General features: G+C 44.3%; 1 protein-coding gene across 6 annotated transcripts; it reads left to right on the top strand.

Moving 5' to 3' along the window:
• The first annotated feature begins 14,625 nt into the window (after positions 1–14,625).
• Positions 14,626–56,182, top strand: LOC118655625 (SEC23 interacting protein). Of its 6 annotated transcripts, none has more exons than XM_036307659.1 (19): positions 14,627–14,960; positions 18,828–19,360; positions 20,125–20,347; positions 21,718–21,911; positions 24,941–25,030; positions 29,874–29,994; positions 31,132–31,184; positions 32,243–32,346; positions 33,819–34,027; positions 34,401–34,519; positions 34,839–34,991; positions 36,081–36,176; positions 40,755–40,952; positions 43,617–43,772; positions 44,604–44,706; positions 45,959–46,144; positions 46,823–46,985; positions 47,481–47,582; positions 53,588–56,182. In XM_036307659.1, exons 1-18 carry the CDS (start codon positions 14,633–14,635, stop codon positions 47,560–47,562), a joined length of 3,111 nt encoding a protein of 1,036 aa, XP_036163552.1. In that variant the 5' UTR covers positions 14,627–14,632; the 3' UTR covers positions 47,563–47,582; positions 53,588–56,182. The 6 variants fall into 6 exon arrangements, 5 of the variants coding, with proteins under 5 accessions (XP_036163553.1, XP_036163552.1, XP_036163551.1 ...); XM_036307658.1 differs by having other exon boundaries at positions 31,132–31,221; positions 32,205–32,346; positions 46,826–46,985; XM_036307657.1 differs by having other exon boundaries at positions 14,629–14,960; positions 31,132–31,221; positions 32,205–32,346.
• The last annotated feature ends 15,907 nt before the right edge of the window (positions 56,183–72,089 follow it).

Raw genomic sequence — 72,089 nt, 5'->3', positions numbered from 1 at the left:
GGCTGGCCATGACCATTAAAGACTAGAGCCGCACAATTTTTCACGGATGCGGACCAGAGTCGAAGCTTTTCGGCCCTATGCAGTGCACACACCCGGTGGGGGGCGGGCAAATGAGTGATTGGCCGCTCTGGCAGCGGGGCCATGGAAACCCACAGGCGATGATGGACCCAGGAGACCCAATGTCAAATCTCGGGATGAGCAAGGGGGGGAGGGGGGAGGGGGTGTGGAGGATGTGGAGGATGTGCAGGGTGCCGCTCACATAGAACCACGTGGGGGCGTTTTCAAAGGACGTGCCGCCAGAGGTGAGCTTGCCAGGCCTGGGGGACGGGGCACCTGGCACCGCACTCCTGAGCATCCCTGGAAGGGGGGGGGGGGGGGGGGGGCGATGTCACTGCCAAATCCCAGAAACCATCATAGCCCGTCGTCTGGGTGGGGGGGGGGGGGGTGTTGTATCTTAAGGAGGCTGCCACCAAGCTCGCGATTGGCATTGCACAGCAACGTGAGCTAACTCGCTACCCGGCTTTACCTGCGCTGTCCAGTCGGTTTCAAACCGCCCATCAACAGCGAAACCCGACGGGGGGGGGGGGGGGGGGGGGGGCGGTGTAAAGGGGCCTGGGCACCGCGAAGCCGCCGAAAGAATTCCAGCAGTCACAGGACTGTGGCATAACACACTCCCAGCTGTCATGTGCACGACCGGTCTTTTCTTTGAAGTGGGGGCGGGGGGGTGTTGCAGGACTTGAGCCTTACTCAAAAGAAACGGTCCTTCACACTCCGGCAACCTTCCCTACAGCTGACTGGGTGGGGCAACCCATACACCTGCGTACTCAGCCAGACACCCAGTTAAATCACAGCAGGGACAAAGGGGGGGGGAGGGCTGCGCTAAGAATTGCCTCATGCACAAACTTTCTACAACAAATTGCCTCATGCACAAACTTTCTACAACATGTGCTGTTACAGTGGGGCCAGGGCAGCAAGCGGACGGGCTACGGACTGGTTGCACAAGAAAATTGAGAAATTCCGTGGAAACCAAACCAAGAAACAAATTGGACCTTGGATTACAGTGGGTCAGGTCAGACTGTGTACAGGAAACGTGTGTTGCCACCTGTTCAAAGGCTCTCACATACATGAAAGCTACATGTTTTGAAGTGGACTCATCAAACAATAAAAACCATGATGCCCAAGAGCATACTCCACCATGCATGTTCCCTTGAATAGCGGCTGGGGTTAACAAGGGGGTGGAGTGACTTAGCAGTGAATTCTCAGAGATGCTCAGCAACTGCTGACAACAAGTGGACATTCTGCTGGCCCACCCTTGAAACTGAAAGGGGTGGAGGGATGGATACTTGCTTTTTCAAAACCAAGGACAGTCCAGGGAAGACTACACATGGACCGAACTAGGTGGGATGGCGGGGGGGGGGGGGGGGGCAGCTGGTAGAATACTAAACACACAACTTCATTGGGGGGCTTCCCAGGGTTATGTGGAATTAGAAGAAATAGCAAGGGGGTTGCAACACAACAGCAACATTTGAAAGGATATTGCCCACCTTCAGACAGTGGTCACCCCCGTAGGCTTCACAAATCAAACACACAGTCAACTTCATGCCACTGACGCACAGGATAGAATAAGGTGCATAAAGCATGACTGACAGAATGAGGGAGACAGGACATGGAGTACCTACCTCGGGGCACACTGGCTGTGGGGGAAACTGTGCTGCTTGCTAACTTCAGCACAGAAGAGGAACCAGCCCAACATTAGGAATCAGGAACCACACTTACCATACTCAGTATACATCGGATGTCCAATGTCCGCCATCCACTCAGACCAAATATCCCTGTTCCATGGATTCGTGAAGACACAATAGCCCCATAGCAACATAGCTGCTCCCCTACAAATATACCTAACAGCTGCCTTCCAGGTGGAAGTGGGAAATGTACAGTAGACAACCACACACCTGCTCTCTGCACCTGATATCACTTCAACAAACTCATCATTCTGGACCAAGCCACCTTCTTACCTCTTGATGGCATAAACACAGCCACCCAAAGACACTCTGCTTCACCGTACAGGGAAACTCCAAGGAACAGCGACCTCCCATGGATGGCCAAACAGGGACTTCCATGTTCGATAAATGACCTAACCTGAAAAAAAGAAGCAGCAAACATTTTGCCTTCACCACACACAGTCAAAAGGAACCCATAGCACACAACACACACTGTTCGGGGGCAAGGGGGAAGGGAGCCTCACATGCCTGCACAACACCCAACACAGGGCTGTCATACTCACAACCACCCCCACAAGTCCATGACAGATCACTCAAACACCTGGCCACAGGACTGCTGAGCAAAGAGTGGGGCCAGAGGGACAACCCTGAAAATGGCACAGGACTGATGATCACACAAGCCACTTACCAACACGTCCCCTCCATAACTGTTCCTCTTCACCACACCCACCATTTCCTGAGGACCCCAGACATACTCACACAAACACATCGACCTTATGGCTCCCACCTGCGACCATTACAAACACACACATACAAGATTCAAAACAACTCTTTGCAATTAGCAATGCCGATTCAACTACCTCTCACACCCATCTTTTTTCTCTGCTCCCTCCCCTCCCTCCCCTCCCTCCCCCCCCCCCCCACACTCTCTACAAATCACTGGAAGAAATGTCCGCAGTGCTTCCATGACCATTTCAAAAAATAATTACGAGGGAGGACAATCCATGGAGTTCTGGGACATAGAGACAAGCACACCCCAACCCTCAAAAGCAGTGGGGGAAATCACTCCCAAGGGGTACCCCCAAGGGCTCAAATCCTGATGCTCACACATCCTCCATTCCATGCTCCTCAAATAATAAAATATCATGAGACTAGCTCCCTACTTAAAACACAACACACATCAGCTCAAAACAGCTCAAAGGATGACCAACCTCTCAGCACAGGCACAAACACCTCAAAACTCAAAACTACACCAACCTCAAAACCCATCCCCTCGGCCACTCTCCTCTCCAGGGGATCTTCCCTTCTCTCGCATGCTCTCCCTCACTTCAACACCACGGAAGTTCTCACTAACCTTCCCAACAATCATGTGCAACTTCCAAAAAGCATGCGGACACTCCTTGCTCTGGTCCATCACCACACAACAGCTTCTGCCAACTCCTACACAAACAAAACACAAACAGCTTCATGCCCATCACCTGACCAACTCCACGGCCTCTTGCATCCTTTTCTTTGCCTGGGATGACACAAATACACACAAAGACAGACATGACAAAACCTGAAACCACAAAAACACTCCCAACTCCCACCTACAACCCCACCACCTAGGCATCACTCAGCTGCTCGCTCCTTTTCAGGGAGGATCGTCAGCCTTCCACATGCCAGGACACACATCCATGCACAGGCTGGGGGACACTCCAACCCATCCCACCGACCTTCCTCCCACATCAAAACCTATGGCACCAAGGACACTGCAACAACTGCACCCACCTGGCCGCTTCCATCAAAGGCAACAGCAAGCAGGGCCATTGGCCTTCCCTCCACCATCTAACACTAAGGATGTTGGAAGCGGAGGGAGGGAGGGAGGGAGGGAGGGACAGAAAAACAGAAAAAAATAGAAAACCTAAGGCTGATAGACCTTTTAGGACATGATCATCACACACTCTTAAATTCTATTGCATTAAGGACACTTGGACACGCACAACGGAGGACAAATGGGAACACTCACACCTACCACACAATATCATGTGGGGCTCAGGAACACAATGGCACAACAACACTCCACCAACTGATGACCTACATGCTCCAAGACACACCAACAACATACACCCGTCCAAAAACACCTCTCCCTCAGGAGACAACACAACACTCCGAAAACACCACCGCGTGCACAAGGAAGCACCCAAAAGAAATACATGCACCCACTCCCACAGCAAACGGACAACAAAATCACAAAACTTACCTCCGCGAACAAATGCTGCGTAGGTTGCCCAGAAAGGAACACACAAGGACAGAGTGGTGAGGGATGACAAATGGCTTCCATCAGCCGCACACCAGCAGCTTCAGGCTCAGTGGCTACAAGAAACAGTGAGGGAACTCAGCGACTTTCAAAGGACTTTGGGCGGGATTTGCATGGGCGGGAATTTTTAGGGGCGGAGACTTCTTCGGGCATACCCGGAGGGGAGACAATCCAAAGTTCTCACCGAAATTCAACACCGGACTTCAGCAAAGGCAATGTCCACAGTGAAATAACCTGAAAAGCCAATCCCGGGGAGAACGGGAGCAACTCGATGGCTCCAGCAAGCCTAACAAAAACTATCCATGAACCTTGGGGCACTCTGGGACTCACCTGCCACCCAGGTTCACCAGGTGGGACACACACCTCTTCACTTCTAACCAGGTCTCATCCGCAAAAACAGTCGCATCTCAGCTGTCCCACGACACTTGCCCTGCTCCCACAGGAATGGGCGCTGCTGAGGTCACCCCATCCCCGCGTATACGGGAGGCTGCCCTTCACAGGCCCTGGGACACACAACCCACCTATCCTTGCACCACACGAAACAACCTTTGCCTTCCTGACAATAATCAATACCCAACACTCTTACCTTGCTTTTCTCCTCCTGCAGGTCCCTGCAATCATGGATCATGGGCACGAACAACACTCAGCCACACTCCAAGCCTACACACACCTTGGGGCAGCGGACAGGCTCCATCCGAATCAAAAGCGACGGCTGGATACTCTGCACACACACCGCCAGGAAAACAAGGGCTGAGAGGACAGCAGGCTCCCTGAGCACACACAAACCCTCTCCCTGCCTCCCCATCTCAGGCTGCCTATTAGCATGCAAACATCAACACCTTCCAGGCACAAAGCACAATGGCCTACCCTTTCAACATCCCCGACCAAATTTTCATACCTGCAGGCCTTGACAAACCTCCACCCAAAAGACCTCAACAATGGCTCATCGACTGCGCCATACTGCTATTTCCCAAGGGAACCCCAGCGCTTGCATAGCAACAAGAAAGACCTTGCACACACACTTCTCTGCCAAATCTCTAAACGACCCTCTTCCTGAATTTCCCCTTTCGGTTTGGGCCTTGGAAACGACTGCCTTATGCTGAAATGGAGACTACAATAGCTGCACAACAAAGCCAAAGGCAACACATACTAGGGGACTCATTTCCTTCCACCAGAATAGGAACCACTGACCATGAAAAATGCACTCAAGAAACTGACATCTTCACACACCAGCTGTCTGTCTCCCTTACCTCATCATCAAACATGCAAAAACTTGCCACTGCCTGCCATAGGGTTGCTCGCCTCATGTATGCACTGAAGACTTCTCAGCTCAGGAACTACCTCCACTTGGCCTCAGGAAGACAATGGTCAACTCCTTTGGGACAGCACTGCCTCTCACCTCCACCCCCACATGGGCTCTGCCCTCAGAACAAAAAGAAACACCTCTTGGCCATTGCTTTGGACTTCAGGGATGCATGACAATGAAAGCTTCATCAACCAACAAACACAAAGCACACACTCTAACAATCTTAACACAAAACCTATCTCATACGACAATTCTGCTAGGAATACATACAACGAATAAGGAAAACACACAACCACAACAAAACCAGGAAAATATCTCAAGCACATGCACAAGGAACAATAACGGAAACGGGGGTTCTAGGCAAACTGACTGTGAGGGTCGCGGCGCAGGAAACTGAGCCAAAGAGTCGGCAGATGGAAGGAGCAGAACTGATTCTGTGCTCCCGAGCAAGGTCCACAGATCCTGGGGTTGGGCCAATGGAGTCACGCTGAGAGGGAGTAGGGGCATTTTCTTAGGCAGCTATTCAGTGACGGTGGGGGGAGCATGAGCTGTGGCAGTTCCTGCCGCAGGGGTCTTCACGGTTTCCAGAAAGGGGTCTATGTCGCCATCTGTCTGGTAGCTGACCTCTTAGGAATTCCAGGAATGGCCCAGTCTCTGCCTCACCATCTGCCTTGCAGACGCATGCATCAGCTCCTGGACCCCCTTTAGACCCAACATGAACCTCTTGCAAATCTCAACAACAGGAATGAGACTCGACAAGAGTACGGTCATGCCCCAAACACAAACCTTCTGCACCACAAAGCTTAACTTTGTCCTAACAAACCTACTGCACCCCTTCCTTCCTTCCTTCCTTCCCAGTACGGCCATGAACATCCCTTTCAAATACACACAGGCACTGCCTCGTTCCAAATACTGGAAACTAGTCTCAATGACTTTACAGCCCAATGCTGGCCTTGCTCTCTCCAAACAAAGCAACAGCTTCTCTACAGGCAACACCCAAAACACACATTGACATGTGTGGACGAAAAGGGGCCACATGCTGACCTGACAAGCTCAGGAGAAGCCTGAAAGGCAGTTTTGCAGACTCGGAGACCAAAAGGAACCACAAAGGATGGTCTGAAATTAAACCTTAACTAAAAGCAGTTATGGTGGGCAGTTACATCCTAAGCCAATATCTTCACTGATAAAGGTCAACCTTTACCGTAACTGAGCCTATCTGTCTTTTTGCATCTATGATAACATGTCCTTGGTGTTAGGTCAGAGAGAGCCCAGGATCGGATACATGCAGACATGACAAGATAATGGACTTCCCCTGGAATTTCTCACAGATCAAGGTGCCAGACACAGATACAGGCTTCTTCTCCCTTAATCCACATACCCCTGCCCATCCCCTGCAGCAGAGAATCCCTCAGCTCATGTCCCCGCCCCTCACCCAACCGCAGTATAAAAAAAGCGCCCCCCTCCCTGTTGGCGTGAATCCACATGCCCTGTCCTTGGGGTACGTGGGTCTCCCGGGGACGCAGAATAAACCTTTTCCTTTCCTTTCTTTTCTGATTCACTGGACTCTATTTCTTGCGCCGCCTCCTGAGCCACCTAACCTAACACTTGGGATGTCTGGGTCACTTGTGACTTCCCTTTTTATGGAGCCCCTGGGGCACAGCCAGGTGTGCTGGGCCCAGGACAGATACCACAAATTCCTTCATCATCATGTGAATTGTTCTTGCACCCCCCTAAGTATGTGTCCATCATTTTACTTTTTGTCCTATCACAGAGGTTTCCCCGCTTCGCTTAATCCCACCTCCTTAAATCTGTCACCAAGGAATGTCATGTATAAATACGGATGTAACCCTGCCATTCTCTGGAGCACTATCTCAATTTGTTGAGGTTCTGCTTCCCGGCATATGTCGACAGTTTGGCTCAAATAAACTCACAAAAATTCTTTGCAGGTTTCAATGTTTTTTTTTTACGTTAACACATGCAACCTACTTTCCACAGGGTTCAGGAGGGACTGTGTGTGACTGGGAGGCCGGCCACAAAAGCCTGGGACTTAGGTAACACACAAAAAACACAGACCTAGGAATATAGACATGGGACAATCTCATGGCAAAGTATCTTCAGGATGTGGATGGGGGAATCCCCTGACCCAGCAGCGCTGTTCCTTCAATAAAGGTCTCCACTGAGGCCTCCACGGATAACATTTAGCTTTTCCACCAGGATGACACAACAAAAATACCAGGAAACACGATATGGGGGGGGGGGGGGGGGGCGGGGCGGGGAGGGAGGGAGGGAGGGAGAGAGAGAGAGCGCGTGAGCTCTCCAAAATGGTGGTTTCCAAAGATGTTTTCTGCATGCATTGAAAGCAACAAGAGACATCAATGGATGACTTCAAATCCATGGCTGATAGTGTGGACGAAAGGGGCCACACGCTGACCTGACAAGCTCAGGGAAGGCCTGCGTGGCAGCCTAGCAGACTCAGAGACCTAAAATAACCACAAAGGATGGTCTGAAATTAAACTTTAACTAAAAGCAGTTATGGTGGGCAGTTATGTCCTAAGCCAGTATCTTCACTGACAAGATCAAGTTTGATCCTTACTGAGCCCATTTGCCTTTTTGCCTCTAAGATAACATTCCCTTGAAGTGTCTGGGTAACTTGTAACTTCCCTTTTTCTGGAACCCCTGGGGCATAACCAAATGTTCTTGAGCGCCAGGGCAGATACTACAAATTCCTTCATTATCATGTTGATTGATCCTACACCCACCTAAGTATGTGTCCATCATTTTACTTTTTGTCCTATCACAGAGGTTTCCCCGCTTCGCTTAATCCCACCTCCTTAAATCTGTCACCAAGGAATGTCATGTATAAATACGGATGTAACCCTGCCATTCTCCGGAGCACTATCTCAATTTGTTGAGGTTCTGCTTCCCGGCATATGTCGACAGTTTGGCTCAAATAAACTCACAAAAATTCTTTACAGGTTTGAATGGTTTGCCGGAACCGGTTTGGCTCAGTGGATAGAGCGTCGGCTTGCGGACTGAAGGGTCCCAGGTTCGATTCCGGTCAAGGGCATGTACCTGGGTTGCGGGCACATCCCCAGTGGAAGGTGTGCAGGAGGCAGCTGATCGATGTTCCTCTCTCATCGATGTTTCTAACTCTCTATCTCTCTCCCTTCCTCTCTGTAAAAAAATCAATAAAATATATTAAAAAAAAAAATTCTTTACAGGTTTGAATGGTTTTTTTTTTTTTTTACGTTAACAATAGATAGGGGAGTAGGGACAAAGCAAAGCAGACGAAACCTCTGGTGTTGGACAAAAAATAAAAACTATGGAGCTGGGTGCAGGGCACTTCATAGTCAACCATTCACAGAACCTCAAGAACAATACAGGCACTTCTGCTCTGAGCCAGGGTGATGGAGCTGCACCCTCGGGAGAACGGACAAACGGAACTCCAAAGGCACAAGGACATTTCACAACTAGCTCATCTCATACACAAATAACAAAAGCCTGCGTCTACATGCAAATGCATCTTTCTCAGGGAAGAGATTGCCCGAGGACATGACGAACCACTAGAAACTCACTTTTGGGTCAAGCTTTGGCTTTTCAGGCCTTCCTCATGGGGGACTTGCAGTCTCTTCCCTTGGTGAGGCCACCACGCAGCACCTCCCTGAATGACTCACGCAAACCTGCAAACGGGACATTCAACACATCCAGGACTCACGATACCGCAAACATCCCATCTGCTTTCTCCTGCTACACTGCTACACACTGTTCAAGGCAATTGCATGGCATCAGCGAGTCCAACTCAACACTCAATCCTAGGATTCAAACCACATGGGGGCGGGGCATGGAGAATTCCAGCTTTTGGAATGGCAGCGACCAATTCATTGGGCAAAGCTTACATCCACCACCCACCCCATCTGAGGTACTGGCCGAGGGAACTCACCCCCCACGCCATCCATCCTTCCAGGAAAACACCTTCACATGCTTCACCTGGGAATCCCACCATTTTCTCAACAACTCACACACCGAGCCTCTTCCACCACCACACATCACTCGATTGCATGGCCCATCTACAAACCAACCCCCCACAAAACCGGCTCCTCACAACATTGGGGACTGCTGGCCTCAGTTCCAACACTGAAGCCTGGGGGGAGCAAAAAAATGCACAACACTATGGACAGGGGGACCGCGTGCCTCAGGGAACATGACAAATGGCAAGACACCTTTTCCTTAGCACCACCTGACCTGGCACGCGGTCACAGTCAAGCAGCAATTGCAGGGGGGATGCAGACAGGATTAGGCATTTGGGAGAATTCGGGTCCATTGAAAAAAGACAGGGGCACACACCGGGAGAAGGGACATGGCCACAACACAACCAAGCCAGGGGCGCTCACATATCCATAACACAAGGGAACACCAACACTCGCATTTGCATAACAAAAAAGATATGCAAATAACCCACAAAGGTCAACATTTACAAAATAAAGACAAGGAAGCCCTGGATTCAGGAGGAAAGGAAGAAAGCCCAGAGGGAAGCAGGGGGGACAACCTCACGAGGCCCATGGGAAGGTCAACCTTGGAGCCCAGGACGTACTAGGCGCAGTGATGGCGAACCTAAGACACCTCTGACACGCGAACTCACTTTTTTGGTTGATGTTCCTTTGTTAAATGGCATTTGAATATATAAAATAAATATCAAAAATATAAATCTTTGTTTTACTATGGTTGCAAAGATCAAAAAATTTCTATGTGTGACACGGCACCAGAGTTAAGTTAGGCTTTTTCAAAATGCTGGCACGCTGAGCTCAAAAGGTTCTCCATCACTGGACTAGGGGAACCAACTCCAAGGGGAATATGGACCCAGGCACCAAGATCTGCACCCTTGACAGGACATAGGGAAAGGAACCCGGTGGGACCCCTTTCACCCTCCCTACGTGGCAGTCTGCACTTCTTCTTCAACACATCTCCACACTGGCTACACTTTCTGGCCGGAAATTCATTCTGCCATTCTGGCGGGAAAAAAACACGGCTTCCAGTACAAAAAGGACGTAGCCACAGGATCCCCCCTTTCATACACCCGCTACAAAGGGGCACCTCTGCCTCGGTGCCCACTCAGGAGCCTCACATTGTGCACGGATGACAAGCAAATCTGTCCAACACACACGCGCACACACACACACACACACACACACACACACACGCACGCACACACGCGCACACAAACATTCCTCCTCAGCTAGGTCTTGGCTCCACCTGCTGGACAAGCAGGGACAAGCATTTCCAATTGCAATCCTCTCACCAACAGGGACAGACACACATGGGCTCCCAAACAGCTTCCTGGGAGGAACTTTACAATACTAGGATGCTCTCTTCCCTCCAGCCTTCCATTACAAGGAACAGCTTTTCATTAGGAATACCTGTGCTTTCAGAAAAAATCTTCTTTCTGTAGCCTCATATTCCCACAAGGAGTGGAAGAAAAAATATAGCATAGAAACCTTTCACTTTCAACAAAGAGGCTTCACTTTCCTCAGCTGATTTCACACACAGTGATTTTGGCATTTGAACTTCAAGGGATTCACAACATTCAGAAGCGAGGACGCACTGCTGGATGCTGATCACATTCACATTGACGATACGGAACATAGCACAACAGTCCTACTTCATCGCATGGCCCCTTCAACAGGAATGCCTATGCATGCCACGTGCTCAAAACAGGGCAGAAGTACATGTTTATTTCCGATTACGGTGGATGGAAATGGTTTCAAATTGACATCTTTCACAGGGAATATGAGCACTAGCCCATGCTGCTCGCTCCATCAGCTTCACAGATACACCTGCTACAACCAACACTCTCTGCTCTCTTTCAAAAGGCCACAAAATCAGCAGCTTGGACACGCTCAGAAAGTCACCTCAGAGGGAACCTCAGTGCACCTGTCTCCAGGATGCCCCTTCAAAGGGCTGCAAGGGGTGCACAACCCACAGCAAAAACAGTGACTTCAGGGAATTCGTTCTCATCAAGGATTCTCTCTCAGCACGGATAGTTCTCTCTCTCTCTCTCTCTCTCTCTCTCTCTCTCTCTCTCTCCCTCCCTCCCTCCCTCCCTCATGCCCTCCCACCCTCCTGCCCTCTCTCTCTCTCTCTTCCTTTCTAAAATAATAAAAAATAAATAACTTCCTACCAAAATAAAAACATGGTTTCTGCAACAAGCCATTCAGCAGAATATTTTTCTTGGGGTACTAACACGTTCCCATTACAAAAACTGACTGCGTCTATCTAGCCCCACCCAAAACAATGACAGCCTCCCCGGGACTGACTGCACCCAAAGTGGCGGTCTCACGGTATGGACAGACTTAACATGGACAGCCTTGCCTCACCGCTACTAAATGACTAACTGTGGAAACAATGGCAGCCTCCACATCAATAGCTGCCTACTTCTTCAGTCATGGCCATCCCCAAGGAAATGGCTGCCTCAATCACAGCGGCCTCCAGGTCACTGAGGGCCTCAACCATGGTCGCCTCTCCATGACCATCGCGGGAATAACATGTTCTCGCCAGACCCCAAACACTCCAAGGAAAGACTGAAGGCTCCACAATCGCAGCCTCCTGGGAAATGATGACTCACTGCCTCAACAAGGCCCACCTACAGGGGACCAGCTCACATCCTCAACGCACCGGATCACCAGGCCAGGGCAGCGCTCTCTGAGGCCTCCCTCTGCAGGCCTGGGCCACAAACTGGTCACACATCTACACCCGTCACTTCACTCCATTCAGCCACGGAATCATGGCCGCCCTGGACAGCCTTTGGGATTTTCCGGGATTTCTTTTTTGGGGTTTTTCCGGAGACATTTTAGGGGACCTGACATTTCAGCACCAAGGACAAAACCACACTGTGTTTTCCTGCAACGGCCACGAGAGCGCGGCAGAGGATCGCTTGGCCGCAGGGATGGCCTCACAGGCAGCGTCCTTTCACCTTGGCTCCTCCGAGATGCTCTCTTCTCAGTGCAAACACAAGAAAAACTCTGGGAAATTGTGGAGCACAAAACGCCACATTTCTAAATCGGCGCCTCCTCATGCGCAATAACACAAGGAAGCACAGAGGGGAATCCTAAGCTTTAGGTCCTTCCCTGGAATGGAACGGACCTGCTGTGGGGCAACCGGTAAGAGACGACCACCAGAGCCAAAGGGTAGAATTTAGGAGCCTTTTTAGCTGGACAGCGACCGCAGTTACAGCACCCTGCCGTAGCAAGGACCTAACTGCAGACCCGACCAGATGTACAAGTAAGCTTTTATTCACAAAAACCACAAAACAGTTGGCTAAACACACACAAAGTTCGTCGCTCCATTTCTCAACACAGGTCACAGACTCATACCTTTGAAAGGCCACAGGTTACACACTCATACCTTAGAAAGGTTAGGCTCTTCACCCCTGACTAAACCGTGACCTGCTTGTAAAAAATGTTAACAGGAAGCTGTGGTCTTTGGACCACTGAGTTGACAGAAACACATCTAGAGCCCTCGGGTCTTGGGACCACTGAGTTCACAGGGAAACATTATCTGCAACCCTCAGGTCTAAGGATAATTGTGCTGTCCTGGTTCTCAGGGACAGAGGAATTTGCTTTCTAACACCAGTAACATCACAATCAATGGGACATTCACATTATAATCAAGAAGGCATTCAATCGAATGGGATTATTTATGCAATTCAGAAAATCAAAATGACTTTTCTATTGTTAAGCCAAACTGCAGGGTTAGAGTTAAACTATAGTTTCTACCTGGGATGATTGCTACCATACTTCACCTTGATGTACTAGAATCCGCTCCAGATGAGAACAATGGTGCTACAACGGTTACTAGCAACCTAGAAAGGTTGGCACAACTATAGCTGTGACAAAATGGGTTTTCCTGCTGTGAGGCTAGGGCAGAGAATGTGAGGGCAGGCCTGTCTTCTGTTCTCTTATTTACAGCTATGACCTCAGGGAAAATCTGCCCTCTCCCCCTCCACACTGCCAACACCCCTCCTACCCAGGTCCCCGGCCTGTGCTTCCTGGAAGAGGTAGTAGAGGCATCCTGAAGTCAATGGCTGAGAAGGAAGGTGCATTTAAGCAGCAAAGCAGCACCTTGGCCTGTGGTCTACACCTCCACACAGGTGGAATCAAGTGAGAACGTGCACAGCCAGGGCAGAGGATGCTGCGAGCGTGGAAGGCACCATCCTCCCAGGCAGCTCTGGAGAACACACTTTCAAAAGACTCAAACTTAATCCCATGGTCCCCAGTGGTTTCCCTATCAAAAGCAAAATTATCTCGGCAGAGCGTTAATGAAGAAAGGCAGGGATATTAATGAGCATCTGTGAGCGCTCTCTTTCTCTCCCTCAAGCCTAAGGAAATAAGATATTCGAGTGTTAAGAGAGAGGTAGAGAGAGAGAGTAGGAACACCAAGAAAGAACTGCAACTGCTGGTTATATAGTGCCCTGGCTTCCTTCCCTGGCTTCCGTCCTTGCTCCCCGGCGCTCTGCCCAAGCTCCCCGGGCTGGGCTTGGTTAAATACTCGCTGGGTGATTGAGTACTCCTGGTGTGGGAGTAAGTAATTAAGCTGAGGAGGCTCTGAGAGCTGCCAGATGCATGCCTGGGGGTGTTCTAGGGGTGTTCCCAGGCCCTGCTGGGCCAGAGCCACTGCTCCTGCCCAGGGATTAAGCTGGCAGCCTGGGCTCCTTGCAGGCCCCCCATGGCCAGGCCGCCCCCCTGCCTCCAGGCTTCTGTAGCTGCCATGACAGGGGCACAGCGCCCACCCTGCCTCGCCTGAGCTCAATCCCGGATGGCCGTGATGCCGTTGCCCCATTTTGCTTCCATTAAAAATGTCTGTGTATTTCCAACCCTCAGCAACCGGCTTCCGCCAGTGGAGGCAGCCTGCGCCCTGGGCGAGGTCACCCCGAGGAGACCAGGGGCCTGTGGCTGCCACAAAGGTGGCTGTGAGCACAGGGGTTGAGGTTGGGGCCACACCAAGGCTCCAGGGTCTTCACGGCCTGGCAGGCTGCCCACAGGACCCCGCTCAGAGGAGAGGGACGCCTGCCTGGGCGGGGAGGGGCCCGGGTGCTGAGACCGCGCCCCTAGGGTCGCCCTGGCTCAGCCTGACTGGCTCACGCTGGCACCGGCCAAGCCCCCTGGGCCACCTTCCTGGGGCTGCCCGCGCCCAGCCCCGCCCCCGCCCCCGCCCCGCCCCCGCCCCGCCCCCGCCTCCAGGCCCACTTCCGTATACGTGGCGGAGTCACGTGTTAGGAATACGGGCGTGAAGCCAGCGCCACCATGTTGATTTATGGCAGCGCTACGTCCGGGCAAGAATGCGGCCACGGACCAGCCGCCCGAAGTTCTGGCCCTTGTGCGCAAGTGCGGAAGTGTACTGGCCCCGAGTGTGACCGGTTTCCGGCCGGTGGTGCTGCGCCGGCTTCCTGAGACGTGTAACGGCTGGTGGGCCGCAGCCATGGCTGAGAGGAAACCTAATGGTGGGGGTGGTGCCGCCTCCACCTCCTCGTCCGGCACTAATTTACTCTTCTCATCCTCGGCCACAGAGTTCACCTTCAACGTGCCCTTCATCCCGGTCACGCAGGCCGCCGCTGCCTCCGCCTCCTTGCTCCTGCCTGGAGGTAGTACGGAGAGGGTTCCGGGGGACGCGTCTGTGAGGGGAACGGGGCGGGGGCCTGCGGTGACGAGGGTCGGACTGGAGGTTTTCCTTCGGTCGCCACCCGCCTGGTGGGTGGCTGCCAAGGCCGTTGGTGGGCAGTGTGAGCGGCTTGGGTGCTTTGGGACTCGGAGGCGGGGTCGGTCCCAAGGCTTCCTTTGCGCCCCTTGAAGGACCCGTTCGGAGGCCGGACACTCCTGCCTGGCGGCCCACACGTTTGGTTGAGCACTTACTGGTGTGGCAGGTCCTGGCGGGAAATGCAGGTGACTTAGCGCCCCCCCTTTCAGGATGCCGAGGATGTCCCCCAGGATACGTGGGCGCCTCCCAGGATGCACCGTCTTGAAAGAGGAGGGTTGCAGCCTGTGCCTCTCTGTGCGGATACTGCCTGTCTGGGCATCACCGCCTCCTGCGCGCCTTCCGGTTCCCCTCGGTCCCCACTCCTGTGTGCGCCTTAGCTCCTTGTCCGCATGTTTACTCCTGGGGAGAGATGGCTTTTTAACAACTATGTGGCATAACCCAGAGGGTGGTGTTTAGAAGCATAAACTGTTCCAGCTCCGGTCCTGCAGGAACTCACTGTGACCTCAGGCCTGGTACTGTACCTCTCTACACTTCAGTGTCCACTATGTCCAGCCTCATAGGGCTGTAATGAGAAATGAATTGAGTTTTAAAAAAATATTTGTGCTGATTTCCGAGAGGAAGGGAGAGGGGGAGAGATACAGACATCAATGATGGGAGAGAAACATTGATCGGCTGCCTCCTGCACATCCCCCACTGAAGATCCAGCCACAAACTGGGCATCTTCCCTTGACCAGAATCGAACCAGGGACCCTTCAGACAACAGTCAATGCTCTATCCACTGAGCCAAACTGGCTAGGGCAATGAATGGGTTTTTGTAAGGCACTGAGTACAGTGCCTGGCACACAGTGCTATATAAATGTTTGTGAAATAAACACGCATGTCTGTCTGGAATGTGGGCTTTTTGAAGGTGAGACTTATTTACCTTTTTGTTTTTAGATCTTTAGTGACTATCACATAGATTCTTACTCAAGGGTACATATTTTCCCACTGAATATTCTTGCTTAAAGGACGAAAGTCTCATGGAGAAGTGAAGGGCAAACTGGAGGCACTTGCACGTGCAGATTCCCTTTCACTTGTGTTATGTTTCTTCTTGGTGCTTATCACCACCCGACAGGTACACATATTTGTTTATCTTATCCCACTGCAATGTAAGTTTCATGAGAGCAGGAATTTATACCTAGAACAAGGATTTGAAGGATGAGGAAGGGCATGGTATGCGGTAGACCAGTTTTTTAATCGATATTTGTTGAATGAATGAAAGGATGGGCGTCAGGAATATGTACCTCTTGTTTTGAAAACTGGTGGGAAGGTTAGGCATTGCCGTTTTCGTAAAGGACTAGCCTGGCTGTAGGAAGTTGAAGGAATACATAAGGTCATACATGCAGCTAATTCTGTAACAATTATTTTTCCATCTATAAAAAGGATTTGGTCACAGCCGCCATAGCTCAATGGATTGAGTGTCCTCCCATGCACCAGTATGGAAGGGTACGCAGAAATTAGGGCATTGGGAGAGATAGGCGTATGTAAAAGTCTCAAGTGTGGGAAAACCTGCAGATTTGTCAGGATTTGGTGGTAGCTGCTCACATTCTCTTTCCTCCCACTCTTCGTCTCTCTTCCTGTCCCTTCTTCCCCTCTCCCAGGAGATCGGTGTGACTATAGTGTGTGTAGGCGGTGAAATTAGAGGTGTGTTTTGGAAAGACTGGAGTGTTGTGAGCTTGCACTAGAATAAAGCCTGCTGTAGCAAGAGCCACCAGCCTGGAGGCCATTGTGAATCGGGCAGGCGTGGATGGCACTGTAGCCATAATCAGCCACATGGGGCATAAAGAGCAGGGAATGGATAGGAGAGATTTCAGACCATAAAAGTGTTGGGACTTAGGGACCCACTGGTGACCAGACTGTCTGCTCTTTGAACACAGATGCTCCTTCTCATTCAGTTTTAGCCCCCAGACCTAGCTTCAGTGCCTGGCACATAACTACTTTGTACATATGTCTTGAATGAGGATCTGAATAATTGAATGGAGAGTATGAGAGAAGGAGAGGCGTCCGTGAGATGTGGTTTCTGGTTTGAGAGGATGGGTAGATGTGGTGTTAGTGAGATGTGGTGCAGGCGCACATGGGAGGACAGTGAGGATGATGGACTCCGTTTTAGGTGTCCTACTGTGCCTGCCACAGTATCGAGGAAGCGGTTGGAAAATAGGTTCAGGAACAGTGAGCACAATCTCATTCGATATGGACTTGGGAGTGTCACAGGATACAGGTAGGTGCTCACTAAAGTTGTGTGTCCACATGTCATTAGAAAGTGCCCCTGAGGTGAGGCTGGATCATGATGAGATCAGTATTTCCTTTGTAATTGATGCTAATCTGGAAAAAAGCTTCTTGAATCAGTTGATCCCTAAGTCATCTTAAAGGATGAAACTCACCACAGACTTTTCTCCTCCCTGTTTTCAGTGGTTGAGAGGTGGACAAAGAAATACAGATGAATCCACATGAGGTTTACATAACTGAAAAGAGAGTGGGAACTGGAAATACATAAGAAAAGCAGAATAATAAAAGCAGACAGGGGCCCTTGGGCAGGCCGAGGTATTTTATTTTTAGTCACAAAGGAACAACCTAGAAGAGTATTTGGAATAGTGGATTATCTTAGTTAAATTGATGAAATACAGTAGAAGCAACCTAAAGACTTCATCCAGAATCTCAGCAAGCCGTGCCCTGCTCTAGCAGGTCAGTGTGGAGCCCAGAGCTTGAAAGAAGGCTCCCTTTGTCAGGTCTCAAGGCAGGGGCCTCAGTGTGCCTGTGTGCCGGGCGTGGGTCCACCTCTGATTTGCTCCATGCCTTCAGAGGTAGGAGATAGAGAGAATGAAACAGGAGAAGGAAAAGCTTAGGAAGAGGACAATGGAAGTGACAACAAGCTAAAGGCTCGTGAGAGTTTAGTAAGGCTGGTCTTTTGAGGCTATGTAGAGAAAAAATGCTCTTATTTTACAAGTTGGAAAAGAGAGAAGATAGATAGTTTGATGCTGATAATACCCGCAGTGAAGATCAAGTTGGGCAAAGGGAATCGAGGAGAACTTACCTGGCTAGAAAATGACTTTTCTAGTGATTTGGTGCTCGGTCATGATGGGTTATCTGGTTGGAGACTCTGATTTTAGGGATGGCAGTTCGTTGTTGGCCTACTTTGCCTGTACCTGTGAATACGAATTCCACATGTTCATTTGTACAGTGAGTGCTTTATGGGTAAGAGCCCTGACACACCCTGCTTGTCAACAGAGTGAGTATCTGTACTTTAGGTTCTTGTCATGACTTTGGAAATAAAATTATGTGTATTAGATTTTTTACCAGGAAAAAAGGGAGCATGCACAAGAAGATGTAAAATAGTAGATACAGATTTTGTTTATAATTTTTAAAATGTCTAAATACAAATATGTATAATTTCTATATATTTACAAAATAAATAATGTCTAACTCTATTATTTAAAAAGTATGGAAAGGTATGCACCGAAGTATTGTTGAAGGTGATTATCTCTGGGTGGTGGGCTAATGAATAAATTATAATTTTTCTTCCTTTGGTTGTTTCCTATTCATATTTTTCAGTTTTTCATTACAAAGAGAAGTTTTCAAATAAAAAATAAACGTTTTTCCTTTTTTCTTCCTGTAAATGCAGACATGTAATTTGGAACAACACAATGAGAGGTACAAGAACTAGGTCTATAGAATGATAGCATACCTTCTAAACCATTTGCTCTTTTGTCCCTTTCAGAGGATTCCACAGATGTTGGGGAGGAGGACAGCTTTCTTGGTCAGACTTCTGCTCACACATCTACCCCGCAGACATTTAGTTACTTCTCTCAGGTATCAAGCAGTAGTGATCCATTTGGGAATATTGGACAGTCACCATTAACAACTGCAGCAACATCACCTGGACAATCGACATTCTCCAAGACCCCAGCTGCTCTCCCTTTTACAACCGGATCCCAAGATGTGTTGAATACATTTCCACCATCCTTTTCAAAGGATCAGTATGTTGCTCCAGCTTCTTCACAGACGGGCACAAATGCTTATTTGCCTGTGCAGCCAAGTAGTCTCCCTCCTTCAAATGTTGGGAGCCCACCCCAAGGAGTATCCCAACAAGGATACAATCCCTATCGCCATACTCCCGTAAGCAGCAGAGCGAATCCTTACATTACACCACCACAGCTGCAGCAGTGCCAAACACCAGGCCATCCCACCCATCTGCCATCCTCTGGACCCCATGTCCACATGTACCAGATGCCTCCAGGATCTCTGCCACCGGTATGGAGACATGTTTTTGTATCCTAATTATGCACTTTAGTTTTTAATCTCTCTCACTTAGCCTATGCTTTTAGAAACACAATGCTTTTTATAATATATATGATGACAAAATATTTTCAGAGGATATTCTTTGTAAGATGTATGCTTTGAAGCAAATGTTCTTTTACAGGTAGCTCATTGAAGGTTCACATTTTAGTTCTCATCTGTACTGAAGTAGTAACTGATTTTAAGAAGTTAATCTGTGCTGGAATTTTTAGATTTCAGTGTAAGGTACCAATGATAAATGTGATCTAAGGACCAGTGAGAGTTGAAACAATTATTATCTTAAAACACTGCCAACATCTCATTTTTAATTATACTATTCAATCAAGATACTAAATTATAGGGACTAAAATTGATTACTCCTGTAATTTCTTTTATTTACATTTATGGAATTTGGATCTAGACAGTTAACCTCAGTCTCAGGAGGGTAATGGAGTAACATTTACATTGGGTTATGAAATTCCCTTATGTTTTTTCCCCATCTGATACCCAACTGTGACTTCGAAAGGGAAATCAACTAAAACAAAAAAAAATGGAAACCATTAAAAGATAGCAGTATCATTATGAGTGTAACCTAACTTTACTCTTGGGGACAGAGAATGGCTTTCATTTTACTTAATTAAAATCATACTGATGCCCAGACTCTTGATAATGGGTCCGAAGCATCTACGAAACTGTCCTTGGAGCTGGCATGACAGTCCTAACTTTGTCGTCCCCTCCAGGTTCCTCCTTCAGTGCAGTCAGGGCTGTCCCCTCCAGCACAGCAGCAGGCACTCGCTAGACCTGTGGGCTCCTCTGTGCCAGTGCCGCCTCCTTTTATGCTTCAAAACCAGTACGAGCCTGTTCAGCCCCACTGGTTTTACTGCAAGGAGGTAGAGCACAGACAGCTCTGGATGCCTTTCAGTGTGTTGGACTCTTTGCATCTTGAAGAAGTCTATAATTCAGGTAAGCACCATCTATGCATCACTTAGATCTGATTTTAGCGAGAGAGAACATGAAGGTATTTATCCATGGCTTACTTTTTGTGAATGTCACATTCCTTAACGTAGACCCCACAAGACTCAGTACCTTAAGATCGTGATTTTAATATAAGTTCTGAGTTATTTGAGAAAGGTAGCTGAAGAAGTGTTTTAGTAATTTTCTTACTTGTTTAAAGGATTTTTCTGATTTTATTTTATTTTATTTTTTAATATATTTTATTGATTTTTTACAGAGAGGAAGGGAGAGGGATAGAGAGTTAGAAACATCGATGAGAGAGAAACATCAACCAGCTGCCTCCTGCACACCCCCTACCGGGGATGTGCCTGCAACCAAGGTACATGCCCTTGGCCGGAATCGAACCTGGGACCATTCAGTCCGCAGGCCGACGCTCTATCCACTGAGCCAAACCGGTTAGGGCGATTTTTCTGATTTTAAATCAGAGAAACAGAATAGCTCATATAATCCAGGTGTCAATTTTTTTTTCTCCTTTTTTTGGGGGGGGTCAATTTTCTTATTTCCCTGATTCATTTGTATGTATAGAGCATTTTCTATGTAAGCCTTATTTCTTAAGATGCTGTGGAAAAAGTATTCCATGGTCAGGTGAGTGTGGAAGTACTGTGACTACATCTCCCATTTGAGACAGACAGTGCACAGGAGTGTGTTCAGGCTGTGAGAAGTCCTGCGGGGAAAAAAGGTGTCTTTGTTTATCTTGATGATATCTCACCATGGGACTTAAAAATTGTCTAATAATATTCTTCAGAAATATGATTCATAAATTTTGCTGCTTTGGTTTAAAAAAATTACCAGTTATTTGAATTATTTTATGTTCATGTTTTAAAATTTTGCCTTAGTTATTTCTTCACTTAAGATCATAATTTTGATCAGCACAGATTAGTCTTTAGCTCTTTTTATTTTTAATGTTTTAAAAATCTATTCTTTTTTTAATTTAAATTACTTACTTATTTATTTATTTATTTATTTATTTTTTTAACTCCTCACCTGAGGACCTGCTTAGAGAGAGGAAAGTGGGGAGAGAGAGAGAGAGAAACAGCAAAATGTGAGAGAGAAACATACTGGTTGTCTTCTGTTTTCAGCCCCACTATGGATCAAACCCACAACCCAGGTATGTGCCAATTGGTAATCGAACTGGCAACCCCCCCATCCATGGGACAATGCCCAACCAGCTGAGCCACTCCTGCCAGGTTTAAGGTATTTTTAAATAAAAATGAGCTTAGTTCTTTGTCTTTATGAATCAACTGGTCGCTGTATTCATTACTTATTACTTTATATATGCCTCGTAACTGTTGGATTAAACTGTGAACTTTGTGCTCCAGTCCAGCCAGACCCTGAGAGTGTGGTTCTAGGCACGGATGGAGGGCGCTATGATGTTTACCTCTATGACCGAGTGAGGAAAGCTGTATACTGGGAAGAGGAGCCCACCGAAGTGAGACGCTGTACTTGGTTTTACAAAGGAGACACAGATAGCAGATTTGTTCCCTATACAGAGGAATTCAGTGAAAAACTAGAGGTAGGTGGGCTTTATCCCTTTATGCTTTTCTTAACAAAATGTAGACCCTGCATACGTTGGAGCCTCATAAAATACCACCCACAGGGAGCAGACTTTGTTTACAAGAGTCTTTCTTTCTTTTTTTAATTAAATTTTTTAATGTATTGATTGATTTCAGAGAGAGAAACATTGATTTGTTGTTCCACTTATTAATGCATTCATTGGTTGATTTTTCCATTGAATTTTAGAGAGAGTGGAAGGGAGGGAGACAGAGAGATAGAGAAACATCAGTGTGAAAGAGACACACATTGATTTGTTGCCTCCCACATATGCCCAGACTTTGGCCAGGTACCTATCTGGTAAATGAGGTACATGCCCTTCACAAGAATCAAACACATGACCCTTCCGTCCGTGGGCCAGCACCCTCTCCACTGAGCCAAACTGGCCATTAGTTGATTCTTGTATGTGTCCTGACCAGGGATTATACCTGCAACCTTGGTGTCTGAGGACACTGTAACCAACTGAGCAACCCAGCCGGGGCCAACAGTGCCTGTCTTGATTCTGTGTACAAGGAAGATCTTTGGTGTCAGAAAGTTTTGGGTGGGAGTGTGCAATCTCATGTAATTGTGAACTTAAAATGTCTCCTGGGAAGCCCTATCTGATTTGGCACAGTGGATAGAGCGTTGGCCTGTGGATTGAAGGGTCCTGGGTTTGATTCTGGAGAAGGGCACATACCTAGTTTTCAGGCTCCTCCCCAGCCTGGGCCCTAGTCAGGGTACATGTGGGAGGCAACCAGTCACATCGATGTTTTTCTCTGTCTTTCCCTCTCTCTTCCGCACTCTCTAAAATCAATGGAAAAATATCCTCGGGTGAGGATTAAAAAAATATATATATATCTATACTAATAAAAGGGTAATATGCTAATTAGACCGGGTCGACTAGACATCTTCTGGATGTCCGACTTCCTTCCGGACAAAGCCATGGCGGCGGGGGCCAAGGCAGAGGTGGGTAGGGGTGATCAGGCCAGCAAGGGAGCAGTTAGGGGGTGACCAGGCCGGAAGGGGGCAGTTAGGTGGCGACCAGGCCAGTAGGGGGGCAGTTAGGGGGTGACCAGGCTGGCAGGGGACCAGTTAGAGGTGACCAGGTCAGCAAGGAGGCAATTAGGAGGTGACCAGGCTGGCAGGGGAGCAGTTAGGGGGCGACCAGGCTGGCAGGGGGACAGTTAGGGGGCAACCAGGCCAGCCGGGGACCAGTTAAGGGGCAATTAGGCCAGCAAGCAGAGGTGGTTAGGGGTGATCAGGCAGGCAGGCGAGTGGTTAGAAGCCACCAGATTGCGAGAGGGATGTCCAACTGCTGGTTTAGGCCCCATCACTGGGCCTCTAGTCTATACTAATAAAAGGGTAATATGCTAATTAGACTGGGAGAGTTTCTGGACAAAGCCATGGTGACCGGGCCGAGGCAAAGGTGGTTAGGGGTGACCAGGCCAGGATGGGAGGGCAGTTGGAGGTGATCAGGCCAGCAGGGGGGGGGGGGGGGGGGGGCAGGGAGGCAGTGGGGGTGAGCAGGCTGGCAGGGGGTGCCTGTTGGGGGCGAGCAGGCTGGCAAGGTGGGTTGCAGTTGGGGGCGACCAGGCTGGCAAGCAGAATGGTTAGGGGCAATCAGGCAGGCAGGCAGGTGAGCGGTTAGGAGCCAGCGGCCCTGGATTGCGAGAGGGATGTCCGACTGGGCCTAAACCAGCAGTTGAACTTCCCCCGAGGGGTCCCAGATTGGAAAGGGTACAGGCTGGGCTGAGGGACAACCCCTCAGTATACGAATTTCATGCACTGGGCCACTAGTGTATATATATAAAAGGCTAATATGCTAAGTGTCCCTCCTACCATCTGACTGGTTGCTATGATGCGCACTGACCACCAGGGGGCAGATGCTCAATGCAGGCGCTGCCAAGCTGCAGTGACTTGGCAGCAGCAGTTTTAGGGTGATGCACCCTGAAACCAGAGAGGAAGGAGCCTGATTTCTCACAGGGCCTTGCAATTACACCTTGGGCTATGGGTTATGTTGTTGCTGGGGCACTGTCGCCCAGAACCTGGTTTACTGCACACTTGCATTTGCGTTCCACACTTCTATGACAGCAATTTTGCAGAGTGCCCTCTCGCACTCTGGGAACTCTCGGGGGATGTTGGAGAGCCAGTTTTTGCCCGATCCCCGCAGGTCAGGTCGAGGGACCCCACATGCCGGAGGGATCCCACTCACTCGGCAGATGCTGGGAGGAACCGAGGGAGGTTGGCTCCAGGGCGTGTCTGGCCCATCTCACCCAATCCCACCCCGCTGTTCACCTTCTAATTAATTTCTTTCAGTGTGCACCAATCCATGCACCAGGCCAATAGTAGTAAAAGAAACCAATTTTATTTAAAAAATGTCAGCTAGGGGTTGAATTGTGTCCTAGGCTCTAGCAGCTCAGAATGTGACTTGTTGCACATGTTATTAAGATGAGATCATAGTGGAGTAGGGTGGGCCTCTGTTCCCATGTGACTGGTATCCTTACAAGGGGACAGACAGAAGGCGAATACTGTGTGAGAATAGGGGATCGGAGTTATACACCTGTAAGCCGAGGAACAGTACAGATTGTTGACAAACCACCAGGAGCTAGGGAGCAATGAAGGAGTTCCCTGTAGGTTTCAGAGGAAACATGGCCCTTTTATACCATTTGCTCTTCTGACACCTTGACTTCAGACTTCTGGCCTCCAGAACCGAGGGAATACATTTCTGTTGTTTTAAGCCCTCAGTTTGTGGTACTTTTTTTGGCAGCTCTAAGACACTAATACTCTAAATCTTGGTGTTTGCCTCTGTCTGATGCAGATAATGTTATTTAGGAATGAATGAAAGTAATTAAGTGAGGTAATACATGTAAAGTGATAAGTATGGTAACCAGTTAGTACTTGAGAGCTGCTATTACTGTTTTTTATTACCATCATAGTTGTAATTTTCTTCCACTTTTTCTCAATGTGATAAAGATTTGTATTAATGGATGTATGTTGTTTCCATTATTGTAGGTTGAATATAAAAAAGCTGTAACCACAAATCAGTGGCACCGCAGATTAGAGTTTCCAAGTGGAGAGACTATTGTTATGCACAATCCAAAGGTAATGATAGTTTTTAGGATATTAAAGCTTTTAGGTTCATTTAAGTAATTTTGACAAATGTATTTGCTAAACATTTATTTTCATTCATTTCTGCAGTAGGGATATATGTATGACAAGTCTGTTGCTTTAAGTTTACTATAGTTCACATTGATCTGTGGTACTGCCCCCTCCCTGCAGGCATGTGTGGGAGGCAACCAGTTGATGTGTTTCTCTCACACTGATGTTTCTCTCTCTATGCCCCTCCCTTTCACTTTCTCTGAAAACCATTGGAAAATTTATCTTAGGTGAGGATTAACAAGAAAAATAAAATAAAATTAAATTTGTTTCATGAAGTTTCTATTTATGGCAACATATTAGCTGAAGCTTAGTATACAGCATAGAAGTTGCTGGATAAATTTTTGCACTTGATCAGAGATCAGCTGACTTTTTCTGTAAAGTGCTAGAGAGAAAGTATTTAAGGCTTTTTGTGCCACATGGTCTTTGTGACAGCTGTCAACTCTGCCCTTGTAGCCTGAAAGCAGCTACAGACATAGAGCATGGCTGTTTTTAAGCAAATTGTGTCAAAACAAGTGGTGGGCCAGTTTTCCCCTGAAAGTCGTAGTTTGTCTACCCTGCCCTTAATGAAGGTTTGTTTCAACCTTTGAGACGGAAAACATATTCTTCCTCTTTTTATCGTCTTTAGAAACTTGTTGTGTTATTTTTTTTAAGGTATTAATGCTATTGGCATTCTTTCATTTACCACCCTTCATCTCTGAGCCACAGGTATTTGCACTAAGATTTTCCTCCCTGCCCTTAACTGCTTTCGATTCAGGTCAAGGGCACATTCCTCAGTTGCAGGCTGGATCCCTGGCTCTGATCAGGGTGCATTCGGGGCAACCAGTCAATGTGTCTCCTTCACATCAGTGTTTCTCTGTGTCTCTCCCCCTCCCTTCCACTCTCTCAAAAATCAGTGGAAAAATAACCTTGGGTGAGGATTACGAGCAACAAAAAAGATTTTCCTCCCCGGGGCATATTGGAGATGAGGTTGAGGCATTTATGCAAAAGCCTCTAGCATAGTGCTTGGCACACAGTAGTTGCTCACAACAGGCCATGTGCTTATTATAGGAAAGTATAAAATAACTTATATTCTAACCACATCTATAGTCCTTAATTTCTTAAAATTTATCTTTATTGTTGAAAGTAATACAAATGTACCCTTTTCTTACCCATTGACCCTTCTAGCCCGCCCCCTTTCCCCATCTACAATCCTTATTGATATTTAAAAAAATAAAAGTAAAAGCACATTTATATGTCAACAAAATTTAAACGGTACATAAAGGTGTGAAGTGAAAATAAAAGCCCCTTACTCTTCTGTATCCTCCCAGTTTCTCCTCTTTTTTTTATTTATTTATTTTTTGTGGAAAAAAGAATACAGATGGACTGTGTTTTACCTATGTGAAAATTACCAATCCACTTAAAAGAAAATCCAAGAGGGTATATACATTCTAATCAAGTCATTGATTATTTTCCTGATTAATAAGAACTACACTTTACACAAAATACTTTATCAGCAGTTGTTTTCATCAATAAAACAGTAGTCATAGTTTCACAGTTGAAAAAGTTACACGTTAAAATATTTTACAATTCCTTGTATATTCAGCAGGTTCCATTTCCTAAACGGCTTGTAATACAAAGCAGAGTAGAAGGAAACCTCAAAGTTGATTCCTTTGACACTAACTTTTACACAGGACACTAAGAACCACAAAAGCTTAGGTTCTATCAGAAAATAGAGACTAAATTCCATTCTTGATTAAAAAATCCAATTAGAAACATCTTTTAAAAAAACACACTAAATTCCACAATATGGTTAACAGATTTCAAATTAACAACAGTGTAAAAATTTTTACATACACAATTTTGTGTAGCTGAGAATATAACAAAAAGTTAAAGCATGATTTTTCAAACAGTTGATTATTTCTTGCTAGAATGTGTTTAAAATTAGGTTTTACTTTCCTTAAACCTGCTCGTCCCCCCTCCAAAATAGTCACTGAAGGAAATATTGCTCAAGTGACAAATGAAACTGTAGAGCCAATAGTCAGTTATACCACATTCAATGACGTATGGCTGGCCATAGGAAATGATCAATTGGAATTGATCTCTGATACTAAAGTACCTGGAAGCAACTATGTTGTCATGATTTAAAACATACCCTAGTCTCCCATGTAACATTTAATTCAGTTTTTGGTTCTTTGTCTTCTGAGAACCTCCTGTCCCTTTTTTCGTATTTTTAATGCTGTTTGCTTAAACTCTGCTGGGATTTCCTTAATATTTACTTTGCTTTTAGCTAGATCACTTAATCTATATTCTTTATCAAATTTGTTTACACCTCTCAAACAGACTTAATTTGGTTGTAATAACTCTTGAAAATAAATATCAATGACGAAATATGGTATGTGGTATGTGTTTTTATGGTGGAGAGGTCCCAGGGAAAGTGGACTAACTGAATTGATGTGGAAAGAGCAAAAAGTGTATAAATTCTGTGCAAGGAAGCTCAAAGCTTTTTTGACACTCAGGTAAAACACGGTTGGTTCTCTGTTAAAACTTCACTTTCCACCATCAGAGTCTCAGATTTGTATCATGTCACTGAGTTTTCCTGTAATCAACTCCTGATACAGAAAAGACTGGGATGGTAGAATGTATTATAACTGAATAGATCTAAGACACAAAATGTGAATCATGAAGTTTTAATAAGTTATGAAATCTTCTGCAAAAGAATAGATTGGTTTCCTGCTTAATAGAAAGTAAATTCTTCTGAACTATTCCAAGACAGTTTAGAGAAGGAACTTCCCCTAATCTTCAAATTTATTTTTCCTGTTGGCAATATTATATACATGCCTTAGTGAAGTACCTAAATCTCCAATAATTATGCCCTTTAAGGGTTCTAAAATAGCAAAATATTAAGAGTATTTGTATTAGAGTCCTTGTTCATTATTCAAGACTATAGGTAACTGATTTTCATAAGTGAAGATTTTTTAGTGATGCTATTTCACTAGAGTATGCAATGTGTGCTCTTTATAAAGTTGTATTCCAATCATATGCCTAATCTAGAAAACTCAGTAAATTATCGCACTTTTTCTGGTGTGGCACATGAACATTTGCTAAAACTATTAACTAGGGAATTAATCATTTATTCAAATACTGAGGAAAATATCAGATTCTGGAGTGATGACTAGCCTTAACCCCTACATCTTGGGTTAATGTTTTTCAAAATGTTTAAGAATGTATCCTGTGCTCAACCGCAATTTAATAAAGTTGGAGAATGAGCCCTAACCACTTGGAAATGGACATAATACTGCTTTTATTACTGAGATGTTAGATAAATAGTCTAAAATGGTAAAAAGTTCATGGTTTCCATTTCCCCATATTAAAAGTATTATTCATGAGCATACCTCTGTAGAGGGTTAAGCAACCAGGAAGCTACTCTAAATTGTATTAATTTTGGTAACAAACTTCATATGATTGAGGCATTCTCGACTATAAAAGAGGATGGAAGATGGGGATTCATGTAAAAAGAGAAAAAAAAAAGGATAAACTTTAATCAATCTTTTTAAGTAGTTATTCACTAGTATCAGTATAAATGGGATAGTGCCGGAGCCTTCTCCAAAGACCAAGAGAAGAGGTGACCATTGCTGATATGAACAATAAAACATTTGGGGTGCAAAGCAATGCATGATTATGGGACAGATTATGAAATAAAGAATATATATTAATGATGCTTTCTTTTTCTTTTTTTATATATTTCATTGACTTTAGAGAGGAAAGGAGAGGGAGAAAGAGATAGAAACATCAGTGGTAAGAGAAACTCATTGATTGGCTGCCTCCTACATGCCCCCTACTGGGGATCAAGCCAGCAACCCAGGCATGTGCCCTTGGCTGGAATCGAACCTGGGACCTTTCAGTCTGCAGGCCGACACTCTATCCATTGAGCCAAACCAACTAGGGCTTAATGATACTTTCTATAATATAAATAGCTTTTAATAAAAAAATAAACTTTTTAATAACATTAGTACTCCTATTTTTCTGGAAAACATGCATGAAAAATGTATTCAATTCATCAATTGCAAAAGGAGGAAAAAAAATCAACTTAAGGTGAATACCGCACAATTCTGAAGCAGGAACTATTCCTGCTCATTCTTTTTTTTTTCCTGCTCATTCTTTCTCTATGATTAGTTTACTTTATGGGCCCCCAGAATTTCCCTGGGAAATAAGAATCAGATTCTTGTATTCTGTCCCAGTTTCTCTTCTTGATGGTGACCATGCTTATCCTTTTGTGTTTTATATTTTTTAACCTTTTGTTTTGTGTACAAACAGAAAAATTTTGCATAACATCTTGCATGCATTTTTTTAAAGAGGTATTTTCATGACATCAGGTTTAATTTAATACAGTTGGATTAAACAATATATGTCTTCCTAAAAAGTGGTGGGTAAATCAGTGTTTGGCATTGAAAATGCATTTGTAAATAGACTCCTCTATTGCAGGTAACTTTTTCTTAATTTCTTACATGTAAACTTGGGTGTTTATATTACATTTCTGAATTGAGGTATATTCTGATTTAGTTGTGTCATTTTCTAACAGCATTGGAAATAATGGTATTGATTTGCTTATGGTATTGATTAGTTTTAATGGTTAATGATCACTAGCAGGACCATCACAGATTGGATTTGGGGGAACATTGGTAGTACTTGATGTATAAATTATCCATACTCTCAAGTAGTTTATTATGTATTGAAATACCATTATTTTGTCTGTAGTGGAAGTGAATTTGGTAGTGAGCTGTCATAATCTTCCTATTGTATCTTGAAGGTTATTGTTCAGTTCCAGCCTTCGTCAGTGCCAGATGAATGGGGGACCACACAAGATGGACAGACCAGACCCAGGGTTGTGAAGCGTGGAGTTGACGATAACCTTGATGAAATTCCCGATGGTGTGTAAACTTGGTTTAGGACCGATGTCATTTCTAAACTTCTCTGTTCTGCCATCATCCTTTAGAATGATGACCAAAAAAACAGTTGTTAGGATTTCCTGCCATATCAGGTTGGCACATATTTTTAAAAAATTGTTATTACCTTTTTATCTTTATTTTTAAATTTAGAATTCTGTGAAGGTATACAAACCATGTAATGTGGACTCTTAAAATATGTATTGTTTTAAAGAAACACTTTGCTGATTGAAAGCAGGCTTTTGGCTGTGTTTTTGGGCTTGTTTTGTCATACTTCAATTAGTTTGTCTTACTCTAGTGCTGGAGTGGCACACATTTTCTGTGAAGGCCAAATAGTAAATATTTTAGGCTTAGCAGGCCATATAGACTCTGTTGCATGCATTCAACTCTAATTGTCGTGTGAATGCATCTATAGACGGCATGTAAACAAATGGGCATAGCTATGTTTCAATAAACTTTATTTGTAAAGAACAGGCAGGGAGAAGGATTTAGCCTGTGATCCATGGTTTGCTAACCCCTGCCCCAGTGTTTGTGCTCTGGTTCTCCTATTATACCATTTAAAGTATGGATTTTATTTTGACAGGTACATACTTTAGATTTGTTTTATTGTCTTATGAGATTACAAAATGAATACACTTATTCTGAATCTGAATGAAACAACCAGAGTAAAATAGTAGATTTTACTTGGAGATGTCCCTTTATATAGTATATATGAATCTAACAAATAAAAGAGAAGGATTTGGGGAAAAGATTTTAAAATTTTACATTGAAAAATTGCTTCTCCATATGGGATTTAGTGCCCTGTGGAGTTCTGAAGAAATCACAAGGTTATGGAGCCTCTGTAGGTACACAACTGCTGGTCATCACATGCTGATAACTTCTGGGACCAGAGACAGCCTGCTTCCTCCACTCCTTGGTTCAGTTGACTGTTATGTACCAAGACTGGCTTTGAGTTTTGTTCTTCTAATTTGGTAGAGGATAAAGACGCTTATTAAGTTGGAAGGGTCATGAATTCCTTTGGTAAGTTTGTGATGACAAAAGGGATATCTAGAATATTGCTATTCAGTTAAGAAAACCCAAACAAGTTTCCAGCTTGTGCGTATATTTATTTTTCTTCTGTAGGGGAAATGCCTCCGGTTGACCATTTGGTGTTCATGGTGCATGGCATTGGACCGGTATGTGACTTGCGCTTTAGAAGTATTATTGAATGTGGTAAGTGTTAGTCATTTCATGGTATGATTTGAGAACTAATGAAAGGACTTTTAAATGTTCATTTTTAAAATGGCTTCCAGCTGAGAGACTGTAAAAGGAGATTTAAATGATCATTGATAGTATTAATTTGTACTTGATTTGTTGTTATGACATGTATAACTCATACAATTTTGGACTATGAAGAATTACATGGGATCATGGAAATAATTTAGCCTTTCTGACAACTTCTGCCTGAGCAGCTCCCGCAACTAGGAACACCTGTATATCGAACTGATTTATAGAGAATTAGTTGTAAGAAGTTGTTTAATGGAAGTATGAATCTGCCTGGTTTACAGAAATATTTTATTTTTTATTGACTTTTTGGGTGGGGGGGGAGAGAGAAGTATCTATTTGTTATTTGACTTATTTATGCATTAATTGGTTGATTCTTGTATGTGCCCTGACCAGGGATCGAACCCGCAACTTTGGTGTATTGGGACTATACTTTAACCAACTGAACTACTCGGCCAGGGCTGCAGACATTTTTGAAGTTTTACTTTTATGTCTGTAAAATAGTTCATATTTTTTGAATACCTGGTGTGCGTCAAGTATCTTGCATGTGTTGTACCATTTCACCCTCACAATGAAGCCTGGGGAGCAGGTGCTCTCACTGTTGCCCCCACTGTTCGATGAGGAGCTGAGGCCCAAAGGCTGGTAACCTCCCCCGATCCTGGTCTGTAAGTTCTGGAGCAGGTAGTTTGGCTTCTGAATTTGTACCCACAGTGCCATGCTGTCTGGATGTGATAGTTAAATTTTTTCAGTCAGTTATGCATACCTCTAAAATAATGAAACGTCTGAAAGATTTTTCTAAGTATTAGGTTTATTGTTATGGGGGCTAAATCCTTGCAAAATACTGGCAAAGTTGAGGTAATTGCTTACTACCAATCAAGCTAAGAAAATTATATTAATTTAACTTATTGTTTTCCCTGATTTTCTTTTTTAAGTGGATGATTTCAGGGTGGTTTCTCTCAAATTGCTGCAGACTCATTTCAAGAAAGCTTTAGATGATCGGAAAATAAGCAGAGTGGAGTTCCTTCCCGTTCACTGGCACAGCTCCTTGGGTGGGGATGCAACAGGCGTTGACAGGTGCGTGGATTTTGAGAACTTGCTTTTCAGATTATTCACTTGTAGATTAAAAAATTAAACCATAATGTGAAGTAGTTTATTATGACTTCCACATATATGCATATATATTTTAAGAGATGTATTTTTTTTTATTTTAAGTTTATACTTGCTCTGACATATAGTTAAAAACTGGTTGTTAAATTTACTTGCTACTTTTCTGTGTATGCATTTATTCTTCTTATAAATATTTAAGACAGGTGAGGAAGTTTAAGCTGGTTTTAGAATACTGATGCATAGTGGTTTAGATATGGGCTGATTATACGCTCTAGGGTGTTAGCAGCATCCCGGGCCTCTACCCAGTAGATAATGGTAGCACGATCCTTCCCACAGTGTGATGTGACAACCAAAACTGTCTGTACTCATTGCCAGATGTCCCCTGGGGCTCAAAGCACCCAAGTTGAGAACCACTGATTTAGTTGATTGTTTCTCAGTGGCAGCTCTTTGGGCAGGACAGTTCATTGTCATGTCCGATTGCTGCATGTGTACTCTAGGCCACTTAGTATCCTAGTCTAAATGCCACCAAATGCCCACAGCACTCATCAGGCACTGTGACAACTAAGAATGTCCCCACTCAAAAAAAAATTTTTTTTACATGTACTTTTTTTTGTTTTTTTATTTTTATTTCAGAGAGGAAGGGTGAGGAGGGAGAGATAGAAGCATCAGTGATGAGAGAATATCATTGATCGGCTGCCTCCTGCATACCCAACACTGGGGATTGAGCCCGCAACCCGGTCATGTGCGCTGACCGGGAATCGAAACCTGACGTGATCAATCACTGAGCCACGCCAACTGGGCCCCACTCAATTTTGAAAGCTTTCAATTGAGAACCATAGATTTAAATAATTTTTTTAATTTGTAGGTAATATTTATGCTAGAACACAGGGCTAATAACCAATGAAATTTGGTGAAAGTCATAGTCTTTCAGGCACATGATTTAATAAAACTGATCCTGCAAACAGCACTATGACCATGCTGGGTCACGTCACGAGGGTGTTTTCTTTCTCTGTGGATGTTCTTTGACTTTGCTGTGGACATTCTCAAATCAGGAAAGAGCTTCATTCTTTTGGTCTTTTTTCTTTCTCCTGCTTTCTCTATTGTCCTTACCACCCACATTTGCTGTAAGGTGTCCTGATTTCCAATAAATTGGAAAACAATGAAAGAATAGGCTTTCTTCTTTAAAATTAAAAATCTTTTCATAAGCCTTATTTTATATGACTTCAGAAAATCCCAAAAGTCATACTGCAGTTAAAGGCACAAACAGCAACTTTTTTGCTAATCTTGGTGTATTTATAACTCTGTCTACAAAATCAACTCATAATTAGTTTGTGGATTTATTTACTCACTGTACTTTCAGGATTCAAGATCTAAGCTTTAAAAAATTCATAGATTTAAGGTACCTTCTCACAATATACCTTTTTTTTCTTTCTAAATAGGAATATTAAGAAAATCACTTTACCAAGTATTGGTCGGTTTCGTCACTTTACCAATGAAACCTTGCTAGATATTCTATTTTATAATAGCCCTACCTACTGTCAGAAGATTGTGGAGAAAGTGGGAATGGAGATAAACCGTCTTCACGCACTCTTTATGAGTCGGAACCCAGACTTCAAAGGAGGGATCTCTGTTGCTGGTCACAGTTTAGGTAAAATTGTCAAATATTCACGTTAAGCAAAATATTTGTTGAGTCAGCACAGCTTTCATTGTGGATGACACTGTTGGTGCAAGATTTAGAATTGTAGATTTCAGGTTTTATAAAGGGTAGAGATGAATGCTTCGAGTTTAGATTCTGCCTTTGCTATTCACCTTCCATGAATACCTACAAATGCTTTATACTTTAATTTATTCTGCTGTTTGGTAAAACAAGAACACTGATTATCAGATCTTGATTAACACCTAACTTTGGTATGACTTCTGGCTAGGGACTTTGAGAAAAAGTAGGAGAATATATTTAGTGATATAAAAAGTACCTGGTACATTATAAAGCAAAATGCTGCTTTTTTTTTTTTTTTCCTTAGGTTCTTTAATATTGTTTGACATTCTGTCTAATCAAAAAGATTTGACTTTACCAAAGGCTTCAGGGTCTTTTGTTGTTGCTAATGGAGCTGTGAAGCAGCCACGTGTCCAGGAGAAGCAGGTACGGCCCAGTTAACATGTAGATTTGGAGTTTGAGCTGAACATTTTTCCAAAATCTGAACTGTCTGTATATGAAAATATGCTGAGGTTTACAAGTGTAATGGATGGAATCATATAGCCCGTTGTTATTGTAAGAAATGGGAGCATGAGTGATTATTAACTTATATGCTTTTTCAGAATATTTACAAATTAGGATGACAAACTACAAAAATTAAGATGTGCTTTTTAGAGCAGAATGGGTTAAGGTTTTCTGTAGGCAGGGAGAAATTTTATGGGAGTTTTTCTGAGCTTTGTAAAGTTTCCCCAACTTTATCTCACAGACGCCTGAAGACCCGAAGCTGGCCTTGGATGAGCCCAGTGACCTTGATGTTGAAAATGAAGAAGTCCTGACTCTGCAGGAAGCCCTGGCAGCACTTAGTCTCTCTGAATACGTTAGCACTTTTGAAAAGGAGAAGATTGATATGGAATCTCTGGTACTGATGATAGTTTGATTCATTTTTATTTAAAATTTTTTTCCGGTGTATAAATTGAAAATTACGAATGATTTGAACACTCATACATCATAATACATTCCAGATAAGGCAGAAATTTAAGTGTTTAAGAAATTGAAAAACACAGAATTGTGTGTTTTTTTAAAAAATTGATTTCGGAGAAGGGAGAGGGAGAGAGAGATGGAAGCATCAATGATGAGAGAGAATCATTGATCGGCTGCCTCCTGCACACCCCCCACTGGGGATCGAGCCTGCAACCCAGGCATGTGCCCTTGGCCGGAATCGAACCCGGGACCCCCCAGTCCACAGGCTGACGCTCTATCCACTGAGCCAAGCCGGCCAGGGCTGGCAGTGTGTTTTAAAATATAAAAAATACATACCTTTTACCCCAACAGATTAACTGCCAGGAATATTTCCTGTGGAGAAATATACACACAAAATACGTACAAGGATACTGTAGCACTGTTTGTACTAGCAAAACTTAGAAACACAGTTGGTGTCAATTAGTAAGGCAACTAGTGAGGTCATTTATGGTGCATCCATGTGATGGTGTACCCTGTAGCTACTAAATGAATGAGGCAGTGTCAGAGATACTGGTGTGAAATGATCTCTTAGGTACATCATGTGAAAAGACCAAAAGTTCAGACCTGTTTGCATAGTAGGACATACACACACACACACACACACACACACACAGCAAAGCATATAGATGCTGTGTATGTGTAAGATCTCTCTCTTGAAGGAGGACAAGTTGCCATCAGCTGCAGCTGAGAGAGATGGGTTGGGTGGATGGGGCAGGACTGGAGGGGAGAGACCTGAAACCTTCAGCTTGACTATAGCTTTTGAATTTTGTACAACCTGCATGAGTTTTCTGTTAAAAAAGTAATAGAATGATTTGGATGTTGAGGGCTAAGATTTTACAGCCTAAATTAACCCATGATTTAAAAACTAATAACTTACCAAAAATAAAAGAATTGATTGCTTTAGATGTGTAGTTTCTTTATAATTTCCTTTTTCAATTTCAAGTCTGTGACTAGACTCATGAACGTGCTTGTTTGTGTTCTTTTGCAGCTGATGTGCACAGTTGATGACCTGAAGGAAATGGGAATACCACTGGGGCCCAGGAAGAAGATAGCCAACTTCGTCAAGGACAAGGCTGCCAAACTGGTAAAGCTCATCTTGTCCCAGAGAAAACAAGGCCCTGTGTGACTAGCTTAGGTGTTGGAAGTTTTCATGAATACCCTCATGAGTAGGCCAGCTAGCGTGCTCCCTGCTCCTGGACACAGTGATGGGGCTGATGGAAGCTCAGGCTTTGGAGTCAGCCATGCTGGATTTTAGGTTCCACGTAGGGTAACTGACCACCCGGTTTCCTTGGAACAGAGAGAATTCCCTGGACAAAGTCTTTTCAGTTTTAAAATGGGAATTTCCCAGGGCAAAAAATGGATAAATCCTGGATAAAAAGATGAGTTGATTGCCCTGCTTCCCAGTTCAGCCACTTACTCACTACATATCTATGAGCGGTTTGCTTACCCTTTCTGATCCTTGGTTTCCTTCATCTCTAAAATGGGCATGATACCTTCCGTATAAGGTTCAAATGAGGATGAAGTAATGCATGTGAAGATGAATACCCAATAGATGTTCGCTCATTCTCTCTTCCCAAACCCTCTCACCTTCTAAAGATAACATACACACACAGCTCATTAATAATAGCCAGAAAGCAAAAATTAAATTAATTAATTTATTGATTGCTTTTAGAGAGAGACAGAGAAACATCTATTTGTTGTTCCACTTATTTATGCACTCATTGGGTGCTTCTTGTATGTGGGGATCAAACTTACAACCTTGACATATTGCAGTGGTTCTCAACCTTCCTAATGCCGTGGCCCTTTAATACAGTTCCTCATGTTGTGGTGACCCCCAACCATAAAATCATTTTCATTGCTACTTCATAACTGTAATTTTGCTACTGTTATGAATCGTAATGTAAATATCTGATATGCAGGATGTATTTTCATTGTTACAAATTGAACATAATTAAAGCAAAGTGATTAATCACAAAAACAATATGTAATTATATATGTGTTTTCCGATGGTCTTAGGCGACCCCTGTGAAAGGGTCACGACCCACAGGTTGAGAACCGCTGAGTTAGAGGGAGATATTTGAGCACAAATGATGACACATCAGTCCTGGAACAGTATTGTTCATGCTTTCTGGCCACGGGAGAAGGGATGGGTTGATAAGAGAAGACTTCCCCAAGGTGTTGGTGCTTGAACTTGAAGGAGAGGCAGGACCTGGGGACAATGATCAATTTGTTCCCCAAAATAAATGTGAGCAATGCTCCTTCCAGGAGAGGCCCTGCAGCTGAAACAGCCGATGAGCCGAGAGTGAGGGAGGGCAGAGTCCTGAAGGCCCAAATGGCAGGTGTGGAAGTGTGAATTTTATCTTTCGAGTGAGTGGTTCTCAAACGTTCATACGGCTATGAAAGTCATGATGCCTTTAAACAAATATCATGAATGTTGACCTGTCATCACTTATAAATTGGCATCAATCCCCTTTTTAATCTAAATCTTAATTTTACCTTTAGAAATTTTAAAATAATATAAAAGTAAATATTAAAACTGCATTATGAAATTTTAGCCATGAGCAACTGTTTCTATAATAAATGGGTTTTTCAACAGAGTGACTCCTTCCTGGTTTTTCCGTTAGTACTTGTCCCCATGTGCACATCAACAAAACACAGCCTGTAAAACACAAACAAATGAAAAGCTGCCCTCAAACCCTACAGCATGTCCTTGACTGTATTCTGTGATAAAAGAAAAAGTATTCCATTGTTCTTGGAAAATTTTTAGAAGGAGCCTGATTTATACACTGTAGTTGCTTTGATAGATAAGTTATGGCATTATAAGAATATTTTGAAAGGAGTGAAAATCAGTCAAATGACCTTATTTTTTTCTAATCAGATGCATTTGCCCCTGGATGAACCATGACATTTTCTTGGCCATGTCGCCATTGGTCGCTCTTCATTTTTCATAGGTAATAAGGTGCTGCCAGATAAATAATAAGATAATATGGTGTACGCTATTGATTTACTGTATCTGAAATAATGGGACCAAAATTAGCTAATTACTTTATAATAAGGACATCAAGTATTTGTAGCCAGTGTTTTTTCACCCTTTGTAAACTATCTTAGTGATTCCCATTTGAAAAGGAATGGTTCTTAGTGTTGGGAATATTGGTAGTCATGTATGTGTATGTTGGTTCACTTTGTTTTTACAATTATCGCATGTGGCTAGGGGAAAGAACAATAGTTTGGCATAGGACAGTTTATGACCTATTTAGACAGCTCTCTTAGCAATTTGGAATGAGTTCTATTAATACAATTGGAGGTTCTGCAGAGCGAGAGAGCAAATTTAAGCTGAAGAGACTGGACATGGTCTTCATTTTGGGTTTGAGATTTAATCTTGTGCTGCCTTCAGAGGGAAGAGAGAACAAACCTTCCTGAATGTAATGGGGGATCAGTTCCCAGCTGGCTGGCAGAGAGCTTTCTTTTTCCTGTCCTGCCTGTTGAAGTCACCAAGTGGACTCTTCCTGCTTTCCTAGGGTTTGGAATTTGTTAATAGATGAGACCTGTTTGGCCAGCAGTTTTGTTGAGGCGTTGTCAAGAAGTGCTTAAATAGAGACTGTCCTGGTCATTCTCAGCCTGGGAAATGAGGGCCACTGAGCACGTGCCTGTGGGGAGGGACAAGTCCACCCAGGGCAGCTGTTCACCTCCCTGGCATTGCTGCCGCTGCCTCAGGCTGTGATGACAAACCAAAGTGAGTGGGTTCCATCGTACTAGATACACCTGCTCCATAATGCTCCCAAAGCTTTTGTTCACATTTATTTTGGGGAACAAATTGATCATAAGTATTTGGGGCAATATGTTTTGACAATTCTTGCACCTGTGTAGTCACAACCTAAGACAAAAATAGAACGTTTCTGTCACACGTGCTTCTTTCTAGCCAACTCTCCCGCCATACAACTAACCATTATTCTGATTTCTGACACTTGAAAATTTTGCCTGTTGTGTATGAAGGGAGAAACAGTATGTATGGACTCTTTGGTATGTGGCTTTTTTTACTCAAAATCAATCATTTTTATTCCATTGTATGAATAGACCACAGTGTGCTTATTTGTTCTTTCCAAAATGCTTTTGAGAGAAATTTGTTAGTGGCTCCATGCAGACATAATGTTGAGTGAAGACATTTCTCCTAGGTTACACATCTTTATAGAAGTATGTATTTTAAAATTATATAGTACTTCTAAACTGTCTAACATTTAGATTTAAAAGGAAGAAATTGGCAGTTTTAAACTTTTTTTAAAAATATATTTTATTGATTTTTTACAGAGAGGAAGGGAGAGAGATAGAGAGTTAGAAACATCGATGAGAGAGAAACATTGACCAGCTGCCTCCTGCACATCTCCTATTGGGGATGTGCCTGCAACCCAGGTACATGCCCTTGACCGGGATCGAACCTGGGACCCTTCAGTCCGCAGGCCGACGCTCTATCCACTGAGCCAAACCGGTTTCGGCTAAACTTTTTATTAGAAAAGTATTACAAGCAGTAGAATGATCTATACGTATAAAAGGCTAAGCGACCAGCCAGCGGGCCGGTAGGTATGACGCGCACTGACCAGCAGGGGCAGATGCTCAACACAGGAGCTGCTGAGCGACAGCAACTTTGCAGAGTGCCCTCTTGCACTCTGGGACCTCTCGGGGGATGTTAGACTGCCAGTTTTGGCCCAATCCCTGTAGGCCAGGCCTAGGGACCCCCACCTACTGGGGGGACCCCCATTCATTCTGCAGATGCCCTTTGAGCCCCGGCGCTGCCCCAGGTGCAGCTGGCTGGGGAGAGACTGCGGGAGGTTGGCTCCAGGGCCTGTGTCCTGCCCGTCTTGCCCAGTCCTGCCCCACCGGCCACCTTCTAATTAATTTCCTTTCAATGTGCACAAATCCGTGCACCGGGCCTCTAGTAATATTTATATTTAGACTTAATTGTAGCTGTTTTGTTTTTGTTTTTCATTGCCTCTTAATCTTTTTGTCTTAAGAATTTTAAAGTAAATTTTAGACATGGCGCTTCTTTCCTAAATATTCAATACTAGAGGCCCGGTGCACAAAAATTTGTGCACTCGGATTGGGGGTGTTCCTCAGCCCAGCCTGTGCCCTCTCGCAGTCTGGGACCCCTTGGGGGGATGACCACCTGCTGGCTTAGGCCCACTCCCCGGGGGATTGGGCCTAAGCTGGCAGTCAGACATTCCTCTGGCAGCCCTTAGGGGATGTCCACTTGCCAGCAGGGAGCAGGCCTAAGCTGCAGTCAGACATCCTTAGCGCTGCTGAGGAGGCGGGAGAGGCTCCCACCACCACTGCTGTACTGGCAGCTGTCAGCCTGGCTTGTGGCTGAGCAGAGCTCCCCCTGTGGGAGCGCACTGACCACCAGGGGGCATCTCCTGCATTGAGCGTCTGCCCCCTGGTGGTCAGTGTGTGTCATAGTGACCAGTCATTCTGCTGTTACGGTCAGTTTGCTTATTACCCTTTTATTATATAGGATGTGTTCCTGAAAGGGACATTTCTCTAATGACACAATGTCATTGTGCCTCAGAAATTACTAATCACTCCCTAACATTGAGGTAGCATGTGTCGTGGTGAGAGCTCATAACTGAACCTTTTCCTCGGGGTAATGTCATGAAATCTTGGTATTTTACAGGAACAGAAAAAAGCAGCCTCAGAAAAGAAGGCAGCAATGGCGGCTTTGACAAAAGGACAAGAGGGAAGTGCTCAGAAAGCTAAAGAAGTGGCTTCTCTCCCCTCAGAGTCCAGTGAGTCTAAGAGGAGACTTCCAGTTGGTGCTTGTGTGTCTTCTGTGCATGTGGATTATGAGTCTTTTGAGGTTGGCACTGGACAGGTAAGTCCACACAGTGACGAGGGCTGCATCTTTTCCTTTGGAGTCACATATCTTTAGCATCATCGCATATCTTTCGATTCTTTAATTGTTTATTCCTCATTTATGGGAGGGGTAGAGAAAACAGATTCTAATAAAAATTGTATGCTTGCTTTATAATGTTCAAAATAAGGGGTTGAGTGTGTACTGAATAAATCATATAACTTTTGAAATTCTCTTTATTTCAGCTTTCTATCAATTTTATAGCATTTTTCTCTCATAGCCAATAACAGAAGTGGCAATAGTTAGAAAATTCTGCTTAGAATATATTCCAGTTTCTGTGAGAGAAACTGCTGTGTTCACTAAAGGTGTGTGTTTTTAGTATTCATAGTGTTTTCCTTGGGGAAACATTGCTTTAAAAATGGATCAAGTGGTTAATGATGGAACATTTAATAATCTACTTTGATATTCTTGTATCACTGCCGTTGAAGTTTGAAATGTCTTTTGGATGTTGCTTTCAGCATATTTATGTCATAAATAAGGCTCCATTATCATAAGTGAGTTCATGACTGATGTCAAAAGGAAAGGCAGGAAATGGAACTGAATGCTTGTTCAAGCTTTTGAGCCCAATTCATTCATAAAGATTGACTTTTAAAAATGCCTCTCTTTTTAAACATGAGAAAGTTTGAACAGACTCTAGCAAATAAAGGCAGCTGTTTTCTCACCTGCCTGTGAAGGAAGGATCAGGGTGTAGGAGATGTGTGGAACCATGAGCTCCATGCTACCTGGACACTCACTGTGTGCCTTTCTCTGGGACTTGGCCTTCGTCATGAAACTGGAATCATGGTTGTCAGTAGCTTTGAGCTCATCTCCCTTCAGTGTTATGGTCACAAGGAAAGGAATCTGTCCTGCTAGTATGTCCTGTTAGGAACATTTCAAGAAGGTATCTTATTTGATGTAGTTTAAGTCACAAGTCCATTTGGGACCAATTCTTGTTGCCTGGAGAGTGGGGCACAGATTGATTGTCCCAGCCCAAGTCACCTGCCACCGCCATGGTGGGTGGGCTGAGGTGAGCAGGTCGGATCAAAATGTTCTTAAGCATTCCAACCACAGCAACAGCATGTGTTGTTCATTACCAGAAAGCCAAGAAATACTGATTAAGCAAATGAAGATTAAAATATAACCTTGGAATTTCCTTAACCAGAACATAATACCATTAGCTGCTTGAAGAAGACCTTCTAGACTTTTATTTGTGCATATATTTTCACAAATACGGGAAAATACTGCATGTTATGCTTTACTAAAGCCATGTACTGCTGTTCTCAAAGAACATACAGTTGGACCTTGCACAACATGGGCCAGTTCACATGGGAGTTGTTCAGGGGTCAACTGTGTGTATTGGGGATATATTCTGTGTCAGTAAACATTTTTCTAAACTTTATTTTTAACGACCATTGTGTTTCACTGTTTTGAAGGTAATGCTTTATTCTGACATTTACTTATTGGATGTAGCTTCCTACAGCTGCCTTAGGAAAGTACCACAAACTGAGTGGCTTAAAACAACATAAATTTACTCTCACGTTTCTGGAGGCTGGAAGTCCAAGGTGGAGGTGTCAGCGGGGCCATGGAGAGGAACTCTTCCTCGCCTCTTTTGAGTGTCTGTTGATTTGCTACATGTTCCTTGGCTTATAGATGCATTACTGCGGTCCTCCGTTTTCACAGGGCATCCTCCTGTCTTCACGTCATCTTCCCTCTGTGCATTTTGTCTGCGTCCAAATTTACCCTTTTATAGTAACACCAGTTATATTGGATCAGGGCCCTAAGACCTTATTGTAGCTTCATTATCAGTATAAGACTTGCCAAATAAGGTCTTTTTGGGGAGGACAGCCCATAAAATTGAACATATAGGATCTTTCCAGTGTTTTAATCTTTTAAGCGACCCAGTGATGAACAGTTTTAAACCAGTTTTTCTGTGCACATTTTTTATTCTTTCTTTCAATTAAATGACTAGAAGGTTAGCTGGGACAAAGGATGCATAAAAGAAAATGTTGGTAGTTGTTGCTACTCGCTGCTTGAACAGCTGTGGCTGTTGGCATTCCCACTGCGTGGGCCCACTTACATACAGATTTTTTTCAATACTGTACATGTGTGTTCTCTTCCTTATGATTTCCTTAAGGACAACATTTTCTCTTCTCTAGCTTACTTTAAGAACACAGGGGATGCCCCTCTCCTCATCACCCTCATTAATACAGACCGTCCCCAACTTACGATGGTTCCACGTATGATTTTTCAACTTTATGCTGGTTCAGGAGTGATACACATTTAGTAGGAACTGTATTTTGAATTTAGAAGTTTGGTCTGTTCTCGGGCTAGTGTATGTGGTAGCACACTGTACTGTGATGCTGGGCGGTGGCAGGGAGCACAGCTGCCAGGCAGCCAGGCTGCCACAAGGGCCCACAGTCAGTGTGTGCTGGATGTTGGGTTTTGTGTTGTCACATAAATTAGTCAACACTTTACTGCAAAATAGTCTTTGTAGGAGGTGATTTTGCCTAGCTGTAGGCTAATGTAGGTTTTCTGAACCTGTTTAAAGTAGCCCAGGCTCAGCTACGATGTTCTATATTACATACAGTTTTCACTTAATATATTGTCAACTTATGATCATTTTTATTGCTCTTTGTCTCTTTCTAGGTCTCTGTTGTTTATAGCTCATTAGACTTTGAGCCAGAGATTTTCTTTGCCTTGGGATCTCCAGTTGGCATGTTTCTCACTGTTCGAGGAGTGGATCGGATAGATGAGAACTACAGACTTCCTACCTGTAAAGGGTTCTTCAATATTTACCACCCAGTGAGTGAATCGAATTAACTTCTGTTTTGAAGCTGAAGAAGCTGTGCTCTTTGTCCTAAAAGATTCTCAGAGTCTTATTTCTTAGGAATTAATACTGATTTGGATTTTGTACAACTCAGTACTCTATCCTTATAGATACAGTCCAGTACTCTCCAATAAACTTTTCAACCAAAAAGCCTTTGTTCAAGGAAACTAGAGGCCTGGTGCACGAAATTTGTGCACGGGAAGGGGGGTGTCCCTCAGCCTGGCCTGCACCCTCTCCAATCTGGGATCCCTCTCACAATCCGGGACCACTGGCTCCTAACTGCTCACCTGCCTGCCTGCCTGATCGCCCCTAACCCCTCTGCCTGCCTGCCGGATCACCCCTAACCACTCTGCCTGCCTGATTTCCCTAAGTGCTCCCCTGCCTGCCTGATCACCCCTAACCTCTCTGCCTCCCTACCTGATCGTCCCTAACCCCCTCTGCCTGCCTGCCTGATCGCCCCTAGCTGCTCTCCCCTGCCAGCCTGATCACCCCTAACTGCCTCTGCCTTGGCCCCCGCCACCGTAGCTTTGTCTGGAAGGACATCCGGAAGATGTCTAGTCTATCCAGTCTAATTAGCATATCACCCTTTTATAAGTATAGATAATTCTGTTGCTTTGTGGCAAAGTAATTTTATCTACAAACTTGGAAGTCTTCTTACAATTACCAGTATTTTGAATAGGTGTGAAAAAAAAGTAAATATGTCAGGTTTGCCAGTTTTGTGTGTGTGTGTTTTTTTTTAACCCAACTAAGGTATATAACTCAAAATAAAATAGATTTTTTATAAATTTCCATTTTTCTATTTACAGCTTGATCCAGTGGCATATAGACTGGAACCTATGATTGTTCCTGATTTGGACCTCAAAGCAGTTCTCATTCCACATCACAAAGGCAGAAAAAGACTTCATTTAGGTAAAAAGTAAATAGCAGTTATACTGGTAAAACTTCCTTCCTTCCCATTTTTAAAATATTAACACTAAGTCCTTCCTTACAGAATTAATGTTCAGTGCCTACTATGTTGAGAACTTGTTTACTACATAATTGATGGTGCTATAAGGAACGTTATGATGAGTTTCTTCTCCTGATGACTTTATCCCTGACAGCATTCTAACTACTGAGACATGTAGGAATCAGGGAAGGTGGTAATAAAGTGACATGATGCATACACTTTGGTAGAATTTGGCTATAATCTTTAAAATTGAGAAGCAGATTAGCATTTGAACTAATGACCAAACCGTCAAGAAATAAGGTTGATGTTCTCAAGTCAAGTGGGTGTTTATTTCCTTACTAATAAGACTGACTTTTCATGTTGAAAATATCCATTGATTCTAAGTGGGGTTTAAGTATCTCGTATGTCTGCTAATGGTTTAAAAGAAGGAAAAGTGATCATGCCCTCTTATTTGAAAGTTTTTTGGGTTTTTTTCTTTCATCATGCTTTAAATTTAACTCTTTTAGAGTCAAAATGAGAAATTTAATATTCAAAGACCTTGATTTCAAATAGGAATTATTAGACTAAAGTAGAAAAGATGAAGGGGTAAGAGTTTCTTCACTTTTAAAATAGGTTTTATAACAACCTCATATTTTAAAATTGTTTCACTGTTAAAGATTAGAATAAGTCATCTTTTTACAGTAAGAAAAAGCACATGCCTATATTTAATTACATTTTTATGGTATTGAGCTCCTTTTTTTCAGAGTGAGGAAATTTATAGATTTTGGCTGGATCAGGTTTAGTCATTACAGAAATGACAGGGATAAGATTCCTCAAAACATTTTAACATGTTGGAGGTTTTTGGTTGAGATACTCCATCTATATGACATTTAAGAGAGGACTAGGGCCCTAGCTGGTTTGGCTCAGTGGATAGAGCGTTGGCCCGCGGACTGAAGGGTCCTGGGTTCAATTCTGGTCAAGGGCACATGCCTGGGTTGTGAGCTCAATCCCCGGTGGGGGGCCTGCAGGAGGCAGCCGATCAGTGATTCTCTCTCATCATTGATGTTTCTATCTTATCTCTCTCTCCCTCTCCTTTCCTCTCTGAAATCAATAAAAATATTAAAAAAAAAAAAAAGAGGACTAGGCAGTGAATAATGTTAACTTTAGTTTTAATTTCTGTGGTGCAGAATTTTACCCACTGACTAAAAACCTGATGTGTTGTCTTCATCTCTTTAGAGTTGAAAGAAAGTCTCTCTCGCATGGGATCTGATTTGAAGCAGGGTTTTATTAGCTCTCTGAAAAGTGCCTGGCAGACATTAAATGAGTTTGCCCGTGCTCATACCTCTTCAACTCAGCTGCAAGAAGAATTGGAGAAGGTAGCCAATCAAATCAAAGAAGAAGAAGAAAAGCAAGTAGTTGAAGGTAAATATGATAATATTTAAGACCTTTCCAGTTCTTCAGAATGTTTTTCTTTTTCAATGTAACCCATACATCATTTAATGATGCTTTTTCGTTCTAGTCTTCTTAGTTAAAATGTAGAGACACCTCCTCTAAACGAAAATATTTTATGCTAAACTATATACTTGAAAATGCATGTCTTCCTTTCTAACGAGGTTTTTGCCTGATAGTTGCTGAACTTTTTACTCTGCAATGTTAAAGTTTCATTGAGATTCCAAAGGCCAGAGCGGAAGGTCAGAGTTGAGAACCAAGTTTATGTTCAGGCACTTGAAAGACTCACTTGGAGAAACGATCTTTTCTGATGCTGTTGTTTGACTGTGTTGTTATGGACTTGACTGCCATGTCAGGTCATGTGCCGTGATGTTTTTAAATTTTCCAGATTCTAATTCTGTTTCCTTTCTTTCTGCGATGCTCTCTCACCCCTTTTCTGCAAAAGTTCTGTCAGCTCGTGGGCTCTTTCTCCTCTCTCTGGTAACCAGCCCCGCTTCCCCGGGCTCTTTGGAGGAATGGGAAATGAGCCTGGTAGCTCCCCGGGTTGCTACGTGTGTCAAGCAATATTCTCACTGAGCCCAGAAAGTCAGCTAAAGTCAAAGGATAATGATTAAGTGATTGACTTTGATATTGAAATGGTTTAAATTCTAGCAGAAAAGGTTGTTGAAAGTCCAGATTTTTCCAAGGAGGAAGACTACTTAGGAAAGGTTGGAATGCTGAACGGAGGCCGTCGAATTGACTACGTTCTTCAAGAAAAGCCAATAGAGAGTTTTAATGAATATCTTTTCGCTCTTCAGAGTCATTTGTGCTATTGGTAAGTATTTTCTTCTTTGATAACATTCAGGTGGCCTTTAGGTGCTAGCACAGGAAGCAGTTGTAGTTTTAGTGAGACTCTTACTGATTTATCATTTGTTAAGGAACATTCATTTGAACACCTGTCTATTCAAATATTTTCCCCCTTTAGTTTAGTTACCCACAAGATGGCAGTAGGTCATCTGCCTTTGACCAGAGGCCTTGGTGCTAGCAAGGACTGTTTTGCAGGGATGCCTCTCCCAGGATGGGTGTGGTAGGAGGGGCGGAGAAGAGCCATCTCTTTCTATATCCCCTCTCAACCAGGAGAACTGCAGTGGGTGGTTTTGCAGCTGAGCGGTCTCCATCCAGTTTCTAAGGACAGCTTTGGGAGTGCACTACTTGTTCTCATTTGCCCTTCTAGGTAGAGTTGAATAGAATAAAAGCTGCATTTCCCACCTTTACCCATAGAGATTACTTCTAATTGTCTCATAGGAAAATGTGCGCTTATTTTTTATAGGGAATCTGAAGATACTGCCCTGTTATTACTTAAAGAAATTTATCGAACAATGAACATTAGTCCAGAACAGCCCCAGCATTGATTGGACCTCAGCTTCACTCTGTGAGTTTATCTTTATTGTGTGCATAAATTCTGAATGTTCCATTCTGAAGTGTTTTTTATGGCATTGATGTTCATCAACAATTTTCCCATTTTTGTTTTCTTTGAGTGTTTTTTATTTTTATGTAAAAGTTCAGATTAGAGACAGCAAAGGAAGGGAATTAGTGTACAGTTTACACTTCTGACTTGTAACAATCTTCTTATTCTGCATAGAATTTGAGTTCTTTTAAGTGTCTTTTAAAAATAGATTCTCAGGAACATCAGCTAGGAATTTCTTTGGTTGTAGGTTAACAGAACCTAAGAGGTTTACTCAAACAAATGGAGGTTTAATTTTATTATGTAACAGGGAGGGTTCGTTTGTTGAGTGATGCCAACAGATGCCCAGATTGTTTGCATCTTTCCGCCTGCATGTTGGCTTCTGCTGCCTCATAGTTAGGAGGTGGCTGCTGTAGTTGCAAACATCACATCTATACTCAAGGCATGACTAAGGATGAAGGGCAGTATCTGTCCTTTTGGTTGTATCTGTCTCTTTTAATTAGGAAAGCAAAATCATGTCCAAGATTTACTCATGTGTATTGACAAACTGTGTCACATGTCCCATGTCTCCCCACAATCCCAAACTGCATGGAAGATTGTACAAGTGATGTTTGAAGTATTTCCAGTCTTATAGAGGATAGGACTAGAGAAGGGAATTAAACATGATGAGCCAACCTACAAGTCAGCCATACTATATTCCTGACTGTCCTCCTGAGACACCTGACACATACCTCTTTTTCCTTACTAGATTATGCATCACTTTAAAAAATGGGTAATGTGTTTTTTACAAGTTAGAAGTTTTAAAGCCTTTGAAAGAGAAAAACACAAACTGTTGAGTTCTGAATTACTGAATCAAAAGTAGTTCCTGGCAATTTTTGGTTTTCTAATAATAAATTATAAGTTCAGCTTCCGCCTTATTTTGGAAAGGGGTATACTTTTAGTAGAATTTACTTAGAAATGTTCCTGTGCATATCCAGTCAACAGGAACCTCATTGAATACTAGAGACCCGGTGCACAAATTCATGCACGGGTGGGATCCGGCCACAGGCAGTTTGTGGGCTGGCCCCACCCCTGATAGGGGTGGGAGGGGTGGATAGGCGGCGGGGCCGGCCAGGGGGAGTCACTGAGGGTGGTTGGCCAGCCGGCCCTGCCCCCTGGTAGAACTCCCAGTTGAACTCCAGTCCAACTCCTGGTCGAGAGACAATTTGCATATTAGCTTTTTATTATATAGGATAGTGCTCTGTACCTTGAGGTTTTCCATCAGCCATATTGCTTGCACAGCTTTCCACATTAGCTTGTGTACATCTTTTTCATTCTCTTTACTAGTTACATGGTAGTCCATTGTATGGCTATATCTCATTCTATTTAGCCAGTTACCTGTTAGTAGACATTTAAATCATTTTCGAATATATATTAATATTAAGGAGTCTTAGTCTATAGAGTAGGAAAGAGATCTAAAAAGCCATTCTATAATCAGACTCTTGATAGCTTTAGCAGTTCTTACCATTTCTGATAGTATAATGATAAAATAAACTAATTGTAATGTCAAGGTTATCACAGTCCAGATTTTCAATTATGAAATAGTCTTTCAGCCGCTCAACTAATATTTATTTAGTACCTACTGTGTGTCAGGCACCAGTTTTCATGCTGGGGATAAGTGGTAAACAAGACTGCATTTTCATCTTTAAGAAATTACAGCAGGTCTTTCATTACAACATTGATGAGATGCCGTAGGAACTTTACTCTGGTTTATATTTAACAAGCTTGTGATAAAAATAGGTTTTGTTATATGCTGCTTTGACACTTCCAAGAACCTATCCATGCAGGTTAAATGAGGACTTACTGTATCTTCCACTGGGAGGAGGTTTGACAATAACCGTATATTCTAACCCATAAGTGCATTTCAGACATGGACAGCTTCTGTGGAAAAGATAAAATAAGAAGATGTGGAGAGTGACCGGGTTACTTCTGGGGAAGGCTTTGCTGACCCGATGACATTTGAGTTGAAAATCGAATGATGAGAAGGAGGTGGACACATGAAAATAAGGGAAGACACTTAAAGCAGAAAGAAAGGCAGCTGCAAAGGTCATGAGATGGGAACAGACATGTCACGTTTGAGGGACAGAAAGCGGCCAGACTAGCCAGAGAGTGAGAAGTTAAGGGGAGAGTGGAGGCAGGTGCGTCAGAGAAGTCGTGGGCCTAACTATGAGGGATCTGTAAGGACTTGGTTTCACTCTAAGTGTGATGAGTCATAGAGGGACATGATTTGGTTTATCCTTTAGAGAGATGCTGTGGGTACTGGTTGAAGGGTAGGCTGTTGAGCAAAGGAAGGGAGACTGACTAGGAGTCTAGTGGTGGGGATGGTCAAAGATGATTGAATTCCAGTCTGGTTTGGAGGTGAGTTGTTTAGGACTTACTGATGAATTCATTGTGGAATATGAGGGAAGGAGGAGCTAAGGATGACTTTCGGGATTTTGATGTGACCAACTGGGTGATGGTGCTACTTTTCCTGGGGGAGCTTATGGAGTGAGTAGGCTTGGGGGGGGGGGGATGAGAAATCAGTAGTTCTGCTTTATCAATCAGTAGTTGGTCTGAAGCACAGAGCTAAAAAGAATAACTTTAGAATCCTCAGAATATACTTGCATTTTAAAGCCACACACTGGGTGAGATCACCCAGAAAGAATAGAGAAGAGTGTAGGCAGAGAAGAGAAGGGGAGCCTTTGGAGAAGGAGGAACCAAGGAAGTGACAGAAAATCCAGGGGTTTGTGATCTCAAGGACGCTGAAAGGAGATTGCTTCCAAGAGGGAGTGGTTGGTCATGTCAGATGCTGTTGAGAGGTCAAGGAAGAGGAGGGCCAGGAATTTGCCGTTGCCTTGAGGAGGGCTTGGACGTCCATCCTCGTGTCATGGCAGAAGGAGGTGGATTGTGGAGAGGTAAAAGGTCAGGGAGGACAGAGCTGTGCTGTGAAGGGTGACAGAAATAAGATGGGGAAGTTTTATGATGTTAAGGTGTGTTTGTTTACTAGTGGTAGTGATTGAGTGTTGAGGATGAGGTTGATAATGCAAGGGCAAGCAGGGATGGAGAAAGTACTTGAAAAGGCATGGGGGGTGGGGCCAGGGCAACCTGCAGGGTTTAGCCTTAGAAAAGGAGCAGGGTTACATCTTTATGTGGTGACAGTGGAAGCCAGTCCATGGGCACAGATAGGGATGGGGAAGTGACATTGGTGGTGGGAAGAGGAGGTTCCCTGGTTACTTCAGCTTCATTTTGGAAGGGTGGGAGAGGAAGGTCATCAGTCCAGGGCTTATGGGAGACCTGAGGAGAGAAGAGCAGAAAGATACTCATTTCAGAGTGTGGGGAAAAGGAATTTACTAGCAAAGTGTGGTACGATTGTATTGTAGGCGTGAATTGAATGCTCATTTGATATTTTGGTCAAAAATTTGAAGTGAGTACAGTGAACACAATTGCCTGACTTTTTTCTGACCACCACTTGGGTAAGCAGATGTTTGGTTTTACTAGGATTAGGGTTTTGCTGGGTAAGTAATACAGGAAGAGAAAGACAGGGAGCTGAAGGAGGTGATGGAGAATGAAAAAAGTGAGAGGCCAGTGTCAGGAAGAGGTCACAGAATCAGAGGAGAGAGGAGTACCCTGTGTTCAAAGTGGGGATCGCCAAGACAGGGTGGTGCATCACCAGGCCATAGGATCCAGTGTGGGTGCTGTTACACTCTGCTAAGCAAATGCTGTGTACTTAGAAGCAGTTTAAAAAAGTACTAAATAATAGTACCTCATAAAGAAACCTTCGAAAATACAGAAAAAAAAATAAGCAGCAGCAGAAATCACCTATAATCTTGCCAGTTAAAAATGTTAGAAGTTAATCCTCCTAAGCTTTCCTGAGTCTCATGTATTTCATATTATTTGTTATTTTGTTGCCTGTTTTTTTTCCCCACTTAAAAATATATTGTGTCATTTTCCCACATCAGCCTACGATGTGTATTTGCGAGTGTATTTAAAATTTTTATTGGTTTTTCTGAATGGGTTATACTTAGAGTAGGTTCAGCTTTTATTTACTTATTTTTAATTATTATTTTTTTTTAATCCTGACCCAAGGATATTTTTCCACTGATTATTAGAGAGAGTGGAAGGGAGGGAGGGAGGAGGGGGGAAGAGAAAGAGAGAGAAACATCGATGGGAGAGAGAGAGAGAGAGAGAGAGAGAGAGAGAGAGACAGAGACAGATGAATTTGTTGCCTCCTGCAGGTGCCATGACCTGGGCCAGGGATCGAGCCTGCCCTTAACCTGGAATCGAACCTGCGACCCTTCGGTCCACGGACTGATACTCTAACCACTGAAAAGAACTGGCTAGGGCAAGTTCAGCTTTTAAGTGACAGAAGTGAAGTATTTCCCTCCCAGTCTCTTCCCCAGTTCCCTTCCCAGAATCTGTGTCCTAAGTATGTGTTACATGTGATTTTTTTCCCCTTTTTAAAAGACATATGACAGGTAAATAGATAAACTGTTATTACCTTTGTATCTTTGATATGTTTCCATATCCATCATCCACTCACCATGCATTAGTCCTGGATTTGATGAATGCTCTATCAAGTGCCCAGTGCTGTTGTGGGCACTGGGGCTTACAGCAGTGGACCACACAGAGTCTATGCCCGCTGCGGGGATAGACAGCGAACACACAGTTGGAGTGTGTCAGATGGGCTGGACTAGAGCAGTAGGATGAAAGCAAGAGGCAGTGCCTTTGTGTTTGTGTGTAGGATGGCAAGGGAGACTCTAAATGATAAAGTGTCATTTAAGCAACTGCCAGGTGGATATCGGTGGGAATAAGGTATTTCAGGCAGAGAAGGAATGTATCAGAAATTAAGAGTCACCTCATTCTTTTTCATGATAGTATAGTACTCCATCAACTTACACCATGATTTGTATAACATGTTCCTTGCTGATAGGTACTTATTATCCTAATCTTTACTAGTATAAATAGTGCTTCAGTGGTACATGATATTTAAGAGCTGCATTGTATTCCATTTTATAGTTTTCTTTATTAAAATGCATTGTTGGGTGTTTAGGTGATTTTTCTGTTTTCACTATTATAAGTAATTCTGACATGTAGTTGTACATCCTTTTTGCACATTTCTGATTGTTTGCTTGGGATAAATTCCATAGAAACAGCATTGTTAGATCTAAGTATGTTGCACATTTTAAAAGGTTTTGGATCTATAATAACCCCTCTATCCTTCTCCCCTCCTCTCTGTAAAAAATCAATAAAAAATATTAAAAAAATTTTTTTTGCCAATTTGATAGTCAGAAATTGTTATGTTATAGCTTTACCTTACATTTTCATTACTAGTGAAATTGAAATTTTTTGTATTTATTTGGCTGCTTGTATTTATTCTTTTTTTAAAAAATATATTTTATTGATTTTTTACAGAGAGGAAGGGAGAGGGATAGAGAGTTAGAAACATCAATGAGAGAGGAACATCGATCAGCTGCCTCCTGCACACTCCCCACTGGGGATGTGCCTGCAACCAAGGTACATGCCCTTGACCAGAATCGAACCTGGGACCCTTGAGTCTGTAGGCCGACGCTCTATCCGCTGAGCCAAACCGGTCAGGCTGTATTTATTCTTTTGTCAATTGCCTATTCTTGACCTTTACTTATTGTTCTGGAGGTGCCGGGTAGGGTATTTTTATTTCTTATTGATTAATAATTATGATATTTAACAGTAATAACCTTTTGCCATTGCACATTTATTTTTGCTTATACTTTGGGTATTTTGGGGGGTTGTGGGTGGGGAGCATGGTTTTAAAATACGTAGGCCAACCTTTTAAGATTCTTATTTAAAAAAATATATATATATATATTTTATATGCCCAACATTTGTTTTCTAGGCTTTCTGCATCTCTTCTATTGACTTATTTATATGTTTACCATATTTCACTGACTTCAGATTTTATATTTTTCACATTTCAGCGTCTTTAAATTTGGAATGCATCTTACAAACAGCTGTTGCCTGGAGGGAAGTTGAGTTCTTCTGGACATTGTTTGCATGTTTTGGCCGATCATTGGGGGCACTGCCACCCTGCGCCTTCTGAAGCGAATTTCTCTGAGAGTTTCTTGGGCTCCGCTGCTATTGTGAATTCAGACACAGAATTTGCAGGCAGGACAGGGTGGGTGTACTAGTTCAGCCACCAATGTATCCCCTCCCTCCATCCCCATTGTTGAGGAGGAGGTGTGCAGATTTCTCTGCCATCCCTTCTGCGGGACTAGTTATTTTTTCACCCTTCCCTGAGGCTGTAGCCATTTGGCATACTCACTTTTTGTGCAGGTCTCTGTCTCCTTTTAGGTTCGTATCCTGGGCATCTTTTGTTTGCATGGTGCGTAAAATAATGGTGTATTAGATTCATTGAAATATGGTGTTTTATTATAACTTTATAGTTTTTACTGTCTGGCAGTGCAAGTTATTAGTATGCCATAGTCTTGGCAATGATTCCAAATAAATTTTGAAATTATTGAAGTTCCCCATTAGTCTCTCTTCACAAAACGAACAAAACTCAAACAGTATAGCCCTAGGATTTTAATATCACCTAATATGAAAAAGTAACACCCTTTCATTTCACACTTAATTTGTTCCTTGTTCATTGTTTTATTTCTTCTTCTACTTGGTTGTAAAATTGAGGCAAGAACTTAAGTTCCTAATACTGAACTAATACTATGAAGTAATTAATTTAAAATATTAACAATTCAACGTACATGGTTCATTCAAGGAGAGATCAATTTTGCTGAATTCTTTTATGTTTACCTCATTTTTTCCTTTCTAGAATTATTTTTAAGCCCCAGATTAACCTGTCAGAAACTTCCTTTTACTCTCTATACTCACCATGATATGAAGGTCACCTGCTATGAACCTCACAGAATGTCCCTGTCTGACTCCTGTCCCTTCCCTCTGGTGGCCTGTCTGTCTGAGGATGTGCTCACAGGCTTGCTTTTTGCCAGCCCTCACAGTGTGTTCTTTGGGTCCCGAAAGGAACAACAGTGCATTACTATATTATTACTGTAAGCTTGTGAGATTCACCAAGGGTTCCTTTTTCTTTTAAAGACTCTTGTCTTTCCAGAAAGTCACCATATAAATTACATGGCTGAGAAAATTCTCAGAGGACATTCCCATTTATTCCTGGGATGGATTGACAGACAAAGTGATGAGTTGACAGTTGCTCAGATACAATTCTCAGATGTAGGGATTCATTTAGAAGAAAACATACAGAACAAAAAGACAATGGAAACAGGACCACATTTGGACAGTATAGATAAAAAATGTAATCATTGAAATGATGCAGTTAAAAATGCCTCAGTTCAGTTGTCAAAGTGGTGTGTGATGTCAATGAAGAAATACAGCATGCAGAAGGGTGTTTCTGTTTCTTAAAAACCTGTTGCAGTGGGCTGTTAGACTTGTGTTTTTTAAATGTAGTATGTTCTTTTATTCAAGTATGGACTGCTTGAGACTATAGTAGTATGAGTTAAAAAACCTTGTGTTCTACTTTAAATGTGAATTGTTCTGAACTGCTTTAATGCAGCGTCACTGTATTTGTTAAGAGACACTAACCACAGCTACTTATATTCCAAGTAGAATCTGAGGTTTTGATAAAGCTGCGGAGGGATGGCTGTGGGAGGAAGGACAGCGCCTGACTGACTGCGCGGCCATCCTCTGAGGCTCTCCCAGCCCAGCATGTCGTTTCCTGGGGGTGGGGTGGGGTGGGGTGGGGGTGTGTGTGTACAGGGTGCTGTGCAGTCACCCTGTCCTGAAGCTCCAGGTAATGTGAGAACCAGACCAGAGGATTTTTGATTTTTTATTTGCTTTGTATTAATTTCATTTATACCAAAGTGTTTGAAAGTATGAAATGTATTGTTTCTAGACTATAAATCAACTTCATGAAAAGACTGTTCTGTAGTATTTCATTTTGTTTTACTATAACTTTAGATAATCTTGACTCTTTTCCTAATACTACATGGAGATACTGATTTTTCTTCTTTTGTTATGTAATAGAAACATTTTACACTGTTTACATCGTTCTCATGGAACATAGAATTTTTTAGAAGCAACATGTAATACACATTTTTGTGTATACTAATTAGTGTGAATAAAACAGTGACATCAATGCATCTTTTTAAAGTATCAAACTTCTGTATTTCTCGTATCTTCCTTAAAAGTTTGGCATTTATTTACTTTTCGTTGTGAGTACGTGCTATATATTATTAATGCATAGCATTTGCTCCTAATAATAGAATTAGGACAGTAGAATTGTAGAGCTGCAGTGGACCCCAGACAACGTCTATTCCAAGCACCTTGTGTGTAGCTGAGGACTTACTTGGCACTCAGTGCCGTCTGCAGACGGCGAGTACAGGCCTGGGCTGGAGCACAGCTTCCCTGGCTCCTCTGTCTTCACTTCTCCAGGCCAGTGCTGCTACTTTTAACTTGTTCTCCCTTGATTTCCCAAGGCTGATGAAATTCAGAAAAATGAGGATTATTTATGTATATTGTAATAAATTCTAATGTGATTTTGCAATTTACAACTGGTTTTGTCTGTGTTATTCAGCCTGTGTCTTCTAAATATTGGGCAGAGGAGGAGTACTGGGCACAATTCTGGAAGAAATGTGTTCCCTCCCAGGTTCAGGAAACCCTGTGATTTAATTTTAACTCCAAGAAACGTGCTCCGCCTGTGATATTTAATATATTGTTAGTGATTTCAGAGAGGAAGGGTGAGGGAGAGAGAGAGAAACATCAATGATGAGAAACTGATCAGCTTGCCTCCTGCACACCCCCTGCTGTGGATCAAGTCCCCAATCCCAGTATGTGCCCTGACCTGAAACGAACTGTGACCTCCTGGTTCTTAGGTTGATGTCCAACCACTGAGCCACGCTGGCTGAATGCCTGTGCTATTCATATCACTCTTCAACCTCTTACAAAAACCTCTTACAAATAAACAGTGCGTTCCCAGAGGGCAGTCTCCACTTATTAGCATACTAGAGGCCTGGTGCACAAAAATTTGTGCACTCGGGGGGGGAAGGGGGGCCCTCAGCCCGGCCTGTGCCCTCTCGCAGTCTGGGACCCCTCGGGAGATAACGACCTGCTGGCTTAGGTCTGCTCCTGGGTGGCAGAGGGCAGGCCCAATGCCTAGGTGCAGCCCCTGGTCGGGCTCAGAGCAGGGCTGATTGGGGAGTTGGGGCGCCACCCCCTGTCATGCACAGAGCAGGGCGATCGGGAGGTTGTGATGCCACCCTCAGTCATGCTCAGGGTAGGGCCAATTGGGGGGTTGGGGCACCGTCCCCTGTCACACACAGAGCAGGGCCAATCGGGGTTGGGGTGCCGCACCCTGTCACACACAGAGCCGCAGGGTGATCAGGGGGTTGGGGAGCTCCCCCCTATCAGGCACAGAGCAGGGCTGATCAGGGGGTTGGGGCGCCTTCCCCTGTCACGAACAGAGCAGTGTGGATAGGGAGGTTGTGGCCCCGCCCCCTGTCACAAACAGAGCCACAGGGCGATCAGGGGGTTTGGGCGCTGCCCCCTGTCATGCTGATCCCAGTGCCGGGAGGCCTCGCGGCTCCGCTGATCCCGGTGCTGGGAGGCATATTACCCTTTTACTATATAGGGTAGAGGCCTGGTGCATGGGTGGGTGCCGGCTGGTTTGCCCTGAAGGGTGTCCTGGATCAGGGTGGGGGTCCCCACTGGGGTGCCTGGCCAGCCTGGGTGAGGGGATGATGGCTGTTTGCAGCTGGTCACACCCCCTTCAGGGTGGGGGTCCCCACTGGGGTGCCTGGTCAGTCTGGGTGAAGGGCTGAGGGGTGTTTTCAGGCTGGGGGTGACTGAAGCTCCCAACTGCTCCTTTTTTTCTTTTTTTTATTTTATTCTGGGCCAGCTTTAGCTTTGAGGCTTGGCTCCAGCTCTTAGGCCTCTGCTGCTGAAAGTAGGTTTCTGGCCTTTGCTTACAATGTTGCGATCCTGCTGGCTGAAGCCCGGCATACTAAAGCAGGTTTCTGGGGTTTTGTTTAGCTTCTATATTTGTTACATAGTTGCTTAGGGTTGCAGCTCAGAGCGGCAGGCGGGGAACGTTGGAGTCCTCGGCAGCGGCAGGCGGGGAACGTTAGAGTCCTCCATCACTGAAGCAAGCAAGCCTCATGTTAGTTTCAAGCTGCCTGGCTGCCGGCCACCATCTTGGCTGGCAGTTAATTTGCATATCTCGCTGATTAGCCAATGGGAAGGGTAGCGGTCGTACGCCAATTACCATGTTTCTCTTTTATTAGATAGAATGGTTCACTATTGTCATCACCATGCCTACCATGCCTATTGTCACCTAGTAACTCACTTTCCAAATATTCATTGAATAAAATAAAAAATAAAAAACATAATTTTAACACTTGGACAAGACCTTGGAAGATGATATAGATCAGTGGTTTGCCAACTTTTAAAAGGCAGGAAAACCTTTTTTCAAATGAAAACTCATCAAATTTATCATATAAACTAGATGAGAGTATAGCTGCTGAGTAAAGCTTGACATCCTCCCCTTTTTTCCCAGGAACCAGCCCCTGATCTAGATCAGTGCCCTTCTTTTTCTCAGGAGGAAATCAAGTCTGCAGTTATTCTGATTTCAAAGGAACGGTTTGGGACAAACACTAAACTTGTCAGAAAGTCATCCTAAAGCAGATGAGGATGGTGACCTGGGTCGCGTTTGTTAACATGGTATGGAACGAGAGGAAACTGCTTTCCGAGCATGACAGACCTCTGTGTATGTCTCTCTTTCTTTTTAAAAAAACACTAAATTTTTTCCTATTACCATTTATCCCCCCTATACCCTCTGCTACCTCCCCCACACTGCATTCTTGATCTCAAAACCAGTGTGTGATTACAATAAGTGGAAACTAACACATTTTATTGAGTTTTGAGGTAGGTATGTTATTGGAAAGGTTGGTCTGAGTATGTACTGCCGTCAGCCCTGTCCCAGAACCCCAGGGTGATTGGTCTTTAGATTATCACTGTTTTCGGTGTTGACGACTTGATACCTTAGTGCTGTACCATAGTGTTTTCCCAGCAACATTCCGGTGGTTTCCCAGGCAGATTTTGCCACCTGAGAAGAGGGTGATTGAACTGCAGGTACTGAATGTTGGTTTTCTTTCAAGTTGCAGTTCTCATTGTAACCTAGTAGCTGGCATTCGGGCTGAGTGTGAGTCGGGGCCCCAGGACGGGGTCCTCAAAGGGAGCGAAAAGGACTTGGCTCCTTTGCGAGCAGAGGTGCCGTCATGGTGATCCCACTGTTCCCGTTTCCCTGTGAAGCATTGGCCACTGTCAGCTGCTCGTCTCCTTGGTATTTCTGTACTCTCAGCAGGTCATCAGTCTTGTCCTGGCATTTCACCTCTGCAGGCTCTGCACTGCCCTGAGCCTACCAAAACCGGGTCGCATAGTCACGAGCCCTGCTGCACATCTGGTTGCGTTTGTGGCCCAGTTCTCGGCTGTGAGTCCTTGCGAAGATCCTCCCCCCGCTCCCCCCCCCCCCCCCCCGCACTCCCCAAGTCTCAGGAAAGTGTTGTTTGTTGGTCAGTTTCCTGTCATGAAATTCCTCCATCTCATACAGTGCATGTGACAGTGCTGGGCGCATAGTAAGGACTCCAAATGTCAGCTGGTTACCAGCGTTGTTGCTCTTCCTTTGCCCTGAGCACTTGGGTTCGGGAAAACCCAGGCCTTCCGGGCCGGTCGCTGCCACTTCCTGTCCTCCTGGCTTGGGCTTTGACCAGGTGTTCTGTAGCTGAGACAAAAAAGAGAAGCTGACTGTCTGCTTCAGGGGCCTAGGTGTTTGCAGGTTGTGGGGTATTTGTCCTGTGGCTGGCTTCTTTCATTTAGCACCATGCCCTCAGGGCTCATCCATAGTGTAGAATTTACCAGAACTTCCTTTCTTTTTAAAGGCGAATAACATTCCATTGTATTTATAGACCATAGTTTGTTTGTGAACACTGGGGTGCTTGCCCCTTTGGCTGTTGTGAATAATGCTGCCTCGAACATGGGTGCACCTCTGTCACCTGGAGTCCTTGCTTTCAGTCCCTTACAATATGTGTGCCCGTGGATATTTGAAAGCTGCAGAGCATTGAGGAAGAAACTCCCGAGTGCCTTCCATGGTGTCAGTAGCCCTGGCTAGACTGGCCTCACTGTCGCAGCCTCTGCTTCTTAGCCTCCTGCCTCTGATTGTGTCACTGCTTGTTGAGCTTGCAAAGTCCTACCAGCCTGCTGTCGCAGCACTCGGGGCTGCAGGAGGGGGGAGACAAATGAGAGGTTTGCTGCTGCTGCTGCTGCTGCGCTCAGGACTTCCACAAATGTACATTTGTCTATTTTATTGTGTGATTCCAACTGCCAGAATGACCCTGAACAGTGCACAGACTGCAATAAAGCATCAAGAATTGGCTCCTAGGAAAATAAAAATCAGAAGGAAGAAACAGCGGCAGGAGAAAGAAATTACTGGGAAACATTCAGAAGGAAATGCCTTGGCTGTTTTTTTATGTTTCCCCCGATTGTTTAAACTCTGTGAATTCACTGCAGTGTTGCTGTTGGTGTTGGAAGACTGCTGACAGCCTGGTCTGCCAGTGGGAGGTGGTTCAATAAATCACACTCCTCGACACCATGGGACACTGTGTAGCTGTAAAAAGGAACAGTCAACCTCTCTGCAGAGAAAGAGCTACCAGACATTTTAAGTGAAATACAAAAGGCAAATTGCTGCATAGATTGGAGAGTATAATGTCCTTTGTGGGACAAGGGAGCAAACGAGGGGGGGGGGAGAGAGAGAGAGAGACAGAACATATAATACACTCTCATGCTTGTGTAAATATAATGAAACTCTGGAAAGATGCCTAACAAACCAGTGTCAGTGGTTATATATAAGGGTGGGAAGGAGATTGTCACAATATGACTTTATATATACTTTTTATTTTTGAGCCATGTGACTATATCACCTACTGTAATAAAGCGAAAGGGCTTATATTTTCCCACCAGCTTGACCGGCGGAGAGGCTTGACATCTAAATTAAGTTGATTTATAGGCAATAAACAATTGTACAATTTGTTGTGAGGAAAACAAATTTGTTGCAGGCTATTTAGAATTTATCTGTGGTCAAGGAAGCCTACAACTTGTTCTAATTCCAATTCTGGAGACACCTGAGAAGAGAGGGGAGGGGATGGTGCTCAGAGCCTCCCTCTGCAACTGGTCCTGAACTCTGTAGAAAGGAGAGCTTTGGGTCCGAGGTCTGGGGACTGCAGTTGGGCAGGGCAGGAAACCAAAGCCAGGATGGACCAGGACTGGGTTTTCCTTGGGGCTTTTCTCTCCCTCACGTTGCCCTGGGTGACCCAAGGTGGTTGCTGGCACTCTCCAGCAAATGGCTAGACCAGAACTGACTCCTCAGCCAACAGTCAGCAAGAAACTGACGCTTAAAAGCAACTGCCCGGTGACCTTGGATTGGATTCTCCAGTCCTGATCAAGCCTTGTGATGACTGTCGCCTCAGCCTACAGCTTGACGGCAGCCTCGTCAGAGACCCTGAGACAAATTCACTCAGCTCCGCTGCTCTGAACTCTGTGTGTCAGATAATACTGTTTCTTGTTTTAAGCTGTTTAGTTTGGGGTTGACTTTCTGTGCAGCAACAGATAACTAATATAAGAGGAAAATCACAAATGGAGACTTTCATAAGTGTTAGCAATCACTGCATTTAGATATCATCACAAGTTTTTGAGAATTAAGGTACAGATATGAGCTATTTTTTTTAATAAGCTTTTTCTTTTTGAATCATTTTAGATTTACATACAAGTTACAAAGGCAGTGGAGAGGGTTTCCAAGCAGCTCTCACGCAGTTTCCACCATTGTTATGTCTTTTATCAACATCGTACGTTTGTCAAAACTAAGAAACTGATGTTGGTACATTGTGTTAACCAAACTCTGGTTTTCCATGATGAGCCTCTTTCTGCTCCAGCGTCCCCCCAGGGACCCACATTGCATGTAGTTATCAGATCTCCGGTGGCTCAGCCTGTCTTTGTCTTTCATCCCCTGGACAGCGGCGTGGGCTATGTCGAAATTACTCCTGTTTGGTGGGTTTTCTTTGACAATGCTAGGAAACTGAACCACTAGTACCCAAGCTTTACAAGGGTTGCAACACTTACCTGTTTGATTATTGGTTTTGTGTTTATTTGTACAATTATATGGTTGTCTGCCGTCCCTACTCGCCTCCAAAGTCCGTGAAGGTAGGGGCTGTGTCTGCTTTTGTGGACCTAGCATGATGTCTGCAACTAGTAGTTTCTCATCAGTATATGCTGAGTACATGTATTCATTCGTACATACTAGAATGGGCGCACACATGTAGTTAATGACCCATAGTACTTTTATTGAATAAAGGAGCCTTAGCATTCCTCTGAGGCCTGAGAATTGTGTCTACAGTACAGTAAGTCCTAAACAAATCGTGACTATTTGCCAGACACTGCAGTACTTTACTACACTAGCAGGGTAAACGAGCATGTGATTCAGTTACATAAAACGGGAATTGCAAAATTCCACAGACAATGCTTTGCCTCCCTTAGCGAGGAAGTCTTGTTTGGTACCTGGGAATTGTTCCTCAAGTCCAGCCTGATACAGTTGGTAGGGGGAAGCTGCCGATGGGCACAGCGCTGCCCTCCCAGAAGCAGGCACCAGGTGTGGGCCGAGGACAAAGAGAGAACTGTCAGGTCCTCAGGAGCAGGCCTTGCAGAGAAGCTTCACAGGCTAACAGCACGAGGGGCGGAAATGTGGGTTCTCGGAAATCTGAAGCCTAAGTTCAGAAAAATGCTCTACTTGAATGCAGTTTCATTGTAAGTCAGGGCAAAGCTCTCATACATCTCTTAACATTTGATTTTAAAATAGTCACTCTTTAATAATCCACTTTGTGTTATATAAATGTTGGTATTTTATATTTATGTTTATAATATGATATTTTTATTCTGGATAATTATTGGTATTTTAGTTAAGATGCTAAGTGCAAATCATTTGTTTCACTTTTTATGGTGGGAAAGGTTGAAGTGGTTGTGATGGCACCATTTGGGAAGTCCCATGGTAATGGAGTTGGGGCATGAGGAAAGCTGAGCTGGTGACATGTGTAGCCGCAACAATAATGCGTTCCAGTGGCAGCTCTGCTGGCTTGTTATTACTGGCTTCATGGGGTGCTTTATATGTAACTTAGAAATAATAATAAATTGGAGTTGGACTCTTGGCTCCTCTCCCAGATTAAGTCCCTTGAATGTTTATCTGACACAAGAGTTAGAAAGAATTCAATTGTAGACCTTTATATTTATCTAAACGCATTGACAATTTTTTTTTTTTTTTTGTATATAGAAGAAGTAAAAATGTGTTTCAGAGTAAAATACAGAAAAAGTCATTAAAGTAACAATTCAGGATTGGGACTGTAACATATTTTGCTAGTGACTATGTTACCCAATAAATCGGGTTGGTTTGTTAATTTTCCTTATAATTTATTTTCCATATTTTTCAGCAAGCTACCAAAAATTCAGCTTAAACATGTCTGTGTTTTACCTAAGACCTTCTATGGAAAGAATTACTTGTGTCCATATTTTAAATTATTTGCTCTCATGAAATTTTCATGACCTTACCCAGATTGCTATTCCATAAAAGAGCTCATTCATTCATTCACCCATTATTTGTAAAGGCCTTGCATTGGCTTCCCAATGATTAGCTCAGTGACATATAGTGGCATTTCATGCACATGTACTGAATAAAGAAATGTCTGCATGCACAGAACATCATTTAGAATGGATTTCCTAAGATGTCATCACTTGGGATGGCTAATTTCCTTTTACTATATGTTCTCCTTTTCTTTAATAGTAAAAACAATAATAGGTGGTTTTTGTTAAGTATTTACTATATATCAGACACTATTTTCTGGTGAATAGTGACTGCCTCCCTTCCTACAGCCCAGTAGAAGGCAGGGACTTGCCCTCTCTTAACTGCTTCCCCCTTACTAGTTGGAAAGTAGAGAGGTGCTGAGCCAGTAATTTATTTATGTTCTGCCCCATGCTGCACCATCCTGGTTCCAACTTGTCAGATGCAAAATAAAAATTGATGAGCTAATCTGTCTCCAACTAACAATGATAAGGAAGATTAAGTGTTTGGGTGTACGCTCTGTCCCGGCATTTCTCCCCCGCAGAGTTCACCAAATAGAGACATGGTTAAACTAGCCACCCGTTGAAACAGTTCTAAAAGGGGAATATCAGCCACTCATTTATTCATGGGGAATGCTTAGCTCATTTTTCCTCCAACACCAAGCTGAAATCTAATTAAGGAACAGGTTTATCTATTTAGAGGTGAAGGAGGAAGTGGTGGTGGGGGAGAGGAAGGAATCATGGTGCATGGAGGCGCTTTTGACAATTCAGAAGGCAAGGGAGGCTTGCTGGGTGCTGGGAAGGGAGGAGGCGAGGTTAACTCCGGCTCTTCAGAGATTTAGTCCAAGTTGGAGGAGTTTATAATTTCTGCTCTTTCTTATATATGTATTAGAAAATCATGCTGAACTCACCTGGTGGGACTCTTGTCCTTAGTGCTGCCCAGAGGGAGAAAAACGAATTGGGGTTTTTGCTCAGGGAAGCTTTTGCCTTGGCAGCCTTTCACCTGGTGGCTAATTGTGAATCTCAGAAGCTGAAACTAATTAGACATCAAGGAATTTGAAATCTCAGTAAATAGGACATTCTGACTTTTGTTTCCCTCTAAAAGCCAAGTTTGCTTATGTGCACCTCTTGCTATTATGAAGGAAAGTATGATCCAAATGTCCTAACACCAGTAGGTCTCCAAGATATATTAAGAGAACAGATACAGTCACATTGAACTATGGGGATACGTTCTGAGAAATGCACTGCGAGGTGGTTTTGTCGTGTGAGCATCATGAAGTGCATTTACACCAGCACAGGTGGCGTCGCCTTTGCGCACGGAGGCTATGTGGTGGAGGCTATTGCTTCTAGGCTACAAGCCTGTGCAGCATGTCAGTTGTATAAGCAAACATGGGATACAATCAAGCACTAGGTTAGAAAAGGATGCAATCACCAGACGCTGTGAACACAGATGTACGAGGCTGCTGACAGCAAACATTTTTTATAAGTAAAGAGAGGACACTCTAAAATAACTAGTATAGTATAGTAATTACATAAACCAGTAACACTTCTCATTATCATTATCAAACAGTATGTATTGTACCTAATTGTAGGGACTCAACTTTTATACAACTGGCAGCGCACTCGGTTTGTTTACACCAGCATCACCACAAACACAGGATTAACGCCTTGCCCTATGATGTTACCATGGCGACAACTTAACGCAGGGGGCTACCTTGTCACACTGGCGGCTACATCCTCAGGCTGGCGGCTACGTCATCACGCTGGCGGCTACGTCCTCACGCTGGCAGCTACGTCCTCACGCTGGCGGCTATGTGATCACACCGGAGGCTACGCCTTAGCGATAAGAAACGTCTCAGCTCCACGTCGATATTATGGAACCACCGTGGTGTGTGCAGCCCGTCGTCGACCGAAACGTCCTCACGTGGCGACTGTAAGTGTGAGGACACCGTCCTGCTCGTGAGGCCCTTTATGTTGCACACTCGGTGCCAGAGGCCGTCTGTGCGTGTCTGAGTGAAGGAACTGCCTCGGGACGTGGTTGTGAGGTCACAAAGCGTGACGGGTGGGAAAAGCTCGCGGCGTCCGGCGCAGGCGCAGCACGGGCTGTGAGTGTGCGGAAGGCTCTGGAACAGCTTGCACTGAACTTGCAGCCGAGCTGATGCAGCGGTGGGTGGAACAGGGGTCGGTCACCAGCGCTGACCTCGCCCTGAGGTCACGGGAGTTCAGAGCGTGAGGAAGGGAAACGGGCGCCTCCCGCGGCCCCGCTGCCTCCGCGCGGCAGCGGCCAGAGGACACCGGGGCCAAGGCTCTGTCTTCGGAGGTGTCACCTTAGCCCGTGCACAGGGTGTGCATGGCGTCCGTGTGGTTTTCCGCTGTTGGTTCTCAGAAGCTGTCTTTCCCCTGGAGGACGTCGCGAGCAGGGGACCAGCCGCGCCGGTTTGCCGGGGACGCACAGGGAGGTCCCGGGGAGCCGGGTCACTGGCGACCCAGGGACAGGGGTTTGCAGGGTTGTCTTATGTTCTTGGTGACCTGGGCCTCTGGCCAGGCGCCATGACAGGCAGCAGGTGACTATTTTACGGCAAAGAAGAGGCTCTCCCTGTGTTGTGAGCAGGATTTAGATCCAACCCTCTGTCCTCCCAGCCGCCCTGGGCTCTGTGTCCTTGGTGGGTAGGACCGACTCTGTACCCCTCCCCTGTCCTGTGCTTTCAGCACTGTTGACTGATGTCTCGTGGAACCCGGAGGCAGGAGGTCAGATCTCTGTGTCCCAGGCAGGTGAGGATCCTGGGCTCTTGGCTGATGGCCCCAGTAGCCTTGGCTGAATGTATGTCTGTCCTGCTCCGGCCGCACCATCGGTTGGTCGGGTCGGATGCAGCCCTGGTGCTCTGTGCTCTGGGCAGGTCTCATGAGCCGCTGCTTCAGCGTTGACGTCTGTGAAACGGCGGTAACAGCCCCTCCCGCAGGGCTGTTGGGAGAATGAACGTAGCTGATCACTGGGAGGGACTGCAGCACCTGCAGGTGACACATGCGCTGTTAAGAGTCATCTCCCTGGTTGTTTGTTGACTGATTCGAATGCATATTCATGGGCTCGTTCCCCACCTTTACCTTCGCTGGCTGGTAAGCTCTGCACTTTAAAGGGGATGTGGTTGTGGAGAGCATGCCCTGCAGCCCAGGCTGCCGCAGGTTTCTGTCGGTGAGGCCCATTGGAGTTCCGACTGCAGTGGGCTCGCCTTGACTAGAGGCTTAACGCACAGGCCACCTGCTAGTGCCGCTTGAAGGTTACTCTTCGTAAGTTACGCTGTAACGTCTTTGACCATTAAGACAAGCATGTTCTCGATTAAAAATACTTTAAAGGCACGTTAAAATGACAACTCATTTCACTTCATTGGGATAGGTCTTTATTATATTTGATGCATAATTTGAAGTTTATGACTGAGATGTAAAAGTTAACTCTGATAGGTAACTGAAATAGAATATGTGCTTCAGAGGAACTTAACTTTTAATTTTTTATAAACCTTGGTGTAAGTAATAAAACATTTCTTATAGCAGAGTTGCACAACTGAATGAATCCACGAGCTCCCTGAGTGTCAAAGCAAATCAAGCTACCTCAAATCTTATTTAAAGAATAAAACTGTTCAATTTGTTGTGGCTTGTAAATTCCTGACTGTGGGTTATGGACTCTACATGTCTTGGAAGATGGAATAAACATTTTCTGTAGCGCGAAGCCATATCTTCTCTCCTACAAGAAATCCAACTAACCATGATGACAGCGCATATCAGTGCCGTGGCTGTGGTACTGGGCTGCCCAGCACACTGTATCCCCTTCCTCTGTTAATGGATCCCCTCCTCATTTGGGGGTGGTCCCTCCTTCTTTTCCCCTCCAGCCATGTACTGGGGACTGCTGTGCATAGTATCCCACCTCCCTGACCAGTGTAGTGGCACCTGACCAACCTGGATCCTACTCTCTGTCCAAGTTTCTGTGGCTGCACCAACCAGATGGCTGACCTCCCACAGTTCTGGAGACTGGAAATCCCAAATCAAGGTGCTGGCAAGGTTGGCTCCTTCAGTTCCTCTTGGACACGGTCTATCTCTGCCTCTCACCCAGCGTCTGGTAGTTGCTGGCCATCCTTTGCATCCCTTGGTTTGCAAATGCATCACTCCCATCTTGGCCTCTATTGTCACATGGTGTACACCCTGTGTGTGTCTCTGCAACCAAATTTCCCTCATCTTCTAAGGACACTAGTCATTGGATTACGGCCTCATCTTAACTTGATTATACCTGCAAAGGCCCCGTTTCTAAACAAGGTCATGTTCACGGGTGTTAGGACTTGCACATATATTTGTAGGGAACACACTTATAACCACAAGACTTTATTTCCCATAGTGATTAGTCCAGTGATAATCATGTTACTCAGCTGGGCCAGTCAGAGTCCCTACTGAGTTTCTGTTCAGAGTTTTGGGGGATGGTCTTGATTTTCTGCTTGAGAGAGTCATGATAGGGCAGCCTGTGAAGCCAAGGACCCTCAACACCTGAACAAACTGGGGGTCTGTTAACAGGGAAGCAGGAAGCAGGCAGCAGGACCTGCCATGGCACTTGGGGGCCACTGATGGAAACTCAGAGAGTCCTGGTGTCAGCCTTATCCAGCAGGCTGCTCACAACTCCTTGGGTCCATGGCCCATGGGGAATTGGTAAAATAGAAAAATTTATGGGTGTTTCTCAGAAGGCAATTGATAGTGTTAAATATTTTAAAAATATAATATACATTAAATTTGTTTATGTACTAGAGTCATCTTAACTCATGCCAGAAAACCATTCGATGAGATTCAGTACTATTCATGATACAAACTCTTAGTGAACCAAGCCTGGCACTGCAGCCTGGCCAGCCCATTGGCTAAGAACCAATTTCTCAGGATGTTCCCTCCTACCTTTTGGGGCTCCTTTCCCAATTTCCACTGTTGAGTGATTATAGGAGTCTTGTACCTTTTTATATAAAAATAAAAGAGGTACATGTTATATATATCTGTCTCCTCCTTACTTAGTTTCATTTGACATACTATAGATATATTTCCTCTTAATATGTACAGATCTGCTGCACTCTAATAGTTACATAGAATTTTATGTATACAGGGTGGGACAAAAGTAGGATTACAGTTGTTGGTATGGAAAATTGTACAATCATTAACAAATGATAATGCAAGAATTAACTCTTGTTTCCTGTACTCACAACTGTAAACCTACTTTTATCCCACCCTATCTATAATAATAAAAGCATAATATGCTAATTAGACTGGACGTCCTTCCGGACAAAATCCCAGAGACCGGGGGCCGAGGCAGAGGCAGCCGCTGTGGCGGTGGGGGCCCGAGCCCCTTGCACAAATTTTGTGCATGGGGCCTCTAGTGTAAAACATAATTCATGATCTTTGTTAAGGAAATATAATTCAGCTGTCTGATGATTGAGAACAACTTTTACCATGTATATAGAATCATAATCAAGTTGCACAGAAAAGTTAGACAAAAGCAACTTTTAAAGGATATCTTCCTGTGTATGGGTCCAGAAGTGAGCATCACTTCGTGGTGCACATAGCGAGGGCGTCCTGCTGGTTCAGGAGACAGAGAAGAAGAGCGTTCTGCCAGCGGGAAGGTCAGTGAGTGGCTGTGCTTGACCGCCTGTTACCTCCCCTGTTCTCAAGATGAACTAGAGAAGGCACAGAAAACACTGAGTAGCAATATTTCCAACCCTGCCTTGCTTCATAGTTATCATTTTAAAAGAATCATCAGTATTTCAGCAGAACTGACTAGACATTTCCTTTCCTTTTTGCACTTTCCTGCCACGAAACATTTGTCTTTATTTCAATAGATTTTGTTCAAATCAACTTTCCTCAAGCAATCCACAGTGAAATTCTACAATAAACCACATTTCTTGTCACTTACGAAGACAAAGTCAAAGATGGAGGAGCCTGAGTCCTCACTTTTCGCTCCTCTGATGGTAATATTTTCTGTGTGTTGTATTCCAAGGCCGCCCCCCCCCCCCTTTTTGGAGGGAAAAATAGGAGCTGACCTATTTTCCCCCATTAAATTTTGACATGTTCTTTGCATTCATACCTGGACTCTGTGCTTTGATTTTTTATTTATTTATTTATTTATTTTTTGACTCTGTGCTTTTAGAACACTTTTATTTTTCTGACCCAAAGGAGAATGCTATCTGAGGAGAGCCAGTCACACAGACTCAGACGCAGGCGTGGGTTTTGGACCAATCTCTCTCAGTCTGAATGAACTGTCCACTGGCCATTTGTTAGAGTGTCACTGTAGTTTTTAGGGATGCATCCATAGGAAGTCCCAGTGGGGTTGATAGCACAGTGTCTCCATCTCCTGGTCCAGAGGGAGCCCTCAAGGAGTCTTCCTTGTCTCCATAATCTTGGTGATTTACAGGCTCAGAGAATGCAGACCTCGTTACTAGCTTCTGCTGGTAATCTAGTCTGCAAGCTTACTGCTTTCAAGAGATTCCTAACGTGGTCTCAGAATATGGCCTCATGTCCAATTCTAGTGGAGAAGCGAGGAATATTATTCTCCCCTCAGCCCGCAGGTGCCAGTTTCTGGTTGGTGACAGGTAACAAGAGACTAATGAAGGAAACAAAGGTTCTTGGAGCAGTAAAAACGTCACAGGGAACGTAGTGAAATGGGGCCACTTGTGTCCAGTCAGTCTTCTCACGATCCCTTTGGATTCCCCTCACACTGATTCTCAGTTCATCTTTTTCTTAGGCCCCAGAAGTAGGAGCTGCAGGTGGTTTAGAAGCTGATCCTTGGTTCTGGGCTCTGCCATTTGCCATCGGCATCATGCCGAGCAAGTTGCTTTATGTCTGTAAATCTCAGTCTCCTCTAATTCCTGGGGTAATGTGAGGATTAACTAAGATCATACGTGTAAAATGCTTGGCCCAGGCCCAGCTCCTTAGGGAAGGGTGCACTAAAAGGTGCTTGTTATTTAAGTAAATGCCAGGCATGTCATTCAGCTTCGGTCCTTTGAGAAAAACATCCTGAGATCTGAAACACATGAGATGGTTTCTAATTAAGTGTTCATCACACCAGATAACATCGAGTCCACACAAATGAGAGCGCCGTATATTCCAGAGCACCATAGTATTGATAAATGAAGCACCACCAGGATAAATGTGTGTGAAATGAACTGAAATTGGCTGCTGAGAAATGGGATTCTATGGGCAAAAACAACTGCTCAGGAATTAAAACATTGGGGTTGACAATGATTAATATCCATCACATAGGTCAAGAGCAAGAATTTACCTTCTTGATAATTCATATATGTGTACAATAGACAGTTACAGAATTTCCAGGACCAGCCACATACAGTACTAATTCCAGGGACAGAGCCCTGCCTTCCAGAAGCTGGTGATCTAACTCTGTGCAGAACACAGTGGGAGTACAGAGCACCCAGCAGGCCCCAAAGGCTTCCTGGGGTGGGGGATCCATGAGCTGAACGTTGAAGGAGTGAAGCTGGTAAATGAGCCAGTGGGGTTGGTATCCTTCCACTGAATTCTCTGCTGAAGAGAGCTCAAGCAATTTTTGTTAGTTGCAGCCAAAAGAGCATTAATAAAAGAGAGGTCTAAGGAGGAAGGTTGATTGACAGAGAAACATGAGGGAAAAGAACAAAGTTATTTCAAAAAAAGAAAGAGACAAGAAAATCAAATCTTTATCACAGAGGAGGGAGAAGGGCTGGAAGCTGACTGCAGGAACAGAGGCGGGGGCCATTGTTTGAGGTGGAGAACCTTGAGCATTTGGTATTGCTGGTGCATAGAGGGGAAGGCTGGGGTGGCAACAGAGGAAGTGGGCAAAGTGAGAGGGGCTGCTGTGCTGGTCGTGGACTCCATCCACAGGTGAAGGGAAGTCACAGGAAGGCTTTACATGTAGGACTATGGGGTCAGATTTCTGGGCACTGTTTTGACAAGACTTAACCTAAGTCACATATTGAAGGGCATGCACTGACTAAGGGGCATAACTGGGATTGGAACCCAGGTATCTGAGTTTAATTTCCATGGTAAATGGCTTGCTAATCAGTATCTAAGTGGGCTGGGGAGTTAAGATACAGTAACATGGAAAAGTGACAATGTGCAGAATATTTGATAAATGCCATGAGAATTCATAAGTGGATGGGTAGTCTTGGCTGGAGGCGGGGGTTCAGAGAGCATTCTACAGAGGGTATCTGCACTAGGCCTAATCACAGGGGTGAGTCGAGTATCCTCTTCAAGGGCTGGAGGTCGGGAGGGATACTCTAAGCCAGTGCTCTCATACTTAAACATGCATCAGAATCACCTGGAGGGCTCATTGGAGCGCAGGTTACTGGGCCCCAGTCCCGGAGGCTCTCCTCCAGGAAGGCTTGTACATACAAGAACTTAGAAACTGCAATTCTTACCCTTCCCAGGGGATGCTGATGCTGCTGGTCCGGGAAGCACACTTTGAGGACCATTGCTCTCAGCAGAGGCAGGAAGGTGTAGACGTATAGGCTATATTGGGAAACCAGTAATTTGGCTATTTGGGTTCCAGTGGAAGGTTTGTGTAAATCAGGGCATTTGTGGAGATGAGGCTGAAAGGGTAGTTTAGAGCCACATGCATTCCTATCACCTTGAAATAAAGTTTCATAATTGAAAAAAATAGAAGTACTGCTTCCAATCATAACGGGACATTTCTGTTAATATGCATTATGGGAAAAATGTGTTTGCCCTAGGAACATTGCATTATTGGATTGTAGGATCAGATTGCATTGACCCCATCGCTTGCCCCACCTGGTACCCACTCTC

This window comes from Myotis myotis, unplaced genomic scaffold (genome assembly GCF_014108235.1).
Source record: "Myotis myotis isolate mMyoMyo1 unplaced genomic scaffold, mMyoMyo1.p scaffold_m19_p_49, whole genome shotgun sequence".
NCBI classification, from domain to species: Eukaryota; Metazoa; Chordata; class Mammalia; order Chiroptera; family Vespertilionidae; genus Myotis; species Myotis myotis.
The sequence above is the reverse complement of the archived record's forward strand: the minus strand, read 5'-3'. Positions and strand labels throughout refer to the sequence as shown.

Coding starts and splice junctions, on each gene's coding strand:
- LOC118655625 (XM_036307657.1), top strand. CDS start 14,633: ATGGCAGCGCTACGTCCGGGCAAGAATGCGGCCACGGACCAGCCGCCC. Junction 14,961..18,827: donor CTCCTTGCTCCTGCCTGGAG/GTAGTACGGAGA, acceptor TGTCCCTTTCAG/AGGATTCCACAGATGTTGGG. Junction 44,707..45,958: donor CAGAAAAAGACTTCATTTAG/GTAAAAAGTAAA, acceptor TCATCTCTTTAG/AGTTGAAAGAAAGTCTCTCT.